Source organism: Oncorhynchus mykiss, chromosome 4, assembly GCF_057628025.1.
Source record: "Oncorhynchus mykiss isolate SJ-2025 chromosome 4, ASM5762802v1, whole genome shotgun sequence".
NCBI classification, from domain to species: domain Eukaryota; kingdom Metazoa; phylum Chordata; class Actinopteri; order Salmoniformes; family Salmonidae; genus Oncorhynchus; species Oncorhynchus mykiss.
In genome coordinates this window covers 82297877-82369965 of record NC_143025.1, presented here as the reverse complement: position 1 = coordinate 82369965, position 72089 = coordinate 82297877, and the positions used below count along the sequence as shown (strand labels likewise).

Genomic DNA, 72089 nt, shown 5'->3' with positions numbered 1-72089 from the left:
TCAATGTGCGGGGGTACAGGTTAGTCGAGGTCATTTGTACATGTAGGTAGAGGTAAAGTAACTTTGCATAGAAAATAAATAGTGAGTAGCAGCAGTGTAAAAACAAAGGAGGGGGTCAATGTAATAGTCCAGTGGCCATTTGATTAATTGTTCAGCAGTCTTATGGCTTGGGGGTAGAAGCTGTTAAGGAGCCTTTTGGACCTAGACTTGACGCTCCGGTACCGCTTGCCATGCGGTGGCAGAAAGAAAAGTAATGAATAAAAAAAAAGCTGGGCAGGGCACGCCCAGAGCTTGTGACTGAGCAGTCCCAGAGTGGCTCCACTCTGCTCACATCCTTTGGCGAATGCAGAAGAAATACACAAATTCAATGAAAAAAAAACTGCAGTCTGTAGCTCAGACAGACAATGTTCGAAAGGGGTTGGAAGCAGTGATGCCACAGGACTCATCCCTAATTAATACACAGCAATATCTATTCCTCATGTCTATGTCTTCTGATTTCCCCTATTACTGCAGAAGACTAATCCAGTTCGCCTTGGAGCCAGACCTGTTTTGTGCTAACATTCAACTCCTTACGACTCTGTGTCATATGCCAAAGAAAACAGGTCTCAATTGCTTCACACAATTGGTTGGAGACGTGTTGAAGAAATTAAGAAATTCAAGCATACAGTGCCTTGCGAAAGTATTCGGCCCCCTTGTACTTTGCGACCATTCCCAGTGTTTATTGCCAGTGGTTTTTAATGTTTGTCTTGAGGTTGTCGAAACAGCCAAACATTTTAGGCAATCCGGACCCTATGGAGGCTGGTGTTGGAAACTGCTAATCTGTTAGATAATGATTTTAGGATTTAAACCAGCTGGTCAACAGCTGGTCGACTGGTTGATCTTCAAGGCATTCCTAGTGTATCACCAAAAATGTCTGTAAAAAAGCCAATGATAAAGCCTTGCACTTTTTTATCAGTCTTGTGCTGTTGACATTAGGTGCACTTGATTCAGAAGCCTTGCTCTCCTGATAAGCAAAGTGTTCCTATTTTAGACCATCTCATTTGTCTGACAGGACTAACTCCACCTACCTGGCGGACCATGAGAGCTAAATCAAGTGTGCCTACTGCGCTGGCCAATCGGATAGCTCAAATCACGTTGCCTACAGCTTCCACAACCCCACAGCAAAGATTGATACTAGCCTAGCTGAGATGTCATAACTTTTAAAGCCATGACCAGAGAAAGACTGTCAAAGAATACAGCAAACAGCTGCTGTTTTTATAAGTGAGTTCATGTTTAAGTTTTTATTCAACACTGTCAACACTATTTTTATTCAACACTTTTACAAAACATAAAATGTGCTTCTCCTTACTTCCACTCATGCTTCAGCTGCAGTGAATGAGTAGCCATGTATCAGTGGCGACTGTATCCCAGTGGCGTGTATTTATGCATGCCAAGGGAAGCCAGGCTTCCCCCCCGAAAATTAACAATAAAAAAAAAAAACACAACATAAATTATATTTGTCTCTCTGTGTTTCATCATTTTCATTAAATTCCAAGAGGCTGAATGTGTCTCACCGGAAAAAAGCATCCAAGCGAGTGAAACAGCCCCCCTCTGTCTCTGTAGCCCATCCATCTGATGCTGTCTGGTCAAAAAGAGTATGACATTGTTGTCGCCCGTAGCATTGAATGCAAGGGAAGCCAGCGAGCATTTGGAATCCCTTGATTAAAAAATGATAAAATAATAGCCATTAAACTAAACTGAGTGAACACAACTGTGAATAGTGTTGGCGCACCAAAAAAAAGTGTCAACGGAAACCAGTTTGAATTGTGCTTCACTCCAATTACATCGAGAGCAATACGTCATTGACAGAAACAACTTAAATTGTTGCATCTCATTGTGGTGTTGTCCTCCACTAGCTAGCTAGCTAAAATTGTCCCTTTCTTAAAATAGTCAAATCAAATCAAAATCAAATCAAATCAAATTTTATTGGTCACATACACATGGTTAGCAGATGTTAATGCGAGTGTAGCGAAATGCTTGTGCTTCTAGTTCCGACAATGCAGTAATAACCAACAAGTAATCTAGCTAACAATTCCAAAACTACTACCTTATACACACAAGTGTAAGGGGATAAAGAATATGTACATAAAGATATATGAATGAGTGATGGCACAGAGCGGCATAGGCAAGATACAGTAGATGGTATTGAGTGCAGTATATACATATGAGATGAGTATGTAAACAAAGTGGCATAGTTAAAGTGGCTAGTGATACATGTATTACATAAAGATGCAGTAGATGATATAGAGTACAGTATATACGTATACATATGAGATGAATAATGTAGGGTATGTAAACATTATATTAGGTAGCATTGTTTGAAGTGGCTAGTGATATATTTTACATCATTTCCCATCAATTCCCATTATTAAAGTGGCTGGAGTTGAGTCAGTGTGTTGGCAGCAGCCACTCAATGTTAGTGGTGGCTGTTTAACAGTCTGATGGCCTTGAGATAGAAGCTGTTTTTCAGTCTCTCGGTCCCAGCTTTGATGCACCTGTACTGACCTCGCCTTCTGGATGATAGCGGGGTGAACAGGCAGTGGCTCGGGTGGTTGTTGTCCTTGATGATCTTTATGGCCTTCCTGTGACATTGGGTGGTGTAGGTGTCCTGAAGGGCAGGTAGTTTGCTCCCGGAGATGCGTTGTGCAGACCTCACTACCCTCTGGAGAGCCTTACGGTTGTGGGCGGAGCAGTTACCGTACCAGGCGGTGATACAGCCCGACAGGATGCTCTCGATTGTGCATCTGTAGAAGTTTGTGAGTGCTTTTGGTGACAAGCCAAATTTCTTCAGCCTCCTGAGGTTGAAGAGGCGCTGCTGCGCCTTCTTCACAATGCTGTCTGTGTGGGTGGACCAATTCAGTTTGTCTGTGATGTGTACGCCGAGGAACTTAAAACTTACTGCCCTCTCCACTACTGTTCCATCGATGTGGATAGGGGGGTGTTCCCTCTGCTGTTTCCTGAAGTCCACAATCATCTCCTTAGTTTTGTTGACGTTGAGTGTGAGGTTATTTTCCTGACACCACACTCCGAGGGCCCTCACCTCCTCCCTGTAGGCCGTCTCGCCGTTGTTGGTAATCAAGCCTACCACTGTTGTGTCGTCCGCAAACTTGATGATTGAGTTGGAGGCGTGCGTGGCCACGCAGTCGTGGGTGAACAGGGAGTACAGGAGAGGGCTCAGAACGCACCCTTGTGGGGCCCCAGTGTTGAGGATCAGCGGGGTGGAGATGTTGTTGCCTACCCTCACCACCTGGGGGCGGCCCGTCAGGAAGTCCAGTACCCAGTTGCACAGGGCGGGGTCGAGACCCAGGGTCTCGAGCTTGATGACGAGCTTGGAGGGTACTATGGTGTTAAATGCCGAGCTGTAGTCGATGAACAGCATTCTCACATAGGTATTCCTCTTGTCCAGATGGGTTAGGGCAGTGTGCAGTGTGGTTGAGATTGCATCGTCTGTGGATCTATTTGGGCGGTAAGCAAATTGGAGTGGGTCTAGGGTGTCAGGTAGGGTGGAGGTGATATGGTCCTTGACTAGTCTCTCAAAGCACTTCATGATGACGGAAGTGAGTGCTACGGGGCGGTAGTCGTTTAGCTCAGTTACCTTACCTTTCTTGGGAACAGGAACAATGGTGGCCCTCTTGAAGCATGTGGGAACAACAGGCTGGGATAGGGATTGATTGAATATGTCCGTAAACACACAAGCCAGCTTGTCTGCGCATGCTATGAGGGCGCGGCTGGGGATGCCGTCTGGGCCTGCAGCCTTGCGAGGGTTGACACGTTTAAATGTTTTCCTCACGTCGGCTGCAGTGAAGGAGAGTCTGCATGTTTTGGTTGCGGGCCGTGTCAGTGGCACTGTATTGTCCTCAAAGCGGGCAAAAAAGTTATTTAGTCTGCCTGGGAGCAAGACATCCTGGTCCGTGACGGGTCTGGTTTTCTTTTTGTAATCCGTGATTGACTCTAGACCCTGCCACATACCTCTTGTGTCTGAGCCGTTGAATTGAGATTCTACTTTGTCTCTATACTGACGCTTAGCTTGTTTGATTGCCTTGCGGAGGGAATAGTTACACTGTTTGTATTCTGTCATGTTTCCGGTCACCTTGCCCTGATTAAAAGCAGTGGTTCGCGCTTTCAGTTTCACGCGAATGCTGCCATTAATCCACGGTTTCTGGTTTGGGAATGTTTTAATCGTTGCTATGGGAACGACATCTTCAACGCACGTTCTAATGAACTCGCTCACCGAATCAGCGTATTCGTCAATGTTGTTGTCTGACGCAATACGAAACATATCCCAGTCCACGTGATGGAAGCAGTCTTGGAGTGTGGAATCAGATTGGTCGGACCAGCGTTGAACAGACCTCAGCGCGGGAGCTTCTTGTTTTAGTTTCTGTCTGTAGGCAGGGATCAATAAAATGGAGTCGTGGTCAGCTTTTACGAAAGGAGAGCGGGGCAGGGCCTTATATGCCTCGCGGAAGTTAGAATAGCAATGATCCAAGGTTTTTCCAGCCCTGGTTGCGAAATCGATATGCTGATACAATTTAGGGAGTCTTGTTTTCAGATTAGCCTTGTTAAAATCCCCAGCTACAATGAATGCAGCCTCCGGATATATGGATTCCAGTTTGCAAAGAGTCAAATAAAGTTCGTTCAGAGCCATCTGCTTGGGGGGGAATATATACGGCTGTGATTATAATCGAAGAGAATTCCCTTGGTAGATAATGCGGTCGACATTTGATTGTGAGGAATTCTAAATCAGGTGAACAGAAGGACTTGAGTTCCTATATGTTGTTGTGGCCACACCACGTCTCGTTAACCATGAAGCATACGCCCCCGCCCCTCTTCTTACCAGAAAGATGTTTGTTTCTGTCGGCGCGATGCGTGGAGAAACCAGTTGGCTGCATCGACTCCGATAGCGTCTCTCCAGTGAGCCATGTTTCAGTGAAGCAAAGGACGTTACAGTCTCTGATGTCCCTCTGGATTGCTACCCTTGCTCGGATTTCATCAACCTTGTTGTCAAGAGACTGGACATTGGCGAGAAGAATGCTAGGGAGTGGTGCACGATGTGCCCGTCTCCGGAGTCTGACCAGAAGACCGCTTCGTTTCCCCCTTTTACGAAGTCGATTTTTGGGTCGCCGGCTGGGATCCATTCCGTTGTCCTGGGTGAAAGGCAGAACACAGGATCCGCTTTGCGAAAGTCATATTCTTGGTCGTACTGATGGTGAGTTGACGCTGCTCTTATATTCAGTAGTTCTTCTCGACTGTATGTAATGAACCCTAAGATGACCTGGGGTACCAATGTAAGAAATAACACGTAAAAAAACTAAAAACTGCATAGTTTCCTAGGAACGCGAAGTGAGGCGGCCATCTGTGTCGGCGCCGGAAGTCATGGATGGAGATAAGGATTTGGACTTGTGGTTTTACTTAATTCTCTGTAATTCTCTGGCCAATGATTATAATGGCGATTCTGTTCCAAACATACATTGTGCCCCTGGCTTGAGAGGATGGAAGTTCAATATGTAGCTAGATGTAGAAGACTAATGTTAACTAGCTAACGTTTCCCATGAAAGGAAGTTAGGCTTGCGAGCAAGCATCTTAGCCAGGTGGCCTAGGACAACAAAATCTAAGTGTGTGTACTGTATGACAGAGTCATAGACAGTTGGTCAACATGAAAAAGAGAGGAAGATATTGACGTTTCTCTACAAGTAGGGTGAGTCAAAATGTTTTTTCTACTTGTACAGACACACATACAAAGAAATCAGAACAATGGACAGTCACATCATATTTAGCTTACGTTGATTGGACTAAATTTATTTTGGTGCCTTTTAGTTGTCACTGTATTAGACTAAGCATAGGTGATTTGATGAAGTCGAAATGTTACTGGAATAGTGGAGGTTGTAATATGGCTTTTTTTTTTGCTTCCCCTGTGATTTTACCCACACAGCACTACTGCTGTGTCCCCTCTCTTGTCAGTCTCACCGAAGGAAAGGAGAGAGCAGGGCACGTGAGAGGCGAACCCTCTGCTGCTCTCTCTCCCTCCGCTGGTAGGCCTATGATTAGTACAGTAAAATAAAAAAATACAATTATTTCGATATATGCTCCGCTGTATCTCGCAAGTGATACAACACCTGATCTATTTTGTTATAAAAGCTCGAGTTTTGAAATATAAGAAGGTCTGAGTAGAACAATATTGGCAGGCCAGTCATGCTGTGATAATGTATTAGGCCTGCTGCACAAACCTCATTCCCACGTAATTGTTTTTATTTCGGTGAATGTTACATATGCTTACATTTTTTAAGTCATGTTTTTTTTAAATCTGAGCGGGTAGATCTTGGTTTGCTTTTTTTTTTTTCTTGACTCAAAAAAGGTTGGTGACCACTGATTTAAACTGACTTCAATCAATGAGTGAACATATTTCATGGCCCTAAATATGTTAAATTAAAATCTCTGAGCCATCATATCTAAGCCAATATGACACCAATGTCGATGACAATTGGCAAAATCAACTTGATTGGAGGTACACAATCTTGTCATGTGTCGTCCAGGCCGTTACCGAGAACCACTATATTGTATTTTTGACAGGGTCTTTGCATTAGGTTGGGGCAATTTACTGACGACCTGATCTCAAATTCGAGATGTCAGATTAAGACCATTACACTTAGATCCATTTGGACTGAATACATTGGTAGGTGCAACAGTTTTTATTAAATTCACAATATATTCACAATATTGTCCCCATTCTGCCAAAAACAACAACAACGATGTGCTACCTATTTGTAGCATTTCTGACAATACTAACATCTTTTCAGCTGAATATCAGAGTTCTTTTGACCTGTGCGCAGTCAAAAGAAAATGCCATGTTTTGCTAACTTGGTTAGCAATGTGATTAAATTAAACATTTTTCAACAGATCAGCTGTTTTTTATTTTTATTTTAACCCCCTTTTTCATGGTATCCAATTGTTAGTAGCTACTATCTTGTCTCATTGCTACAACTCCTGTACGGGCTCGGGAGACATGAAGGTCGAAAGTCATGCGTCCTCCGATACACAACCCAACCAACTGCTTCTTAACACAGCGCACATCTAACCCGGAAGCCAGCCGCACCAATTTGTCGGAGGAAACCGTGCACCTGGTGACCTTGTTTAGCGTGCACTGCGCCAGGCCCGCTACAGGAGTCACTGGTGAGCGATGAGACAAGGATATCCCTACTGGCCAAGCCCTCCCTAACCCGGACGACGCTAGGCCAATTGTGAGTTGCCCTACGGACCTCCCGGTCGCGGCCAGTTGCGACAGAGCCTGAGCGCGAACCTAGAGTCTCTGGTGGCACAGCTGGCGCTGCAGTGCCACCCAGGAGGCCTCCAGATCAGCTGTTTTTGATTTAAAAAAATACCAAGCAAGAAATGCATTCCAGGTAACTACCTCGTGAAGCTGGTTAAGAGAAAGCCAAGAGTGTGCAAAGGGTGGCTATTTTAAAGAATCTCAAATATAAAATATATTCTGATTTGTTTAACACTGTTTTGATTACAACTTGATTCAATATGTGTTATGTCATAGTTTTGATGTATTCACTATTATTCTACAATGTAGAAAATAGTAAAAGTAAAGCCAAACCCCTGAATGAGTAGGTGTGTCCAAACTTTTGACTGGTAGTGTATAGATTTTTTTTCTCTCACAAAAAAGTATTGTTTTAGCTGACCGATATAGGCATCTGTAGCCCGGGAACAAATTCTCGATTCCCAATCATCTTCCCATGGCTATTGATTCTGTACACATACAGTACATTGTAGCCTACTCATATGTGTTAGTTTAATTTAGTTGATGTTATAAATATGAACCGGTATGAAAATAAAGCACATAGCATATTGAGGTGAGATCAAGGTTTGATGAAAACTATTTAAAGGTGTAGGCTCTACATAGTATTCTATTACAGTTTCAGGGCCAGACCTCGCGACTTTCTTAAAGTTCCCTGATTACCTCATTTGAAATATACTTACTAGAGGTGGAAGTGAAACTTGCCTGTTGAGGAACTAGGCTAAATCATGATTTGAATTGAATGAAAAACCATTGTTGTCAGATCTCCCTTTATATTGGTACTGTAATATATACCGTGCCTTGCAAAAAAAAATGTATTCCTCCGCCTTGGCGTTTTTCCTATTTTGTTGCATTACAACCTGAAGGAAAAAGGAAACCGCACACTGCTCTTGATAGTATCACTGATCTTTAATAAGCTTACGTATCAGCCTCACGGCCTTCTTCAGAGCTTTTGAGGTTTTAAAAAATTAGCACCCTTATGTAGACCTAACCCCACCCATATCCGTTCCACACATGGAAAGGGGCGGGAGGCGAAGGAAAAACAAATAAGTGCTACCAAATATGACAATATGCATTTCATAAATATTCATACAAAGTGTGTAAATAAGACGTATTTAACACATCTGTAAAACCACAATGAGGACATAGCAAGTTTTCATTAATCATTGGGTACATCGTACAAAAAGCAGAGTAGTCTTAAATAGATTCAAAATATTTTGGTAGGCATGTTGTGTAAATCAAATGATACAAACCCCCCCAAAATCCATTTGAATTCTGTCAGAGTCTATCTAGAGGATAGCGAAGGACACAGGCGCAGGACACAGGCGCAGGACACAGGTAAGAGTAAAAAATTTACTGTATTTACTCAATCCAAGAACGTAACAAAAATCCCGTTACAAAACAGGACTCGAACTCCAACACACGAAACCACGCACAAAACAGAAAGGGAAACCAGAGGGTTAAATAAGGAACATTATCATGAGATGGGAACCAGGTGTGTAAAACAGACAAAACAAAAGGAATAACGAAACATGGATCGGTGGCAGCTAGAAAGCCGGTGACGTCGACCTCCGAACACCGGCCAAACAAGGAGGGGGAACAACTTTGGTGGAAGTCGTGACAAATTACAGGTTGTAAGGCAACTAAATAGGAAAAATGCCAAAGGGGGGGTGAATACTTTCGCAAGCCACTGTACCGTTTGTCCATCCAGTTTCACTGGGATTCCCATTCAGGTTCCAAAGAGGCCTTCGTGAAGAGAGAATGGACAGGTGCACGTTGTTGCACACACGAACACACACACACACGAACACACGCACATACACACACACACACACACACACACACACACACACACACACACACACACACACACACACACACACACACACACACACACACACACACACACACACACACACAGCCTTAGGACATACATCCAGAGAACCGCAGAGGATTTCCTGGATGGAAAACATGTGCTCTGACTAAGGTGGTTATGTCTGGGTGGTTTATCTCATTGTCATGCCAGCCGGCAGAGCAGAAAGTGTTCTGATTATTCCACTAGGTAATGAGGCCTTGGTCCCTACTCACAGACATACTGTATAGTAGACTGCTGGGGATTCATTTTCTGATGAAACTCAATGTTTGTGTAAACAGTAAGTGTGCACGTTGTACTGTGCATGTTGTGCTAATGGATGTAAGCTGTGCTCTATACATGACTACTGTATGACTACTGGACATATGCAGTGCTCTATACATGACTACTATATGACTACTGGATATATGCAGTGCTCTATACATAACTACTGGATATATGCAGTGCTCTATACATAACTACTGTATGACCACTGGATATATTCAGTGCTCTATACATAACTACTATATGACTACTGGATGTATGCAGTGCTCTATACATGACTACTGGATGTATGCAGTGCTCTATACATGACTACTGTGTGACTACTGGATGTATGCAGTGCTCTATACATGACTACTGTGTGACTACTGGATGTATGCAGTGCTCTATACATGACTACTGGATGTATGCAGTGCTCTATACATGACTACTGTGTGACTACTGGATGTATGCAGTGCTCTATACATGACTAATGGATGTATGCAGTGTTCTATACATGACTACTGTATGACTACTGGATGTATGCAGTGCTCTATATATGGCTGCTATGTGACAACTGCTTGCTTGCTTCATTTTGTCAAATTGTGTTGCCTTGGCAACCACACAGTCCATCTCATCTGCTTTGCTGTGTGCTGCTGCATTATAAGGAGAGAGAGAATGAGAGAGAGTGAAGAAGATAATGCGAGAGAGAACGAAAGAGAGAGGGAGAACGAGAGAGAAAGAATGAGTGTGAGCTGGCCAAGGTTTTGGATGTTATACAGCAGGTACAGTATGAACCGTGACTGTTTTCCAAGAGTGGCAGCCAACCAGCAGTACTGCCACTGTCCTACTATCCTCACGTCAGCCAACATAGAGCTATAGATTAGCCTGTCATATCGTCTGTATGTTAGGGGTTAGCGATTTGCCAGGGCTTCACTCAGCTATTCCCTTCCTCTACTGAGCCAGTCTGCTGAGTTTCACTAGGCTATTCCCTTCCTCTACTGACTCAGTCTGTTGAGTTTCACTAGGCTATTCCCTTCCTCTGAGCCAGTCGTTCTCTCTCTCTCTTCATTGATAGCTGTGGGGTTGTTGTTCTTTTGCATTGGCAGGGGACCTGGGCAGGACAGGACAGAAAGGGGGGAGGCAGAACCAGGGCCAGCAGGTCGCAGGTAGAGATCTCAGTTGGTTGGTCACATGTGGAGAAGTCACAGGAATGCAGGTCTCAGGTAGGGCAGGCTCAGAGACTGGACCAGGTGGGATCAAACCAGGAATGTTAGCATCAGAGACTGGACCAGGTGGGATCAAAGCAGAAAGGTTAGCATCAGAGACTGGACCAGGTGGGATCAAACCAGGAAGGTTAGCATCAGAGACTGGACCAGTTGGGATCAAACCAGGAAGGTTAGCATCAGAGACTGGACCATGTGGGATCAAACCAGGAAGGTTAGCATCAGAGACTATACCAGGTGGGATCAAACCAGGAAGGTTATTATCAGAGACTGGACCAGGTGGGATCAAACCAGGAAGGTTAGCATCAGAGACTGGACCAGTTGGGATCAAACCAGGAAGGTTACCATCAGAGACTGGACCAGGTGGGATCAAACCAGAAAGGTTAGCATCAGAGACTGGACCAGGTGGGATCAAACCAGAAAGGTTAGCATCAGAGACTGGACCAGGTGGGATCAAACCAGGAAAGTTAGCATCAGAGACTGGACCAGGTGGGATCAAACCAGGAAGGTTATTAACAGAGACTGGACCAGGTGGGATCAAACCAGGAAGGTTAGCATCAGAGACTGGACCAGGTGGGATCAAACCAGGAAGGTTAGCAACAGAGACTGGACCAGGTGGGATCAAACCAGGATGGTTAGAATCAGAGACTGGACCAGGTGGGATCAAACCAGGAAGGTTAGGGTCAGACATGATTCCTACGATGGTCTGTCGGAGGACCTGTTGAGTTCAACAGGTCATGGCTGATATGGTGTCTTTCTGTGTTTGTGTGTGTCTGTGTGTCTGTGTGCCTGTGCGCTCGTGTGTGCGCTCGTGTGTGTGCATGTTTGTGAAGGTTGAAGAGGTCTTTCCTTCCATGTGAGAGACAACAACAACAGCATGTGAAAGACAACACCAACCGTGCCAATTGTGTATAAGTACATGTTTCACATTACACACTTTTTTTAAGACTGGGTCCTCTTGAAGAGCCTTGAAAATCCTATAATGTTTTTTGAAAATTTTTTCAGCAGTGGTTGCCATGACAACTGTGCATTTTATTTCAGGCTCTTTTGATACAGTGTGGATCAGAGTACCTACAAATTATGTATGATGATTGTGGATTTATTCATGATGGGGTTTCCTGACTACCAGCTCTCACAGGCGCACGTCAGATGTTTCTCCAATGTCAAATTTCTAATTTGTTCCAAACATAAAATTAAACGTAATAAAATAACAATAATAAACAGCAGCAGTGTAGAAACAAAGGGGGGGGGGGGGTGTCAATGTAAATAGTCTGGGTGGCCATTTAATTAATTGTTCAGTAGTCTTACGGAATGGGGGTAGAAGCTGTTAAGGAGCCTATTGGACCTAGACTTGGTGCTTTTCTTGCCGTGTGGTAGCAGAGAGAACAGTCTATGACTTGGGTAACTGGAGTCTTTGACAATTTTTTTAACCTTCCTCTGACACCACCTAGTACAGTGCCTTGCGAAAGTATTCGGCCCCCTTGAACTTTGCGACCTTTTGCCACATTTCAGGCTTCAAACATAAAGATATAAAACTGTATTTTTTTGTGAAGAATCAACAACAAGTGGGACACAATCATGAAGTGGAACGACATTTATTGGATATTTCAAACTTTTTTAACAAATCAAAAACTGAAAAATTGGGCGTGCAAAATTATTCAGCCCCTTGACTTTCAGTGCAGCAAACTCTCTCCAGAAGTTCAGTGAGGATCTCTGAATGATCCAATGTTGACCTAAATGACTAATGATGATAAATACAATCCACCTGTGTGTAATCAAGTCTCCGTATAAATGCACCTGCACTGTGATAGTCTCAGAGGTCCGTTAAAAGCGCAGAGAGCATCATGAAGAACAAGGAACACACCAGGCAGGTCCGAGATACTGTTGTGAAGCTGTTTTAAAGCTGGATTTGGATACAAAAAGATTTCCCAAGCTTTAAACATCCCAAGGAGCACTGTGCAAGCGATAATATTGAAATGGAAGGAGTATCAGACCACTGCAAATCTACCAAGACCTGGCCGTCCCTCTAAACTTTCAGCTCGTACAAGGAGAAGACTGATCAGAGATGCATCCAAGAGGACCAAGATCACTCTGGATGAACTGCAGAGATCTACAGCTGAGGTGGGAGACTCTGTCCATAGGACAACAATCAGTCGTATATTGCACAAATCTGGCCTTTATGGAAGAGTGGCAAGAAGAAAGCCATTTCTTAAAGATATCCATAAAAAGTGTTGTTTAAAGTTTGCTACAAGCCACCTGGGAGACACACCAAACATGTGGAAGAAGGTGCTCTGGTCAGATGAAACCAAAATTGAACTTTTTGGCAACAATGCAAAACGTTATGTTTTGGCGTAAAAGCAACACAGCTGAACACACCATCCCCACTGTCAAACATGATGGTGGCAGCATCATGGTTTGGGCCTGCTTTTCTTCAGCAGGGACAGGGAAGATGGTTAAAATTGATGGGAAGATGAATGGAGCCAAATACAGGACCATTCTGGAAGAAAACCTGATGGAGTCTGCAAAAGACCTGAGACTGGGACGGAGATTTGTCTTCCAACAAGACAATGACCCAAAACATAAAGGAAAATCTACAATGGAATGGTTCAGAAATAAACATATCCAGGTGTTAGAATGGCCAAGTCAAAGTCCAGACCTGAATCCAATCGAGAATCTGTGGAAAGAACTGAAAACTGCTGTTCACAAATGCTCTCCATCCAACCTCACTGAGCTCGAGCTGTTTTGCAAGGAGGAATGGGAAAAAATTTCAGTCTCTCGATGTGCAAAACTGATAGAGACATACCCCAAGCGACTTACAGCTGTAATCGCAGCAAAAGGTGGCGCTACAAAGTATTAACTTAAGGGGGCTGAATAATTTTGCACGCCCAATTTTTCAGTTTTTTATTTGTTAAAAAAGTTTGAAATATCCAATAAATGTTGTTCCACTTCATGATTGTGTCCCACTTGTTGTTGATTCTTCACAAAAAAATACAGTTTTCTATCTTTATGTTTGAAGCCTGAAATGTGGCAAAAGGTCGCAAAGTTCAAGGGGGCCGAATACTTTCGCAAGGCACTGTATATAGGTCCTGGATGGCAGGAAGCTTGGCCCCAGTGATTTATTGGGCCGTACGCGCTGCCATCTGTAGCACCTTTCGGTCGGATGCCGAGCAGTTGCCATACCAGGCGGTCAGGATGCTCTCGATGGTGCAGCTGTAGAAAGTTTTGAGGATCTGGGGAGCCAAATTTTTTCAGTCTCCTGAGGGAGAAAAGGTGTTGTCGTGCACTCTTCACGACTGTCTTGGTATATTTGGACCATGATAGTTTGTTGGTGGACACCAAGGAACTTGACTCTCGACCCTCTCCACTATAGCCCTGTCAATATGAATTTGGGTGTGTTCAGCCCTACTTTTCCTGTAGTCCACGATCCGCTCCTTTTGTCTTGCTCACGTTGAGGGATAGGTTGTTGTTCTGGCACCACACTGCCAGGTCTCTGACCTCCCTATAAGCTGTCTCATCATTGTTGGTGATCAGACCTACCACTGTTGTGTCATCAGCAAACTTAATGATGGTGTTGGAGTCGTGCTTGGCCACGCAGTTATGGGTGAACAGGGAGTACGGGGGGAGGGGGGACTAAGCACGCACCCTTGAGGGGCCCCCGTGTTGAGGATCAGCGTGGCAGATGTATTGTTGCATTCCCTAACCACTTGGGAGCGGCCCGTCAGGAAGTCCAGGGTCCAGTTGCAGAGGGAGGTATTTAGTCCCAGGGTCCTTAGCTTAGTGATAAGCTTTGTGGGCACTATGATGATACACGCTGAGATGATGGTGTTGATGTGAGCCATGACCAGCCTTTCAAAGCGCTTCTTGGCTGCCGACGTGAGTGCTATGGGGCGGTAATCATTTAGGCAGGTTACCTTCGCTTTATTGAGCACAGGGACTATGCTGGTCTGCTTGAAACATGTAGGTATTACAGACTCAGTCAGAGGGAGAGGTTGAAAATATCAGTGAAGACACTTGCCTGAGTACACGTCCTGGTAATCCGTCTAGCCCTGCGGTCTTGTGAATGTTGACCTGTTTAAAGGTCATGCTCACATCGGCGTGATCACACAGTTGTCCAGAACAGTTGGTGCTCCTATGCATGCTTCGGTGTTGCTTGCCTTGAAGCGAGCATAAAAGGAATTTAGCTCGTCTGGTAGGCTCACATCACTAGGCTGCTCGCGACTGGGTTTCCCTTTGTAGTCCATAATAGTTTGCAAGCCATGCCACGTCTGAGGAGCATCAGAGCCGGTGTAGTAGGATTCAATCATAGTCAATACATAGTGTATTGACACTTTGCCTGTTTGATGGTTCGTCTGAGGGCATAGCAGGATTTCTTATAAGCGTCCGGATTAGTGTCTCACTCCTTGAAAGTGGCAGCTCTATCCTTTAGCTCGGTGCGGATGTTGCCTGTAATGCTCCAGAGGTGATGGAAGATACCATTAGTCCCAAGCTCCTAGGAATAGTTTCAGAGGTGATGGAAGATACCATTAGTCCTGAGCTTCTAGGTATAGTCCCAAAGGTGATGGAAGTGGAACAGGAACAGATGTAGAGTGCTATGGTTTCGTTTATGGAGGACTCATGAGGATGCTTATGGAAAAGAGGAGAGAGAGGAGATAAATAACAGAGGGAACCTTCCTGTGGGCCTCTCCAGATCCCTAAAGCCCAGAGAATGATTACCCTGAGTCTCTCAGCCGGGCTCAACCGGTTTTTATGGTGCTGTGCTGCACTGGTGGCCGAGTCAGAACAGCCTCTCAGCCGGACACAACCGGTCTTTACAGCCCTGCACTGGTGGCAGAGACAGAACAGCCTATCAGCTTGGCTCAAACTGTCATTATGGAGCTACGCTGCACTGGTGGGAGAGACAGAACAGCCGGACTCAACCGGTCTTCACGGCGCTGCACTGCACTGGTGGCAGAGACAGAACAGTCTCTCAGCCGGGCTCAACCGTTTTTTACGGTGTTGAACTGGTGACAGAGAGAAAACAGCCGGGCTCAACCGGTCTTTACGGCAATGCGCTGCACTGGTGGCAGAGACAGAACATCCTCTCAACCGGGTTCAAACGGTTTTTACGACGCTGCACTGGTGGCAGAGATAGGACAGCTTCTCAGCCGGCCTCAACCGGTCTTTACAATGCTACGCTGGTGGCAGAGACTGAACAGCTGGGCTCAACCGGTTGTTACGGTGCTGCGCTGGTGGCAGAGCTTAATTTTTAAATCGGGAGGAGCCGGAACAAAAAGTGAGCTCGAGAGTGTGATGACCTGAGGAGTTCTGATGTAGCGGAACACATAAAACATAATCATAATAACCTTCATAGTAAAGCATTGCATGCATATCATCGCATTTGCGTGGTGGCATAGAGCAGTAGAGTAGAGGCACTTATAGAAGTTGCACACATGGGGAACATTTCTAGTAGCCAATGGTCCGGGAAAATGTTGGCCTTTATAAACACATTTTATGCAATTCTACTTCATTTTACATGACTGGAGACTTTGGCAGAATCTTTTTTAATACTGCACAAATTATCAAAATGGCAAGCTACTTTCACTGAAAACTGAATCTGAGATCAATAAAAACGACCTTGTCTCAAATCTATCAATAGCCTAGGTGTGGGAAATTATAGTTTTAAAAATGCTTTCTAGTTTCACTGACTCAAACCATAAACCTGGGCCAGCCCAACCCAAATCAACTTTTAGAATATTAGGCCCGGGCTGAAAATCAACTATTTTTACATTCGTTTTTTTTTGTGGGGGCAGGAGAGTTAACTAAAAGGCAACTCAAATGTACTTTGATCACTTTTATTAGAATTGTTACATTGCACAAATGATTCTTCATGCCAAGAGAGTTACCAGATCCGACCAAATAGGTTCCGGAACAAAACAGTTAAAAATGGAGAGGTGCAGCGGAAATTAAGCACCGGCACTGCAATGGTGGCAGACACGGAACAGCCTCTTATCTGTTTCAATAGACCTGGCACAGGAGGGAGGGGCACAGCAGGCTCCTACTTGATTTGCCCTAAACAAAAATGTATCAACCTCATTATATTTATCAACCCCAACATTAATTATAATCCACATAATAATTCACATTTCCTGCTGCTCAGAAACTGAACTGATCAAATTAAGATCCTACATCTGTATGTACTATATATTCAAAGTAAATAATCAAAATCTTTATTGGATTTCATGAGATTTTAAAGATACACTTCCCCAGCTCTCTTGCTGCCGTTTTTGAAAGCAGCTGAAAAAACAATTGAGATTTGGAGCGATCACTTACTGCACCTGCATAAGGTGACTGAATGCATTTACACAAGTCTGAGCATTATTCTTATTACTCTCTCTCTCTCTGTATTTCTGTCAGACCAGCAGTATTCCCCTTGGTCCCCGTCTCGACACTTCGATGAAGGCAGACGCCACCCCGTCCCCCCAGCTTGGAACATGAAGGGCTTATCGGGCGGTCGCTCCCAGCACCAGATCCTCTCGCCCCACGGACTAGACCAGTTCGACTACCCCCAAGACATCCATGGCATGGGTCACCATGGTGGCGCCTCCGACTCACGCCACACCTCCTACCTGCTCAGCCCCACTGAGAGCTGCCCCATGGACTACCACCACCGCTACTCACCGCGCAGCTCCATTCACTCAGACTGCATGATGATGTCCCCCGTCATGATGGCGCCCTCGTCAGTCGGCGTTGGCCCCATCGACCACGTTTCCAGCAGCACCTTCCCCAGAATGCACTACAGCACCCAATACTATGACTCAGCCACGCGGGACGACTGCGCCGCCATCACTGCCTCCGCCACCTCCCATGCTGCTGCCACTGCCGCTTCTGTCTTGCAGTACCAAGGCAGCGGCAAGAGCAACCGCATCCCGGCCAATCTGCTGGACCAGTTTGAGAAGCAGCTGCCGCTGCATCACGATGGCTTCCACACGCTGCAGTACCAGAGGGCGTCAACCACCACCACCACGGAGCAGCGCAGCGAGAGCCCCGGACGCATCCGCCACCTGGTCCACTCTGTCCAGAAGCTTTTCACAAAGTCCCATTCCCTGGAGGGATCATCCAAGATGAACGGCACCAAGGGTGAAGGAGGAGGAGGGGGACATCACGGAGGCTCCCAACACGGCCACCATGGAGGCTCCAAGCACGGCAGCAAGCGGAGCAAGAGCAAAGAGCGCAAGGCGCACCGCTCGGGGGGCGCGGGTGGCTTCTGGAGCTCTGACGACAACCTGGACAGCGACAGCACCTACCGCACGCCCAGCGTCATGAGCCGTCACCATGGTGACTACGCCCATGCCGCCCACTGCTACCCGGACTCCATGCATCACAGTCACTTTGGGGACATGTCCCTCAAGACCTCGAAGAGCAACAACGACGTCAAGTGCTCAGCATGCGAGAGCATGGCCACGGCTCCGGAGGGTAAGTTTATGAAGAGAAGTTCCTGGTCTACGCTGACTGTCAGCCAGGCCAAGGAAGCTTACAGGAAGTCCTCCCTCAACCTGGAGAAACCCATGATGCACACAGACCTCAAGCCCTCACTACGGGCCTGTCACTATCTGCAGGTGAGTAGTGTTCAGAGCCATGGCTCTGTGGTGTGTGTGCGTGTGTGTGTGTGTGTGTGTGTGTGTGTGTGTGTGTGTGTGTGTGTGTGTGCGTGCGCGTGCATGTGCGCGTGCACGTGCACACTGATACTGCTGAACAAAGATGTTGAACCTTGCCCAAAGCTTACAGTAGCTTTTATGTTGTATGTGGAATAATTCATGACAGAGGTAAAACATGACAGAGGTAATATAATAATTTCCCAATTTATCGTATCACACATCCAAATATATTACGAACAGTAGCAGCCATTGATCTCATTGATTCTTAGAAAGGACCTCCTGAGCAAAACATAATGATGGATGCATCAGTCAGCCCAGTCAGTAAAACCTCCTTGATTGAACCTGTCCTTTTCTATTCTCAGAGGAACATTTCAAGCTCCTATGTGTGAGGCCAATATACTTTATCTGTGATTCCCCATTGTGAGTTCCCTGGGGGAGCTATTGTCTATTTAGAGCGATCAATTGAGGGAATCAATGTCATGGAGGAAGAGACTGTAGATAATAGGGATGGAAGCTTCCTTGGATAACCTTCTCTATCTGGTGGGCAACTCCTGCTGTTTTTTAAACACCATGGATCTTTTTCACGCACACACGAACAGAGAGACGGAGAGAGAGAGATTTAAAGTAAAATACACTCACCTGACTTAACACACAGCAGCAATAAATTATGCTATTTCCAAGTTTGACACGTTTGGGGTTTCAGACTGTTAACCTACGGACACAAGGTACAGGCTACGGTTCTCATCTTTTAAATGTTTGATTTCTACCTCAATAACGCTGAATTGCAAAAGTGTTCAACACTGCCTTGGCATATTGGATTTGTGTAAAGTACACTTCCATAGAAGTTTATATAGATGTTATTATTCATTATAGCTCTTTGTTGGACACTAACAATCTTCTGAGATAGTATTGTAAGATGATCAGGGATTGAGTCAAGGGTATACGCTATTCACAAAATAAAAGAGACGCGAAACCTGTGTTTACCGTACGTGGCTTTTTATTTTGTGAATAGCGTATATCGGCGGTATTTTTTTTTTACCACTACATCCCTAATTATAATCATGCAGTGTCAGCAAATGTGATACATAAAGACCTTTAGGACCAGAGGTATCTACATGCATCTACATGCAGGTTTGTCTACTCTACACAGAGTCTACAAAACATTAAGAACACCTGCTCTTTCCATGACATAGACTGAATCCTGGTAAAAGGAAGGTGTTCCTAATATTTGGTCTACTCAGTGTATAGTCAGTGGCCTAATTCTGATATGTACAGGTTAGTCTATATTCAGTGACCTAATCCCGATAAGAAACAGGTTGGTCTATATTCAGTGACCTAATCCTGATAAGAAACGATAAGAAACAGGTTGGTCTATATTCAGTGACCTAATCCCGATAAGAAACAGGTTGGTCTATATTCAGCAGAGGACTCAGAGGTAGGACAGTGATTGAGAAACGCTGAGCTGCTTCTTCCAAGTGAAGTCATTATGCTAACAAGATCCAATAAGGGCACCTGCTGTAGAAACGGCGAGACCACATCAAGATGATGGAGGTGAAGCCTGTTGTGTAATAAAGTGATACATTCAGGTCAAAGGTGAGGGTTTGATTGCATTACTTTCACTCCAGGCCTTACTGTCGCTTCAGTCACCCATCCTTCTGTATTATTGTGGGAGCGATATCACCCAGCTAAATATTCAATTAAAGTCTCCCCACCATCATATCTAAACCAATATGACACCAATCTAGATGAAGATTCGTAAAACAACTTGATTGGAAGCACACAATACATTCTAGCCTCTCGTCATGAGCCGTCCGACTGTTACAGAGAACCACATACCAGATTATTTAACATGGTTTCTAGCAACTGAGTTTTAAGAGTATTTTCTGCACCTACCTTGCTCAAATTCGAGACATCGGATTAAAATGAGACGATAGCATCCGTAAAGTGACTATTGGATTTAAGAAATGTCGGATTGACTAAGTTTGTAGGTGCAACAATTTTAATTAAATGTATAATCTATTGCTCTCACATGCTAATTTCTGTTCATTAAGAACCAACGATGTGCTACCTTTTTGTAGCATTTCTGACAATGCTAACATCTTTTCAGCTGAATCTGAGTTCTACAACTGGAACCAACAATTCGGTTGCTGCTTCTCACCAGTCAGATGAGAAGCACGCTACAAGCAAAGGAATGGAATTTAGCTAGATAGGTATATTTGGTTTGCATCTTTTTTCAAAAAGGACAAAAAAATCAAGAATCAAGGGTGAAACGTTAAACTACAGTTTGTTTATTATATGGCTGTTTATCAATGAATCTGACCAATACAGGCCTCTCATCTTTTTAAGTGGGAGAACTTGCACAATTGGTGGCTGACTAAATACTTTTTTGCCCCACTGTATATATATTTTTTTACATTTTCACAGGTGGAAGGCCTACACCAGTATTGCACCGATATTGATGCAGCAAATGTGATGGGATAGTCTGGAGCCTGGTAGAGAGGTAGACTGGGCTGAATCTGTCAGTCTTCTGCACCGAGCAGACGTTTGTATCCTATCCATTCATCCACATGGCTTTTGAAGTTAGATTTAGACCAAGTATTCTCAGTAACACATCTGAAGGTCAAGCTGGTGTCCCCTGGTGATTTGCACCAGTCATTGTAACAAATGATATCCCCAGGGCCTAAACACCCCAGCATCCATGTGCTTAGAGAGTGTGACACACCTACCTGCCTGCCTGCATGCCTGCCTGCCTGCCTGCCTCCCTGCCTGCCTGCTTGCCTGCCTGCCTGCTTGCCTGCCTGCCTGTGCTCACCATGCAGCGTTATTGAGACGGATTAGGGTAATGGTCTGCATCCCTGTCCGGTGGGCGTGCTTCAACATCTGGCCGCCGTACATGCACCCAGTAATTGTAATGAATAAGCTGTCAAGCCTTACATATATATTTCTCCCTGAGTACTCGCTGGCTGGGGCGATCTGCTCGCCACACTCAATAAAGTTTGATGGAATGGCTTCTTCTGTCCGGCTGTCATCTTGTGTGTCTAGCACAGCTCAGGCACAGGTGGCAGGACTTTGATTCTTTCACATTATACACTGGGTGGTTTGAGCCCTGAATGCTAATTGACTGACAGCCGTGGTATATCAGACCGTATATCACAGGTATTTGTACTGCTCTAATTATGTTGGTAACCAGTTTACAATAGCAATAAAGCACCTCTGGGGTTTGTGGTATATTACCAATATACCACGGCTAAGGGCTGTGTCCAGGCACTCCACGTTGCGTCGTGCATATGAACAGTCCTTAGCCGTAGTATATTGGCCATATACCACACCCACTCAGGCCTTATTGCTTAATTAGAGAACCGGGGTGCCTGTGGCATTGGCTTTTTTGTTGTTTATCTCATTAATGCAATGTTATGGTTTCCATTTTTACTATGAGAATTATTACATACCCACACAGCCGGAAACTCCCTCCCTTCCTCTACTGTTAAACAGTCTGTTTAAGGGAGCGAACCAAATGTATTAGATGGTGTGTACTAACAAAAAGAAAAGCTGTTATCCAATGTGTGTCAAACTATTCTGAGCATTTTAGTGTTCATCATTCAAGATAGTCCATCTTAGTCTCCTAGAAACGTTTAACTCACCAGTCTATGGGTGTTGATAAAATGTATACCAACTAATGGCACCAGACCTTTTCTAGCCTAATCGAACCCAGTGGTGCAGCCAAGTGCCTCTTCATTCAGGTGTGACAACATCCACTCAGAGAAGAGACAGGGGAAAGCTAACAAGCTAGCGCTGGGCTCTCATGAGCGATGCCTGCCTTGTTAACCACTGCCCCAGCTGATCAAAGACAACGCATTAGGAGAAAAAATAATTCCTTTGCTTTATTGCTGTCTTTAAGCATGATTAATTTAGTTTCCACACAATCACTGTATTTTTATTCTCTTGTGGGAATGGAGAAACGCAGAAACAGCAGATTAGTGTGAATGATAGTTTTGCTGATAGAGCTTTGAAGTGAAGATATAAGCAAGCCAGCTAATTATCCTGTTGGCTTGCGAAGTCAGGCATTGCTGAGGATTTGCGTTAAAAAAAAGTATATATTTTTATTTTTAAAGCTTAGCCTCTTTGCTCTCTTGCCAACATGTCCACTTAGGTCACAAGAGCAGTCTGTCTGCAATTGCCTTTTGACCCAACCTGGCTTTGCAATGCTTTAGGAAGTGTTCATCAGTATTCACCTTGTATGTAATTAGTTACATTGAATTAGATTTTCCTGATGAATGTTTTTATTTGCTGTATCCCCTCCCTCACTAATCGTCAAGGCAACACTGTACTTGAGAGGTACAGGAATGTGTAGCACATAGCATCCGTACTGCCTTTCTGAGACAGAATTATTGTTGCTCCGGATTCAGAAATGCCTTGTCTTTACTTGGTCAGTGGTATTGACAGTGATTGAACGGTGAGGAAAGTTGTGCGTTCACATCCTGGCTGGGGTGGAATTTCCACTCTGTCACATATGCAGCTTCCTGTTGGATCCGTATCACCTCTTCTCTGAGGTCACCTGACCTAATGTTCTTTTGCTCTATACAGATTATATGCGAGAAAGGAGCCGTTTATAGATCAGGTTTATGTCCACCGATGGCTGCATTTAATATACATATATGTGTGAGTGAGTGAGGTTACCTCCAGAAACAGAAAACCCAACATTCATCCTACTCTGCTCTCTCTGATAGCAGCCCAGGGACTGTTGAGGGGAAATAACCAGACAGGGCCCATGATTGGTTGGGGGGGAATAACTGGCAGAGGTAGAGAGGGAGACCACTAGTGCCCCAGGCTGTTGTTCTAAGAACCACTGCTCCCCTTGTCCACTGGGGGCACAACGTGATGGAATTTTATGTTATACATCCAGTACATACGCCTGATCATTATACTGGACAGCTACAACATATGTGTGACATCATTAATTTGATTGGCCGTTGATGGCTAATTTCATGTCAATGCCAATATTCCTTGAAATGAGTATGTGTAAGATATATGGTTAAAGTATATGAATATGATCATCCGTCTTAGAGTGCTAGAAAATATTTTCAATTCGCATGTACTGTCTACTAATGTGAATTGACTAGAACATGCCTTATTAAACTATTAACCTTCTTTGATTTCACCAATTAGAGCTACTTGTACAGTAAATTATCTGCTTTGTTTTGGTGTGGAAATGTTTATGGCAAAGCAACACCATGTAATTAACAATGATCCCTTAATCACTATTAATTGTTCTGCCGTTCGTCGAACGACTGTTACAGTCGAGGCTACGCCGTTGCATATGCACGATGTGTTAATGTCGCTCGTTTATCTGCAGTTGCTATGGCTGCAACCTACACACTAGCCCACATTCGCCTTAAAATGAGTGTGGAGGATTCGGGAGGAAGACATGGTATTATCCATGACTTTATTACTCCCCTCACTGTGCAGTGTAACGCTCTTCATCCTATAGCTGACCCTGAGACCTCTGGATTTTCAGTAAAATGTTAATATTTCTACCAACAGAACATGCACCACTTGTCTATGCTTGGTAACTGCTGTTGGGGTTCATGGCACATTAATTACATTGTTTCCTAATAATAGTAGCAAGATTAATGAACTTGTCTGCTGCTAAAATTTATAATTTGTCACTAACTACAGTACATTGTGTCAACGTAAAAGTTACAAGCACAGCCTCAGGTGAATGAATGGCAGCCACTGTAGGTAAGGTTCAATCAAACCCACACTGTGCCTAGACCGCAATTGTGGGAGAAATCCCATTGTTCCTGCTTCTCAAGAATGTATGAACAGGTTGAATGTTGGTCTGTCTCTGCCCTAACAGTCTAACAGGGCAAAGTGGAGCTAGGCCACAGAGCCCCCCTGTAGATTAAACAAGCTTTTCTTTCCCACTCAATTCACACCCCTCCTCTTCTCACACTAAGCCCATCTCACTGGGACTAGTCACTCCCACAGGCTTGCAGTGTCATTCACTGTGTGGATGGCTTGGCAATCTGTGATGAGATGGAACTCTACAGGCCACACATCCATTCCCTAGGAAGTTTGACTCCACTCACTGGAGTTTAGACCTCAGAGCCATGCTGTACATGAGAGGATTACAAGGGGGAAAGGAATTGCCATTTGTATTCATCCCTGCGGTACACCATCTCTACAAAAATGTACATTTGGTAAATGTATTGTGTATATCAGTACTAAGTAATCTGGATTACTGATCTACGAGCAAGATCAATGACCTACGAGCAAGATTAAACTACCAACGGACAGTAAACACTGTAATATCTTATGTTTCACCGAGTCGTGGCTGAATGACGACATGAACAACATACAGCTGGCAGGTTTTACACTGTATCGGCAGGATAGAACAGCAGCCTCTGGTAAGACAAGGGGTGGTCTATGTATACATTTATTGGATATTTCAAACCTTTTTAACAAATCAAAAACTGAAAAATTGGGCGTGCAAAATTATTCAGCCCCCTTAAGTTAATACTTTGTAGCGCCACCTTTTGCTGCGATTACAGCTGTAAGTCGCTTGGGGTATGTCTCAATCAGTTTTGCACATCGAGAGACTGACATTTTTTCCCATTCCTCCTTGCAAAACAGCTCGAGCTCAGTGAGGTTGGATGGAGAGCATTTGTGAACAGCAGTTTTCAGTTCTTTCCACAGATTCTCGATTGGATTCAGGTCTGGACTTTGACTTGGCCATTCTAACACCTGGATATGTTTACTTTTGAACCATTCCATTGTAGATTTTGCTTTATGTTTTGGATCATTGTCTTGTTGGAAGACAAATCTCCGTCCCAGTCTCAGGTCTTTTGCAGACTCCATCAGGTTTTCTTCCAGAATGGTCCTGTATTTGGCTCCATCCATCTTCCCCATCAATTTTAACCATCTTCCCTGTCCCTGCTGAAGAAAAGCAGGCCCAAACCATGATGCTGCCACCACCATGTTTGACAGTGGGGATGGTGTGTTCAGCTGTGTTGCTTTTACGCCAAACATAACGTTTTGCATTGTTGCCAAAAAGTTAAATTATGGTTTCATCTGATCCTTCTTCCACATGTTTGGTGTGTCTCCCAGGTGGCTTGTGGCAAACTTTAAACGACACTTTTTATGGATATCTTTAAGAAATGGCTTTCTTCTTGCCACTCTTCCATAAAGGCCAGATTTGTGCAATATACGACTAATTGTTGTCCTATGGACAGAGTCTCCCACCTCAGCTGTAGATCTCTGCAGTTCATCCAGAGTGATCATGGGCCTCTTGGCTGCATCTCTGATCAGTCTTCTCCTTGTATGAGCTGAAAGTTTAGAGGGACGGCCAGGTCTTGTTAGATTTGCAGTGGTCTGATACTCCTTCCATTTCAATATTATCGCTTGCACAGTGCTCCTTAGGATGTTTAAAGATTGGGAAATCTTTTTGTATCCAAATCCGGCTTTAAACTTCTTCACAACAGTATCTCGGACCTGCCTGGTGTGTTCCTTGTTCTTCATGATGCTCTCTGCGCTTTTAACGGACCTCTGAGACTATCACAGTGCAGGTGCATTTATACGGAGACTTGATTACACACAGGTGGATTGTATTTATCATCATTAGTCATTTAGGTCAACATTGGATCATTCAGAGATCCTCACTGAACTTCTGGAGAGAGTTTGCTGCACTGAAAGTAAAGGGGCTGAATAATTTTGCACGCCCAATTTTTCAGTTTTTGATTTGTTAAAAAAGTTTGAAATATCCAATAAATGTCGTTCCACTTCATGATTGTGTCCCACTTGTTGTTGATTCTTCACAAAAAAATACAGTTTTATATGTTTATGTTTGAAGCCTGAAATGTGGCAAAAGGTTGCAAAGTTCAAGGGGGCCGAATACTTTCTCAAGGCACTGTAGTTGTAAACAACAGCTGGTGTACGATATCTAAGGAAGTCTCAAGGTTTTGCTCGCCTGAGGTAAGTATCTATTGATAAGCTAGAGACCATACATATCTGTATTTTTTGTAGCTGTCTACCACAGACCTATGCTGGCTCTAAGACCACACTCAATGAGCTGTAGACCTCCATGAGAAAACAGGAAAACGCTCATCCAGAGGAGGTGCTCCAAGTGGACGGGGACTTTAATGCAGGGGAACTTAAATCAGTTCTACCAAATTTCCACCAGCATGTTAAATGTGCAACCAGAGGGAAAAAAACTCTAGACCATATTTTATCCACACACAGAGATGCGTACAAAGCTCTCCCTCGCCCTCCATTTGGAAATCTGACCATAATTCCACAGTCCTGATTCCTGCTTGCAAGCTAAAATTAAAGCAGGAAGCACCAGTGACTTGGTCAATAAAAAAAGAGATCAGATATATTTATTTATTTTATTTCACCTTTATTTAACCAGGTAGGCAAGTTGAGAACAAGTTCTCATTTACAATTGCGACCTGGCCAAGATAAAGCAAAGCAGTGCGACAAAAACAACACAGAGTTACACATGGAATAAAAAAAACATACAATAGAAAAAGTCTATATACAGTGTGTGCAAATGAGGTAAGATAAAGGTAAGATAGAGGTAAGGCAATAAATAGAACATAGTGGAGAAATAATTACAATTTAGCATTTAAACACTGGAGTGATAGATGTGCAGAAGAAGCTCACCTGGAGGTTAGTTAACACAGTGTCCAAAGAAGGACCAGAAGTATACAGAATGGTGTCGTCTGTGTAGAGGTGGATCAGAGAATCACCAGCAGCAAGAGCGACATTGATTTATACAGAGAAAAGAGTCGGCCCGAGAATTTAACCCTGTGGCACCCCCATAGAAACTGCCAGAGGTCCGGACAACAGGCCCTCCGATTTGAGACACTGAACTCTGTCTGAGAAGTAGTTGGTGAATCCGTCATTTGAGAAATCAAGGCTGTTGAGTCTGCTGATAAGAATGTGGGGATTGACAGAGTCGAAAGTCTTGGCCAGGTCAATGAAAACAGCTGTACAGTATTGTCTCCTATCGATGGCGGCTATGATATTGTTTAGGACCTTGAGCGTGGCTGAGGTGCACCCATGACCAGCTCGGAAACCAGATTGCATAGTGAAGAAGGTACGGTGGGATTCGAAATGGTCGGTGATCTGTTTTGTTAACTTGGCTTTCAAAGACCTTAGAAAGGCAGGGTAGGATATATATAGGTCTTTAGCAGTTTGGGTCTAGAGAGTCTCTCCCTTTGAAGAGGGGGATGACCACGGCAGCTTTCTAATGTTTGGGAATCTCAGACGATACGAAAGAGAGGTTGAACAGGCTAGTAATAGGGGTTGCAACAATTTTGGCTGATCATTTTAGAAAGAAAGGGTCCAGATTGTTTAGCCCGGCTGATTTGTAGGGGTCAAGATTTTGCAGCTCTTTCAGAACATCCACTATCTGGATTTGGGTAAAGGAGAAATGGGGAGGCTTGGGCAAAGTTGCTGTGGGGGGTGCAGGGCTGTTGACCGGGGTAGGAGTAGCCAGGTGGAAAGCATGGCCAGCTGTAGAAAAATGCCTATCGAAATTCTCCATTATCGTGGATTTATTGGTACAGTGTTTCCTAGCCTCAGTGCAGGGGCAGCTGGGAGGAGGTGCTCTTATTCTCCATGGACTTTACAGTGTCCCAGAAATGTTTGGAGTTTGTGCTACAGGATGCAAATTTCTGTTTGAAAAAGCTAGCCTTAGCTTTCCTAACTGCTTGTGTATATTGGTTCCTAACTTCCCTGAAATGTTGCATATCGCGGTGGAAATTCGCAGTGGATGCTACTGCATACGCCACAGTATGTTTTTGTGCTGGTTGAGGTCAGTCAGGTCTGGAGTGAACCAAGGGCTATATCTGATCCTGGTTCTACATTGTTTTGAATGGGGCATGCTTATTTAAGATGGTGAGGAAAGCACATTTAAAGAATAACCAAGCATCCTCTACTGATGGAATGAGGTCCATATGCTTCCAGGATACCCGGGCCAGGTTGATTAGAAAGGCCTGCTCGCTGAAGTGTTTTAGGGAGTGCCCCCATTCTCATCGACGGGGCTGTAGTGGAGCAGGTTGAGAGCTTAAAGATCCAACAAACTAACATGGTCCAAGCACACCAAGACAGTCGTGAAGAGGGCACGACAAAACCTATTCAGAGGAAGGCCCTAAAAATTGTATAGGACTCCAGCTACCCTAGTCATAGACTGTTCTCTCTGCTATCGCATGGCAAGCGGTTCCAGAACGCCAAGTCTAGGTCCAAGAGGCTTCCAAACAGCTTCTACCCCCAAGCCATAAGACTCCTGAACAGCTAATCAAAAGGCTACCCAGACTATTTGCATTGCACCCCCCCCCCCCCATATTCTACACTGCTGCTACTCTCTGTTATTATCTATGCATAGTCACTTTAATAACTCTACCTACATTGACAGTGCCTTGCGAAAGTATTCGGCCCCCTTGAACTTTGCGACCTTTTGCCACATTTCAGGCTTCAAACATAAAAATATAAAACTGTATTTTTTTGTGAAGAATCAACAACAAGTGGGACACAATCATGAAGTGGAACGACATTCATTTTTCAAACTTTTTTAACAAATCAAAAACTGAAAAATTGGGCGTGCAAAATTATTCAGCCCCCTTAAGTTAATACTTTGTAGCGCCACCTTTTGCTGCGATTACAGCTGTAAGTCGCTTGGGGTATGTCTCAATCAGTTTTGCACATCGAGAGACTGACATTTTTTCCCATTCCTCCTTGCAAAACAGCTCGAGCTCAGTGAGGTTGGATGGACAGCATTTGTGAACAGCAGTTTTCAGTACTTTCCACAGATTCTCTATTGGATTCAGGTCTGGACTTTGACTTGGCCATTCTAACACCTGGATATGTTTATTTTTGAACCATTCCATTGTAGATTTTGCTTTATGTTTTGGATCATTGTCTTGTTGGAAGACAAATCTCCGTCCCAGTCTCAGGTCTTTTGCAGACTCCATCAGGTTTTCTTCCAGAATGGTCCTGTATTTGGCTCCATCCATCTTCCCATCAATTTTAACCATCTTCCCTGTCCCTGCTGAAGAAAAGCAGGCCCAAACCATGATGCTGCCACCACCATGTTTGACAGTGGGGATGGTGTGTTCAGGGTGATGAGCTGTGTTGCTTTTCCGCCAAACATAACATCTTGCATTGTTGCCAAAACATTTTCAGTTTTTGATTTGTTAAAAAAGTTTGAAATATCCAATAAATGTCGTTCCACTTCATGATTGTGTCCCACTTGTTGTTGATTCTTCACAAAAAAATACAGTTTTATATCTTTATGTTTGAAGCCTGAAATGTGGCAAAAGGTCGCAAAGTTCAAGGGGGCCGAATACTTTCGCAAGGCACTGTACATATTACTGCAATTACCTGGACTAACCTGTGCCCCTGCACATTGACTCTGTACTGGTACCCCACTTTATACAGCCTCACTATTGATATTTTACTGCGGCTCTTTAAATATTTGTTATTTTTATTTCTTATTATTTTTTTTATTTTTTTTGTATTTTCTTTTGTTGGAATATTTAAACTGCATTGTTGGTTAGGGCTTGTAACTAAGCATTTCACTGTAAGGTCTACCTACACCTGTTGTATTTGGCGCATATGACAACAAAAAAAATGATTTGATATTTGTATCATGTAATGTTTTTGGAAAAACTTTTAGCTTATTACACTGAGAATATCTTGCCACCATTGAGGATAGTTTCTCTTGAGTTGTTTCTGAGAAATATGTAATGATATTCAGCTGCTTATACACACCGAAAAGCACTTTGGCTAAATAACAAAACATTAAATGTTAGAGAAAGATGAATAAAACAAAAAGGGCTTGGGAGTAGAATGTTATGAGCAGTGGTTCATTAGAGGAGCAGACCCTTGGGGAGTGAGGGGTGAGTCTGAGGGGAGAACAGAAGCTGGGGATCACTCTGCTCCAGTCAGTCCCTGTGTGTGTTATGGGAAAACTCTTCCTCAGTTGACTCTGAGTCATCTCTTACACTCTTTTGGCAGCTGGGCCCCATTTTACTAGCAGAGAACATAACTGCTTAGAGAGCAGTCGTACAAGGGGGGGGGGGGGGGGTTGGATCTATGTGACTGTTGGATCTATGTGACTGACTGACGGAGGTGGGCTCTCTGCTGCAGGTGCCTCAGGATGAGTGGAGTGGATACCCGGAGGACGGAGACAAGGACGAGGAGATCCCATGTCGGCGGATGCGCAGCAGCAGCTACGTCAAAGCCATGGGAGAGGTAGACAATGACTCTGGTGGCGAATCTGACGGCAGCCCCAAGTCCTCACCCCAGAAGGCCATCCGACCCGACGCCCTCATCCTCAAATCAGTTATGCAGAGGCCCCACATAGACCCCCAAAGGTAGGCCCATCTTAATGTCTCAACTAAAGCTCCTTGTGGTATGCGTTGTCACGAGATCATTGTTGCAGTGTCTGTTTTTAGCACACCCTCAGCCTCATAAGTCAGTCCTGCTTGAGTCAATCCTCACCCATGAGTTATGAGGCTGAGGATGTTCTAAAATGGACACCGTACATGTCAGCCTGGTCTCATAGACTAGACGTAATATACATTCTTAGAAAACCCTAAAAGGGTTCTTCAGCTGTCTCCATTGGAGAAATATTTGAAGAGCCCTTTTTGTTTTCAGGTAAACCCCTTTTGCGTACCATGTAGAGCCGTTTCTACAGAAGGTTCTACATGGAACCCGAAGGTTGCTACTTAGCATGTTAGCCAACCCTTCCCCTAACCATAACCCATTGACCATAACCCATTGACTTAACCCTTTAACCTAACTCCTAACCCTTTAAGCTAGCCTAGGTAACATTAGCCACCTAGCTAACCTTAGCATTAGCCACAAAGCCACTAGCTAGCCTAAGCCACAACAAATTCGTAACATAACATATGATTTGTAATTCATAACATATCATATGAAATGGATGACGGACACCCAAAAATTAATACATACCATACAAAACATAATATATCATAATAGTTGGAGTGTCCTGGATTTACATTTACTATTGTTGCGTGTGTAACGTGTACGCTAAAAATGAGGAAGCAAGTACAGGGAGTGAACTTAATAAATAACGGAACATGGAACAAAACAAGAAACACGAGTAGCGTACAGACGCGGGAAGGGACCCTGTAGCCGGATGAGGTGCGGGGAGGGACCCTGTAGCCGGCTGAGGTGCGGGGAGGGACCCTGTAGCCGGCTGAGGTGCGGGGAGGGACCCTGTAGCCGGCTGAGGTGCGGGGAGGGACCCTGTAGCCGGCTGAGGTGCGGGGAGGGACCCTGTAGCCGGCTGCGGGGAGGCGCGGGAGTCTGACGAGCCCGGCTGAGGCGTGGGAGCCTGATGAGCCAACCGAGACGCGGGAACCTGTTGAGCCAGCTGAGTCATGGAAGCCTGACAGCCAGCTGAAGCACCCCCAGTTGCTCGGCAGCGGCACTTGGTAAAAAAAATCCCTGTTGCTTCCCCTTGGGGAGGCGTTATTCTGTAATGTGTAGGCTAAGATACAGGGAGTGAATTTAATACATAACGGAACATGGAACAAAAAAAGAACCACGAATAGCGTACAGACATGAAACACAGAAACAGTCAATAACGCCTGGGGAACGAACCAAAGGGAGTGACAGATATAGGGGAGGTAATCAGGAAGGTGATGGAGTCCAGGTAAGTCTCATGAGGCTCAGGTGGCAGGTGTGCGTAATAATGAATAAACTGTCGATGTCAAGCGGGAGTAGACGTGCTAACAACCTATCCACAGCTGCCCCACTATATGTGATAAAGTTCAAATCTAAGGCCCGCTACAGTGAGACAGCAGACTGATTTTTTGACAGTGGGTGCAGGATTAAATTTTTTACCCAATTCCTTTTTATACTTTTCAACATTTTGGTAGGCAATTTGTCTATAATTAGATGCATGCAGCTTCTGTTGCTCTAGAAGACTAATTAAAGCCTTTCTCACCAGAATAATGTCATAAATAGATAGAATGAATTATTCAATCTAGTTGACATTGTTAAAGTTTTCCCTGTCATCTCTGCTTCTTTCGAGGTGAAAGATGTTTAGGGGCCAGGGAGAAAATGCAATAACAAAACAAAGACCAGAATATTTTCGGTGCAAAATTTCCAAATGACATCAGTTTGACCATTTGTCAAGAAATGACCCAACATGTTTCTGATAAGATTTCACTTTGGCTTGGATGCATATTTTATGCGGATGAAATACTATCAGCTTTTATGATGCTGTTAAAGATAGCACTTCTACAGATGGTGTCTAACTGTGTATTCTCGTTCTCTCAAGATGGTGAAAGAAAGCAATCACGTTTCTCCACAAAAAATTTGGCCGACATTTGGTGTATAATTTTACTGCAAGAAACGCTTAATTCTTTCTACAGGAGTTAAAATTAAGGCTATGTGAGAGGTTATAGACCTACAGTCAGTTTCCTGATTTCAGTTTCCATTCAACCCATCCGAACAGTAGGCTACAGTTCCCTTGACATGCCATAGGCCTATTTGAAATCCCCGTCTTGTGACTGTCGAATTTGTACAGCGCCTCACAATCATCACAAATTACACAGCCGGCACTGCTATCATCCTCTTTAACCACTTCACCAAATCTTTCCCAAACGTCATTTCAAAACCTTAACCATAGCTCCTGGCTTTTTGCAAACTGTTTTTCATCTAGTCGGCTCAGAGATTCAACCAACAACCTTTCGGTTACTGGCCCAATGCTCTTAATTGCTAGGATACCTGCCATTATGGCTAGTCTACCTGTTATGTCTGTTTTATGTCTTTGTGACCTCTGTATGTAGTGGGATTTTCTGGGGAACATGCATGATTTAGCCATGTCACTCAATGTTGCTGGGCAACAGAGGAAGAATAGCGCTATGTTACGATTGGCTGTGCATGTTCTTATCGTACCCCAATGCCTCTTCAGCCTGTATTAATGCGTGACTAAGAGCTCTGCTACATTTGTTTGGTCAATTGGTTTGTAGCCGCTTCACTGCTTTGTGCCCTTGTCCTTGTGTTTGGATTGTTCTCTGTTTACCATTGGAGCCCAGTTCTCCTCATGAGCTCAGATATTAAAGTAGTACTTTAGCTAGTGAGTGTCAGACCAATGCAGGCATTATATCTGACCTTTATCAACTGCTATTTCAATATTTGCTTACCGAGGCAATGTACCTCATGTTATCACAGCACTGTTGACAAGGCAGTGGTAAGTCTGTCACTTCTCTCAAATGTCACAGTCAAATGACTAGGTACAGTATTAAGCATGAACAGGATATTCATTGGCTGACAATCAAATCTCATGTATTTCTTTGAATGTCTTCATATAGGTGAAATTGTCTTTCATTCTCACTTGAGCTGTCTCACTCCGCAAATAAAGAGCCTGTTTGCTCTCATTCCCCCTCTTGATAGGCAACACTCCATAGATTCAAAGATAAATGAGCTTTAGGTAAACTATAAGAAGCAGGACAGTGGTACAGAGTGATTTTGTAGTACAAAAAATGAAGTGATTGGACAGAAAAAGAAAAGGACACCATCAAAATATTATACACCTAGATGTGTAGCATGGCATGGGATCTTGGAAGAAGTAATGATGGTTACAATAACAATTATTATACCAACCAATCAGAAGATGCATAATATTCTGAAGGACAAAGTCCAAATGATTATCTCGGTATGAATGAAAGAGCTTGGAGACGAACTAATAAACCTTCTCTACTGATTGTACCATACATTATGCACCTCTTGGTATCAGTGCAACGCACTGATACACACACACACACACACACACACACACACACACACACACACACACACACACACAGGGAGATACCTGGGGAGGTGCCCTGCATGTACAGTGCCTTGCGAAAGTATTCGGCCCCCTTGAACTTTGCGACCCTTTGCCACATTTCAGGCTTCAAACATAAAGATATAAAACTGTATTTTTTTGTGAAGAATCAACAACAAGTGGGACACAATCATGAAGTGGAACGACATTTATTGGATATTTCAAACTTCTTTAACAAATCAAAAACTGAAAAATTGGGCGTGCAAAATTATTCAGCCCCTTTACTTTCAGTGCAGCAAACTCTCTCCAGAAGTTCAGTGAGGATCTCTGAATGATCCAATGTTGACCTAAATGACTAATGATGATAAATACAATCCACCTGTGTGTAATCAAGTCTCCGTATAAATGCACCTGCACTGTGATAGTCTCAGAGGTCCGTTAAAAGCGCAGAGAGCATCATGAAGAACAAGGAACACACCAGGCAGGTCCGAGATACTGTTGTGAAGAAGTTTAAAGCCGGATTTGGATACAAAAAGATTTCCCAAGCTTTAAACATCCCAAGGAGCACTGTGCAAGCGATAATATTGAAATGGAAGGAGTATCAGACCACTGCAAATCTACCAAGACCTGGCCGTCCCTCTAAACTTTCAACTCATACAAGGAGAAGACTGATCAGAGATGCAGCCAAGAGGCCCATGATCACTCTGGATGAACTGCAGAGATCTACAGCTGAGGTGGGAGACTCTGTCCATAGGACAACAATCAGTCGTATATTGCACAAATCTGGCCTTTATGGAAGAGTGGCAGAAAGAAAGCCATTTCTTAAAGATATCCATAAAAAGTGTTGTTTAAAGTTTGCCACAAGCCACCTGGGAGACACACCAAACATGTGGAAGAAGGTGCTCTGGTCAGATGAAACCAAAATTGAACTTTTTGGCAACAATGCAAAACGTTATGTTTGGCGTAAAAGCAACACAGCTGAACACACCATCCCCACTGTCAAACATGGTGGTGGCAGTATCATGGTTTGGGCCTGCTTTTCTTCAGCAGGGACAGGGAAGATGGTTAAAATTGATGGGAAGATGGATGGAGCCAAATACAGGACCATTCTGGAAGAAAACCTGATGGAGTCTGCAAAAGACCTGAGACTGGGACGGAGATTTGTCTTCCAACAAGACAATGATCCAAAACATAAAGCAAGATCTACAATGGAATGGTTCAAAAATAAACATATCCAGGTGTTAGAATGGACAAGTCAAAGTCCAGACCTGAATCCAATCGAGAATCTGTGGAAAGAACGCAAAACTGCTGTTCACAAATGCTCTCCATCCAACCTCACTGAGCTCGAGCTGTTTTGCAAGGAGGAATGGGAAAAAATTTCAGTCTCTCAATGTGCAAAACTGATAGAGACATACCCCAAGCGACTTACGACTGTAATCGCAGCAAAAGGTGGCGCTACAAAGTATTAACTTAAGGGGGCTGAATAATTTTGCACGCCCAATTTTTCAGTTTTTGATTTGTTAAAAAAGTTTGAAATATCCAATAAATGTCGTTCCACTTCATGATTGTGTCCCACTTGTTGTTGATTCTTCACAAAAAAATACAGTTTTATATTTTTATGTTTGAAACCTGAAATGTGGCAAAAGGTCGCAAAGTTCAAAGGGGCCGAATACTTTCACAAGGCACTGTATATAGCCAAGTTATCATTACTCATTGTGTGTTTATTCCTTGTGTTACCTTTCTATTATTAAAAAAAATATTCTCTCTGCATTGTTGGGAATGGCCTGTAATTTAGCATTTCACTGTTAGTCTACACCTGTTGTTTACACCTGTCACAAATAACATTTGATTTGCTTATATTGTTGTACAATTGGGAGCTATAGGTGAGTTGACAAACTGTAATTGTGGGGCTAGCGATTCAACAGTGTTTTGGGGTTTGCGAGTAATGCACTTGTCATCGTAGTTCGGAGTTGATCGTTAAAAGGCTGCGGTTGTAAGAGGATGAGTCACTTTTGCTGCCGGTCACACAACTACACAACACAAACCTGGATACAGCAGTAGGCCTACTACATGTCAGCTAGGTTACCTGTTTACTGTATAGTTAAGAAATAGTTTGGGGCTTAGGTCAAAAAAAAGCCAGGGATGTCTAATCTCAGTTAATCCAGAACTAAAATCGTGCATAATTTAGTCAGATGCTCGATTATGTTTACATAGTCATTTCACAACAGATAAAGGAATGTCTGACTGACAATACCTCTCATATTTGTCTCTCTATCTCTCCATTCAGCCAGAGCTACCACTTGCAAACCACCCGAGACATGATGCGGCCCCATCCCAGTGTCACCCTGGACCCAGCCTTCAATTACCCCCAACACCATGTACCCCTGGGGCCTCAGGTCCGCTCCCGGAACCAGAGCTACATGAGGGCGGTCAGCACCCTCAGTCAGGCCAGCTGCGTCAGCCAGGTGAGTCCCACACAGGATCCTTACAAGGGGAACACCAGGAGACCCGGGGGAGGAGGAGGAAGGAGAGATACAGTAGATGCCACCAGGAGCCCAGGAGGAGGAGAAGGAGGAGGAAGGAGAGAAACAGTAGATGTCACCAGGAGCCCTGGAGGAGGAGGATGAGGAAGGAGAGATACAGTAGACGCTACCTGGAGGTGGAGTAGGAGGTGGAGGAGGTGGAGTAGGAGGTGGTGGAGGAGGAGGAAGGAGAGATACAGTAGATGCTACCAGGAGTCCTGGAGGAGGAGGAGGAGGAGGAGGAGGAGGAGGAGGAGGAGGAGATACAGTAGACGGCCACCATGTGGGCAGTGTGGGTGGGACCGTCTGTTGTTTGCTAAAGGGGTGGCAATAATCACAATAATCATATAGTTACTTATAGAAACACATTAGTCACCACTAGATCCCCTTTCATTGAGATGGTAGATGCTTGTTCAGGCATTATTGTTTGAGAGAGAGGCCTTTTCATTGTTTAAGTTGTCATTGGTAGTACTGTTGACATATTTTGCGGTTTTCAGAACGATCCATGTGAAATCAATAGATTTGTGTTATTGGTGACATTGCATCAACAAGCAGAACCATACATATCTGTTATTTTCTATACTTATCTCATTACAAGTTCAAGTTACCCGTTACGGAAGTTCCTACACAGTACTAGGATGTTGTTTTAAACTGCTCAGTCAGTCTAGACAATGTTGGACGTTTGATCAGTAAAAAGCGTTGGTTTTATCCATATTTGCTGCGTATTAGCTACACTATACATTTAATATACCCAGTCATTTTTATTATGTTATTAAGTAGCAGGCTTTTATGCACTGCGTAATATAAAGAAGATTAATTTTGATACACAGGTGACGTTGTTAGTATAGCTTCCTGCCTGCCATTACGTTGGATGCATTGAGTTGGAGATATACTGTATATATTCACGACATTGAAATTCCGCATGTTGTTTGTACTGTGTTGCACTGTAATTTCTACTTTTGAATAGGTTCTTGTAAGGACATCTGCTTTCCCATTTCCTCAGTAGTAACGTATGTATAAGGCTCCCGAGTGGCACTGCATTTCACTACAGACCTTGGTTAGATCTCGGGCTACATCACAACCGGCCGTGATCGGGAGTCCCATAGGGCGGCGCACAATTGGCCCAGAGTTGTCCGGGTTAGGGGAGGGTTTGGCCAGGGTAGGCCGTCATTGTAAAATAAGAATTTGTTCTTCACTGACTTGCCTAGTTAAATAAAGGTTCAATAAAAATACAAAATGTCACAGGAGTCTGCCGACGGGAGGACGGCTCATAATAATGGCTGAAATGGAGCAAATGGAATGGCATCAAACACATGGAAACCATGGAAACCACATGTTTGATGTATTCGATTACATTCCACTTATTATGCTCCAGTCATTACCATGAGCCGTTGTCCCCACTTAAGTTGCCACCAACCTCCTGTGGTATGTATGTCTATGATGATGACTTACAATGGGATAGTACATACTGTAAACGGTATACCAAATGATGCATTGTTTTTGCTCTTTTCATTTGGTTGTTTATCTGCTTGATTTTTTAAGAAAACAAAGATTTTGATGCAAAGTTGTTGTTTTTTTAAGTTCGGAATTGCCAGTGCCTTTTTTCTCCTGCTAACACTCCTTCATATTTACTGTACTAAGGGGAAGAGTCAAAGTGACAAACAGAAAGGAAGAGGAAAAATTAAGGACTGCTATTCCTGTTTTTGTCTCTCAGGTGAGTGAGACTGAGGTCAATGGCCAGTTTGAGTCAGTTTGCGAGTCCGTTTTTAGCGAAGTAGAATCCCAGGCCATGGAGGCTTTGGACCTGCCTGGCTCGTTCCGCACTCGAAGCCACAGTTACCTGCGTGCAATTCAGGCTGGGTATTCCCAAGACGACGACTGCTTGCCTTCAATGACATCCTCCACTGTCACTTCAACTCTCAGATCCACAACAGGTAACAGTATGCATCACAAAATCCCCCCCAAACGAGAGAAGGCCTAGAAAACATACTCCTCATACATTCTATAACATGTGTACATCCTTAACATACCTACATATGTACAGTGGGGTACCCTTGAGCTTTGAGAGATGCTTGGTTGAAAGATTCCGGTCATTTCTTATTTGCTACTTGTCATTGTTGTGTGTCTTGTTTGTCTTGCCTCTGCATATCCTGAGTGTTCCGAGGAAATTTGCTTGCAAGTGCGCTACATTGCACGAACAATGCATCATGACCTGGGCTTCCTGATTTGTCACGTGTGGCGGTGGCAAAGCTAAACCCGTAGTAGAGGGTGGGAGGGGCCTCATTCAAATTAGCACAATGAGAAGTCATACCCACAATGCACCACACCACATCAACACACTACAGTCACACTCACAGCACTTGGCATGTGCAAGAGGAACATGCCCTGTTCTAAGCATGTGAATCTCAGTGGTATATGTGTCGTGTGTAGAGTGTGAGTTGTGTAGGGAAGGGTTAAGTGTTAAACAAACCAGTGGTTGGAGGGAGGGGCTATAGACCTCTACAGAGTGTTAGGAGGGTTCATGGCCTGCTCCAGAGAGGTTTTCAGCCTCCCCTTCCATGCTTTGTTTGACCAGTTCATTAAGCTAGCACAAGGGTATTCAAATATTATCCTTTGAGGTCCGGAGCCAGCTGGTTTTCTGTTCTACCTGATAATTAATGGAACCCATGTGGTGTCCCAGGTCCCTGATTAGAGGGGAAGAGTTAAACTAAGCAGTGAAACTGTCTTCAAGGTCCAGATTGGATGTTGAGGGCACTAGCGTCTCTAACTGATCTTGACTTATAAGTCTACAGAAAACAAGACAGCATCTTGTAACCGACATACGGTAAGTCAACAAACTCAGATATGGTACTGGTTGCTCAAAGGAACTAGTAAAGGCAATTTAGAGCGCGTACTAAAATAAATCGTTTTTCTGTATTGCTGTATTGTGTTGCATAAAACCCCATTTGAAGATATGATTTGAATAATATTTACTGGCAACTGATTTATCACTTCTGACGTTAGACCAATCAGAAGGCAGTTCTTGCAATCATGTGAGGCTGATCAGTTGACTTGAGGTTTGACAAGGTTTGAAGGGCGCTCTCACTAAAATGTTCAACAGTTATTTTACCCGTTCGGCCCACCATATTAGAATCTTTCTCGTTCAGCTAAATCTCACATTTAGATGACCTATTAGAAGAATGTAAAATCATCTCTTCCAAGTGAACTTGTTGCAATAATTGTTGTTTTGATATTAAATATTCAGGGATTTCAAGGTTTTGTGCAACATTTTACACACAATATCTTTGTCACAACATCAACATATCTGGTTCGTTGTGTAAACAGAACCACTGCTCCCTCCATAAACTAATTGCCCTAGTGCATTTGGTGTATGCCTGAAAGAGTAAAGCTATGAACCCTATTGAAATACTATAATTTCATATTCCGTTTTCATTTTACAATATTATGACCTGGATTTTAATTTCTCAACACATCTCGTGAAAGCAGTTGTACTAGTCCTCTGTATTTGTTTGAGTTTTTGGGGTTTCTTTGTTTTCTTGTACAAATTTGAGTTTTATTTTGTTTATGTTGTCATGCTCAATTGGGTTGCACAGTCAGAATCCCTCAGCCTACGATGGGACCTGCGGATCAAGGAGTGTCCTCCAATCCCACCGTCTTACCTGCTGAACTCCTTTCACCCAATAAGCTCTGTCCCAATTCTGTCCGCTTCCCATTTGGCTCACTAAATTGGCTCTGAAATGGTTGTCAGTTATTCAAGCGTTTTCTGCATATATTTGTCTTTTTGATGAGTAGTTCTCAAGGACTTTTTTTTCTCTTCCATATACAGTCATATCCAATTGGGCTATGGAACAGCATGTGCTAGTGAGCCTCAGGGAAATAATTGGCTATGACTTGTTGGCTCCATCTCAAGCCATATTGCAAATATTTATTTACCTGGTATCAACCATTTGGTGTCATTTTTAAAGGAATAGCGGCTTTGAAGTTAAATTAAAATAATCCATAGTATTTGACTGGCCTTGCCACTCACTTACATAAAAAAAGAGAGATCTGAAAACTAAATCACTTCCCAACCAGATGCTAGCATGTCAAGGCTAGCAGGGCCCTTGAGTGGGGAAGGGATCCTATGATGCCCCATTGGGCAGAAGAGCAGCACCCCCTCTCTATTTGACCAGCCATGCAACTCTTGAAGGATAACCGGGGGGACAGAACAGCTGGAGACTTCAGTGATGCCTGTCACAGGTATTTTGATGTCAACACACATACATACGTCTATGTGTATGTGTGTTTTTTGCACTGCCTTCTCAGCAATACATAAAAACGCTAACTTTGATATGATACCAGGATGGACAAATCCCATTTAGATACTATGAGAAACAAACAGGGGTCTGAACAACTCACAAAACTCTGAGGCCTTGAATTCGTTGTTCGTATGCATTAATATTCCAGAATCATCTTTGTGATGATGGTGCCTCGCTGGCTTTTGCGAGTTGTTTTGAAGTGTGTCTATTTTTAAGCTAAAATGGCATCATTGGTGTAACTGTATGATAAACCTGTACTTCCCAGTCTAATACATAATCTACTCATAGCACAGCCATACAATATCCCTGAATGTTATCATATTGCCACTGTCAACAGTCAAAATGTGAGAGCAGTTACAGTGTATTACAGTAGCTTTGTGTTTTTTATTTTATGAAAGTCGACCTCTGTAAAGGCCACATGTGGCTGGGTTTGACCCTCGGCGTAGAGGTTATCAGCCGTCTTTGACTGTGGGATTGCAGCCCATTCCCTGGTGCAGCACTATGGGGGGATTTACCCGCCACTGGGGAAACTCACATGTCTTATCAACCTCATGGTGAGGGACCTGACATGTTCAATAGGGTTCATAACTGCTTCTCGGCCCAATGACTTGAGTTGTGATTCTTTCATTGCCTTTTCATCTTTTCTGTTGCACACAAAAAAACAAAACAAAAAAAACAATAGGAAAACACTTAGGAGCGTTCTTTAACGAAACATGCTTTAATGATTTCATTCGGAGAATGGTCTTTTAATTTGAAACTGATTGGTAATGATGGTTTATATTAGGAACCAACAGGGTTCCACTTCCCAGGGTGCAGTGCGGTGAAAAGAGGGAAAGACTGTGGAAGGTAGATGTTCATTGAAATGAGTGAGAAGGCAGTGTAAAAACCGAAAAGCCTACAGCATGTGAGTTAAAATGCATCGCTCAAATGGCTCAGTGTACCTGGTTGAATAATTCCTTTATGCATTTTAGTGTACCAGAGCTGTGTTAGAGAGCATAACAATTATAGAGACCACTTCAGTGTCTGAAGGGCACCTCGTAAATTAAGTTTTACACAGTCTCTTTTCGGGTTTGAACAATCACAAATGGATCTGATAAAGGAATCTCAAATGCATCATCTGAGTCAAGGGTAATGATATTCGCAGGAGATTAGCGATCAACAAATAGTCTACACCATTTCTACTCCATGTTCTCAATGCAATGATTTCATCTGATATATCAACTGGAGTTATAGGGTAGTTGTGGTATTTTACTCACATACTGAATGCATATTGTAGGTATATGTATGCCCACTCTAGGTTTGAAAATTTGGGCATTACAATTACATAACACTCCAGCTGTTCCCTCCCTTTGAATGTCCCTCTATTTGCATATTCAAATTTGTCTTCCAGAGGGATATGATATGCTGGAAGGCACTTCTTTGCTAAACGAGGACATGATAGAAGACGACGACGGGGCCAGCTCCTCGGCCTATGAGGAGTTGGAGCGCCTAGAGAGGGAGAACGCTGTAGCTCGCAGCCAGCACAGCACCAGCTCCACTGTAACTGCCATCTCTGTCCCCCCGACCTCGCCGCCTGCCTACCGGATCCCTGATGCCCCCTCCATAGCCGCCCCAGATCCCCCTGTACCTCAGGCCATCCAGGCCTTTAAAGAGTCCGCCAACATGGTGGCCGCCTTCAACATACAGTGGAAAGACGAGATCTCGGCCATGCGCTACGAACTGGCCGAGCTGCGCAGGGACGTGTGCGGTGAACTCAAAACTTTCAACAGCAACTTTTTCAACTTCACCCAGTGCTACAACATGTGGACGATGTGCCGCGAGAGCGCCAGTGACAGCTCAACACAGACCGGGGACCGGGTGTCTGTGGGCATCCAGGCTGGCACCAGCGGGCTCGTCAGGCAGAACACAGAGGACAAGTCTGTCATGTGCCAGCCGGAACCAGCCCCCTTTAACCTCATAAACCTGATGGACCCTCCCCGTATCGAGATCACTGGGGATTCAACGCCAGAGGAGGAGGCCAGCAGCCCCACTAGCTCTCGGCTATCGGAAGATTTTTCAACATGGGACAACAGGGAGCAGAAAATACGCAAGCGCTCTTCGGGTGGCAGCCGCAGGAGTGCCAGTCTGGAACTGTGGAACAGGAAGTACACCAGTGGGCCCATGTCATACCTGTCAATGTCATTCTAATCATTCCCATGATACAACCCAGAAGAAATACCACATGAAGGGGTTTCCCCTTAACAACCCCCAGAGAACCAGAACAGGAGCCAAGGCGAAAAACCGCACACTATGTACACAGCGAGACAGGCAGGGCACTAATGTTGCTGAATGTCCCTTTGCTATGGAGACATCTAGTTGTTGGCTTGTCATTCTCAGAGCAAGTAATGACCACATTGAAATAATCAATAATAAGGGACCTGTAATGCCATTATCAAGGGATGCCATTAATACCTTGGAATGTGAAAGGCGATGATTCGAATGTTACTTCTACCGTCTTGATCCCTAAGCACCACTGAGTGGCTTTCAGCACCTCTCTAACTAGGCTTCTGTGTATCAGATATTTAAAAGTGTCTTGTGTGACACTGAGTCAACAGTTTGACTGTTTGAGATCAGCAGATGAGGAGGATGGTGCTCAATCCACCTTAAATAGAAGTGACAGGGAATGTACTCTCTCATCTGCGCTTATGTAAGGTAGCTTATAGAATGTAGCCATTCCATGAGGTGAGGTATAAAAGCCTTGACACCACTAAGACTAATTGAATGCACAAAATGACTTTATATATGTTTGTAATTTAAATATATGAATTGAATATAACAGCCTACTAACGTTTCAGTTCCCTAATCATAGGTCCTATCCCACCCCGTTGGTTACACCAATCGGATCCTTTTAAATCTGAGAACAACAAAGAAGTAGGAGCTAGGGAACGGGACTAGGAAACATTATGAAATCGGCGACAGATAACAGACTCTGCAAATCTGCATACATCTGAATTAAAGAGAAAAAATTGTCACAAAACTTCAACCCTAGACTTGTTTGGTATTAACTGAGCCATGAAATTCCAGTAATGTGGTGGCGTGTTTCTTAACCTTATTCATTCCAGTTTCTTCTCATGTAGAAACCTAAGCACCTGATTATACTGAAATGATACTGTGAATAACTTTTTAAATCCCAATTTGTAATGATTAAATCAAAAAGAAAGATCATATTTGTGAATAGGTAGATGAAATGTAAAGTAAATCAAATCTATAACCATTCCCTAACCATTCCCTGTGTCAACGTACAAATGTATATTTTTCAGTACAATTTTGTGTAGTTAGTTCATGAAAATGGGCATTTTGAAAATCTTATTTTGATTGGAGAAAAAGGGAACAGTAGAATGTACAAAAGCTGTATACACCTGAAATTATTCTCAGTTTTTGCAACAAAATAGGAGATAATTCTAATTTCATTCAATGATGTTACCGTATTATATCTAACATTCATTAAGCAATTTAAAAGTGTAGTGTTTCAATTTGAAAATATTTCCTGATTTTACATAACTTACCATTTTAAGGCAGTAAGGTAACTCCTACATTTTAGTTAGCCAGCTGCCTTAATTTAAAAAAGGTCTATGTTTAACTCAGTGTTCATTGCATTGTAAAATACATAAGTCATACAACTTAAAATTTAAAGTTAGACATTTCATATTTTTAAGTTGAAGCAGCTAACATGTTTAATTGTAGTTAACCCAACATTTTTCTCAAATTTAAAATCTAAAGAAATTAACAAAAATCTTGCAATTTTATTCCAGTGTCCAACAAAGAGGAACTAAGTCTGCATTTACACAGTCAGCCCAATCTTCATATTTTGCCTAATTATTGTCAGTAGATCTGTTCTGATTGGTCAAAAGATCAGAATTGGGCTGTCTGTGTAAACGCAGCCTAAGAGACCACGCAAATGACCATGACTAGCCAGGGTTTAGCATTATCTGAGTACGAACGTATCAGCTTAAGTTCATTCCAGCACAAGCTATGTTACATGTTTCAACCCTATGTGTGTATATACACGTATACTGAACAAATATATGAACGCAACATGTAACGTGTTGATCCCATGTTTCATGAGCTGAAATAAAAGATCCCCGAAATGTTACATTTTGCTCAAATTTCACGCAATTTTTTTTTAACATCCCTGTTAGTGAGCATTTCTCCTTTGCCAAGATAATCCATCCACCTGACAAGTGTGGCATATCAAGAAGATGATTAAACAGCATGAGCATTACACAGGTGCACCTTGTGCTGGGGACAATAAAAGGCCACTCTACATTGTGCAGTTTTGTCACACAACACAATGCCACAAATGAGTGTGCAATTGGCATGCTGACTGCAGGAATGTCCACCAGAGCTGTTGCCAGAGAATTTAATGTTACTTTCTCTACTATAAGCCGCCTCCAACGTCGTTTTAGAGAATTTGGCAGTACGTCCAACCGGCTTAACAAACCGGCATACCACGTGTAACCACGCCAGCCCATGACCTCCACATCCGGCTTCATCACCTGTGGGATCGTCTGAAACCAGCCACCTGGACATCTGATGAAACTGAGGGGTATTTCTGTCTGTAATAAAGCCCTTTTGTGGGGAAAATGAATTCTGATTGGCTGGGTCTGGCTCCCCAGTGGGTAGGCCTGGCTCCCAAGTCGGTGGGCCTATGCATTCCCTGGCACACCCATGGCTGTGCCCCTGCCTAGTCTTGTGAAATCCACAGATTAGAGCCTAATCAATTTATTTCAAATGACTGATTTACTTATATGAACTGTAGCTCAGTAAAATCGCTGAAATTGTAGCATGTTGCATTTAGATTTTTGTTCAGTATACTATTTTTGTAAAGACAGAAAATGATTGCATACATTCCAAGTTTAGGTCATTCATTGTGGTCAAGATTGTGACCATACTGTGTTCTTACATTACACTTCTAAGAGGGCTTAACACAAGCTAAGCTCGTAACTCTCTTACATGGTCCTAAATCAACCCCTGCACCTTTGACCCAGTGGAGTTTCATTCATTACTCAAATGCATCACCGTCTAGTGTGTTATATGTCTTAAACATCTCCTATTCAGTCCTCGTCAATGAGACAATCAGAGGGCATAGTTCCCCTATACCTCTTCCTCAATGTTTCCAGAGGTATGTGATGCTATTGTACTCCTGAATGTACTAACACCGCCTTCACTAGTGATGGCCAAGCCAGGCTCTATGGAAACCTTAAAAGGTGGAGTCCTCAATTATCTTCTTTTAAGTGTTTCTAAAAAAAGATATATATATATATTTGATTGGTCATGAACCAGTCACGTGACACCCATAACCACTCATCTCCTCCATTGTCACATCATACCAACATGGCTTATCAATGTAATGGTTGGGGCTTATGGAAACTTCGTCCACCTGAAACCGCTCCAAGTTCCACAGCGCATCTATCCATGGATGTACCCTCCAGAGCAGCAATGTTACAGAGGCATGTGCAAATGACACCACTAACCTAAATCCCTCAAATACTTTATATGGATGAGATGGTTCACCCTAAAGATGTTTTACTTCATCTGGAAAGTGCATCTTTTTATTTTACCAGTTTTTTCATGACCAAAATACATTACCTGAGAAACACATGGCACTTTGGAATTATGACATTTACACCAAGTGTACCATAAAAAGGATGTTGAAAAGATGATAACAGCCACAACAATATAAGATAATAGATATTATTTCCCCACCTGGCTACTGTAACTCAATGGGCCCAAGATCTTTGACCTTGCAGTGGATTGTTTTTTTGTCCTTGACTTGTTACAGTACCACACCACCTGTTGGATGTCTATAGGATTGTTGGGCTGACAGTGGTCCATCCTGTCATAGAAAACAAACGACTTCCACTGTAACTATACCAGTTTTTCTCTTTGCAATACAGGAGTAACAATATACACATTTCATAATTTTTTCCCGATTGTTGTAGACCCAGATTTCCAAAACAAAAAGGATCTTGAATGTTCTCTGAATGTGTTCCCCATAAGAAAATAGCCATGGGTTGGCTGACATTTCCTGTTGTTTAAGAGGATAAATAAGACTGAGAGCATCAAACAAATCAACAGTTAAAATGTTAATCTATGAATTATTTCATGAAAAAAGAAAAGGAAAAACGGAATGGTCTTATAAACACTAGCATTCATATTTTCCTCTTTTCGCTTGGAATGACAAAGAGGACAGAATGCAGTGGCTTCCTCTCCATCCTTTCCAGTCCAGGGAGGGAGACTGATATTAAGGTGCTGAATCTATGATGGGGGCAGGTTAACTCTTGATATATCTCAAAACTACATTCATTCATTCTATGCAAGTCCTATGTCCTTTTCTGTTGTTTTGTTTCAGGTTATGGTCAGTTTTGAATTTGTTATTAGGTCTTTGGGTTTTTTTTCCTCATACAAGTCTTTAACAGTGGAAAGTACATATCATGAACAAATGAAATGTGCAGAGGCATTAATGGTAGAGAATATGTTGCATGAAACTCAGGCAATGCATATTCATTTTGTTGCTTTTTTTTTTTAAGATCTTGACGTACAAAATGTGTGATATTTTTTATTATTGTCAACTATTGATATAATGTCATATCAGTTAGCAAGAAAGATAGAAAGTACGTTTCACAATTATTGCATCATGTAGTCAGAAACATTCCACCCAGAATGACTTGAAATGTAGCAACGTGCTGAGAATAATATTTATATTTGGTCAGGAAAACATTGGGCGAAGAATTGTACCTCGATTACAATTAATAAAAGTTAAAAGATGTTGGCAGAGGCATGTCTTTTCAAATTGTATTTGTGTCATGAAAACTTATCATGACCTCTTTTGAGTAATGGGACCATATTAATTATGTCATATCTGATCTGTTTATTTCCAAGTTATGCTGCTACTTATTTAATGGGCCTCCGACATCTTTATTTTTATTTAGACGTCTTATTGCTGTACAGAGACCTGACACAAATACTGTGCTGCCCCTTTGATGGCCAGTCTTGGAGTCCATGGGTTTGGATTGGAATCTGATAATATTTTGTTCATATATATATATATATATATATATATGTATATATGAATAAAAAATAGACTAGTCCTGTTTAAATACAAAATAATTTTCTGTCCCAAGAGTTTTCTCCTTCTGTATTTACAATTTTCGAAGAAAATTAACACATTGCTTTAAGGTTACAGTGCCTTCCGAAAGTATTTATACCCCTTGACTTATTCCGCACTTTGTTGTGTTACAGCCTGAATTCAAAATGGATGAAATAAAAAATGTTCTTGTCCATCACACAATACCCCATAATAACAAAGTGAAAATATGATTTTAGAGATTTTTGCAAATGTGTTGCAAATGAATGACATTAAAATCATACAATGTAATTTTCTGTATTTTTGTTTTAGATTCCGTCTCTCACAGTTGAAGTGTACCTATGATAAAAAATTACAGACCTCTACATGCTTCGTAAGTAGGAAAACCTGCAAAATCGGCAGTGTATCAAATACTTGTTCTCCCCACTGTATATTTGGCCTTGTGTTCTAGGTTATTGTCCGGCTGAGAGGTGAATTAGTCTCCCAGTGTCTGTTGGAAAGCAGACTGAACTAGGAATTCCTCTAGAATTTTTCCTGTGCTTGGTTATGTTATTTTTTTATACAAAAAAACTCCCTAGTTCTTGTCGACGACAAGCATGCCCATGACATGAGGCAGCCACCACTAGCTTGAAAATATGAAGAGTGATACTCAGTGATGTGTTGTGTTAGATTTCCCCCAAACATAACGCTTTGTATTCAAGACAAAGTTCATTTCTTTGCCACATTTTTTGCAGTTTTACTTTAGTGCCTTATGGCAAACAAGATTAATGTTTTGAAATATTTTTATTCTGCACAGGCTTCCTTCTTAAAGGTCAGTATTGTGGAGTAACTACAATGTTGTTGATCCATCCTCAGTTTTCTCCGATCACAGCCATTAAACTATGTAACTGTTTTAGTCACCATTGGCCTCATGGGGAAATCACTGAGCGGTTTCCTTCCTCTCCGGCAACTGAGTTAGGAAGGATGTCTGTATCTTTGTAGTGATTGGGTGTACATCCAAAGTAATTAATAACTTCACCATTCTCAAAGCAATAATCAATGTCTGCTTTAAAAAAAAAAGATCTACCAATAGGTGCTCTTCTTTACGAGGCATTGGAAAACCTCCCTAGTTTTTGTGGTTGAATATATGTTGGAAATTCACTGATCGACTGACGGACCGTACAGATAATTGTATGTGTGGGGTACAGAGATCAGGTAGTCATTCGTAAATCATGTTAAACACTATTATTGCTCACAGAGTGAGTTCATGCAAGTTATTATGTGACTTCTTAAGCAAATTTCTACTGCTGAACATAATTAGGGGTTGAATACTTGTTGACTCGAGACATTTCAGCTTTTCATTTTGTATTAATTTAAAAAAATATATATTGACATTATGGGCTATTGTGTTTAGGCCAGTGACTCAAAATTAAGTGAATCCATTTTAAATTCAGGCTGTGACACAACAAAATGTGGAAAAAGTGGAGTGGTGTGAATACTTTCTGAAGACACTGTATAACAAGCAAATGTTCTAATGGCACTTTCAAGGCTCTTCTTTGTTTGGTTCTTTATTAAAGCCGAGGACATTTGGCAGGCAACAGGTCCATCATGTTTTGTTTTTTGAAAGCATTTTTATGTTCAAGTCAACCTCCAGGGTTAGAGGTATGATCACCATACCTGTTCAGGTTTCATTCTTATATGCTATGGGTTGACCACTGCTTAATTCAAAATATCTGTTTTATTTCATTTAGGCTGTATTGGTTGACTTACTATGTTTTATTATTTTTATTTTTGCAAATTCTTATGTTTAATTGTGAAATATCAGTTGTTACAACTTATATTTGCCTTATGTATTTTTTCATAAATCAATATATAAAATAATGAAAGAAGGTAAAAGATGTTTGATCTTGAAGGTGTTTTGTATGGTTGTGTAGTTTTTCCGCAATTTCTGTGGGGATCATAGCTTTACAATGGCAATCAAAAATAATTGCTAAATTGCTACAAAAGTTGTTGCAAACTGATGAAAAAAAATCATAGTGGGCCAACTAGGTATAAGAATAATTAATAAAGCATCTCATTAAATATAAATGATCCGGAAAACGGCACACAAAAGTTACTCTGATTCACACACAGCATGGGCCAGGCACAGTATCTATGGCTTTGATCATTTCAATGCGTTTTATTTTTGTACTAAGCTATCACCTTTTTTATTTTTTATTCTAGGCGCCCGCAGTTTAGCTGGGGGGCGTAGAGCATACGGCAGGTCTGGTAGGGGACCATTTTCTAATACTTTTTTATATGTTGTTAATATATTTGTTCACATCAGTTTTGTCCCACCTCCCGGTATTTTAATGAAGTACGACTCATTACTTTCCAGTTATTTGTCAGTAATATCATCATATTGCGTTACACACATTTGATTAAAGACCAATTCAAAGTTTACAATTATGATATCATTTCGATGCTACCTTTATAAGATTGGTACCTTTATAAGATTCAAACATAAAATATAATTCCATTGGAGACATCTTAAGCACGACATCTTAAGCACGTCTTAAGCATGTAACCCAGATTAAGTCCCCACAATTTTTTTGTAGTTTTCATTCAATAATCACACATTTGACTTTCATTTGTTTGTTATTTATTTTTGTCCTGACCTGTTTATTATACCTTTTAACGTTATTATGATGATTATGATGATTATTGGTATCATTAACATGAGGCATAGCATTAGCATCAGAATTAGCATTGGTAGAGTTATTATTAACATTATAGTATTTGTATTTTACATGAATCCCCTTCTTGATTTACTCAATATTTGTTTCAGTAATTAGAGCTGGAACGTCTCAATTGAGCAGGAGCCTGTCTCCTGTTTCTGTAGCGTGAGACAGCTTGATGTACAAGTACACCCCTGGACAGGATACTCGTCTATCACAGGGCCATTTTAGGAAAAGCCAGTTATCAATCTAACTCATGAGATGCTGATCCGCAGCAAGGCAAACCAGTGACAAGTCAATGTCGCCATCAGGCAGGATTAAAAACAGTACTACATTAACCTCAAAAGTAGGCCTACACCAATCTTGATCTTTTTATAGGTGCATACTCATCACAGAGTGGAATTAGAGAGGTAATTCTGCTTCAAACAGGTAGATATCTATAACGTGAACAAGCTGATGTATGAACATGAATGTGAACTTGAAGCTTTGTGGAAGATGCATAACAAATTATCACTTTTGCCAGCATCTTACAATGTTCTTAAACATTGTTTATGAACTTGCATTAACTTTACACTGCTACTGACTGCTACTAAGGACTTGAAGATATCCATCTACAAGTGACAGAGAGAAGTGGATAATCTGAAGACTATCCACAGCAGCACAGTAGTGCAAAGCAGAAGCAAATATTGTAAAACAAAGGGAGGTTTCCTCAAGTACAAATTTACATTGTTGAAACACTTATCCAGCCCATTGATTTGTAAAGATTTGTTGTGTTATTCCATACATGAAAGGTTAATCCACTTTGCATCCATGGGGGCATCACCACTGTATGTATATATGTATGTGACTATGGAAAACATGGTTGTTTTTTCTACTTTCAACTGAAAGAGAATCAACATCACCAGCTCTTTAACTCAGAAAACCAGCAGTAGTGGAGTCAGCTGGACCATAACGGACTGTCTTCATCCTCGACCTGTCCTCTATCGAGTTTGTCCTCTATCCAACCATCTATCCATCTTTCACTCCATCCATTCATTATTCCACTCCATTCCCTTTGGCAAAGCACCTATCATATGCAGTACCTTTAGCATACAGTCTAACATACCATGGGAAGTTCGTTGAATTTCTCTAATATTAATTGATCACTTTTTGTGAGGAAACTATTACTTTCCTGCATTTTAATTGCTTTTTTTTTGTCAAGATTAGGAACAAAGGACCTGTATTTAAATGCAGGTCTGTTCACCATTTTTCTAATCTGAATTGGTCCCAGTTATTCAGCATGATGAATACCCATACCTCACTGCTCGTGATCAATCTGCTGCCCCCATGCTCATGTTGCTTGTCAGTCATCCCATGACACCATTACACTAGTACCATCCTGACCTGAGAAAGATCACCTTCCCTCCAGTCTTACTGCCAGGCTATGGCAGGGGGCCGCCAATGGCTCAGATGGATGGAGGTAAATGGAGAAGAGGGACTGGCTGTTAAAATGCCCACAACGATGTGGCTGATGTTTTTGACCACCAGGAAACAATGGAAAAGGTCTGAGAGTTCCTCTGGACAGAGAAGGAGTCAAAGGCAGACTGATCAGTCAGCATATGCTAGACAGAACAAATACAAGATACTGCAGTAGAAATACTTTTAATTAGGTGGTCCTTAAATAGCTACTCTCGAACTCTTTACTAGAGTGTAATTTTACTCTGCACCGGTGCATTATTACTACAGACACGCCTGCAGACAGTGATTGAATTGAATCTCTCTAATTGATTGCAACTGTCTGTACTTACAGGTACTGTCCTAGCAGACCCGCTTTGTCTAATTTGCTCTGTCACTTTGCTGTCTGAACCTCATGGCCCTCTGCAAATCTGCTAAACACTACTGCAACTTCTTGACAGATCTTGTTCCAATTCAATCTCATGTTTATGTGGTGTTTGTCTGGCAGACTCGTTAATTGAATGTTTGATTGATGTGTTTCTCCTTTATTTGTCCTTCCTCTTTTAACATATTTCTCAGCTGATTAGTCCAACCCATTTTTTTCATCTTCATTATAAATAGTTGTTTTTTATATCCATTTAGTCTCTCTCTTCTTTTATCTTTTATGTGCTCATGCCTCATTACCTACAATCTACCTCTGCATGTATTTTGTTATTTGTACATTTACTCATGTATTTACCTTTAACTGGTTATGTTGATGATCCTGTCTCATCTCTTGTTTACTTTCTCATGTGTGACTATTTGTTCCCGTGGTGTGCATCAGGGCACAGTTCTATGTTCTGTGAGATTAGTAGATATTTCTGCATGTTTTTTCTCTGTGTAATCATGCAGAATAGACTTTTCAGCACAGCCTAATATCTGTGGTTCCACCAGTCACAACTGAAAACAGTCTCGATGACACTGTTGTGTGAATGTTCTTGTTGTGGACAGGAACACGGGAAATGTTGAAAACTGTGGACCATCCCAGCACTGTAATGTCCACGTTTTTCTTTGTTATTGATTGATCAAATACCATGATCAATGGGAAGAAATGTATGTGTATATCACGTGAAATATGTCTGTGACTCTCGCTTGACTGTGATCCTGATACGAGTATTGGCCTGAGGCATGGTAGGTACTGTTATAGTCAGATAAACTACGTGGATGTGTCTCTCCTGGCCCTTCTTTCCCCCTTACTAACTGGTGTTGCCTATTCTTTCCAGGGATCCAGTTTCGTCTCCCTTCTTCCTGCAGTGTGGACCGAGCCGATCCACCTCCAGGTAAAAAAAGCCTTCATCACCTTCACCAATCCATACATTGCAAAATTGCCAGTGTTAATGAAGTGTGAAGTCTAACACCAAAAAAAGTGTCTATATTGTCCCACTCTACATAGAGTAAAATGTTTTAAATTGTTCACTTTTTAACACTTTAGGGTTTAAAATTATGCTTTACAAAATACACTTTTTCAGTGTGAATAGTCAACTCTAATATCAATCAATCAATCAAATGTATTTATAAAACCCTTTTAACATCAGCCGATGTCATAAAGTGCTGTACAGAAACCAAGCCTTAAACCCCAAACAACAAGAAATGCAGATGTAGATGCACGGTGTAGAATACAGTTGGTGGGCTGATCATTATCTAATCTCAGCTCCATTTCATTTTGTCCATCCATCACAACTGATGATGGAAATCCTGAGTTGCCTGCCTGTCATTAGTTAGCTTGTGGTGGTGTGGTACTAAGCATAGAATTAGAATACTAGGATGGAAATTAACCTTATGACGGAATAAACGTCAGCCATTTTGGTCAAGGAGTTGGTCAACCGTGGTTTGCAAGTGCTTTGATAAGATATTGTGTAAAATAATGTTTGTTAGCTAGCTAGCCAGTCAGTATTAGAGGGATGATTCCATGCATTTTTCAAATTAACTACCAATATGCCAACATTCCATTCAAACAATGCAGTCAATCCACAGCCATGCACTGGCTGAAATGATACTGAACAAAAAAATAAGCGCAACATGTAAAGTGTTGGTCCCATGTTTCATGAGCTGAAATAAAAGATCCCAATTTTTTTTTATCTGTCCAATTTTGTGCACACATTTATTTACATCCCTATTAGTGAGCATTTCTCCTTTCGCCAAGATAATCCATTAACATGACAGGTGTGGCATATCAAGAAGCTGATTAAACAGCATGATCATTACACAGGTGCACCTTGTGCTGGGGACAATAAAAGGCCACTCTAAAATGTGCAGTTTTGTCACACAACACAATGCCACAAATGTCTCAGGTTTTGAGAGAGCGTGCATTTGGCATGCTGACTGGAGGAATGTCCACCAGAGCTGTTGCCAGAGAATTGAATGTACATTTTTCTACCATAAGCCGCCTCCAACGTTGTTTTAGAGAATTTGGCAGCACGTCCAACCGGCCTCACAAGCGCAGACCTCATGTAACCACGCCAGCCCAGGACCTCCACATCCGTCTTCTTCACCTGCAAGATTGTCTGAGACCAGCCACCCGGACAGCTGATGAAATTGAGGAGTATTTCTGTCTGTAATGAAGACCTTTTGTTGGGAAATACTCAATCTGATTGGCTGGGCCTGGCTCCCCAGTGGGTAGGTCTGGCTCCTAAGTGGGTGGGCCTCTGCCCAACCATGGCTGCTCCCCTGCCCAGTCGTGAAATCCATTGATTAGGGCCTAATTTATTTATTTTAATTGACAGATTTCCTTATATTAACTGTGACTCAGTAAAATCGTTGAAATTGTTGCATGTTACATTTATATTTTTGTTCAGTATGTTTGATCAGAAGACTTAGGGTGTTTCTCAATATGTAGACTATCATGCTCCGAGCACACAATCTGGAGCATGGGAGGGTCGGAGTATGAGTCCAAATCAAATCATTCAAAACGGAGCACGGAGGGCACTTCTCTGTTGCGTACTCCGCTTGTACACATTTCGAAGCATGCATCAATGCAAGCTTAAATGAAAAGTATGGACAGAAATATGAAGCAACCACATAAAAACCAATGCAACATTTCTTGAAATCAATAGCAGGTATTATTTGAGCTGAAGCAAGATAAAATAAGCTCCGACTTTGGAATGAAATGTTGCCCATTCACTTGTCATATGTTGCTGGACTACAATATGTTATCTTAAAAACGTGAAATACTTTCTGTGTTAATTCTGGCATGTTTAAAAGCCTACAATACCCACTGTATTATGTGTAGATTGCAAGCCCACAGTAAGTCAATAGGGCGAACTGGCTAGTAACTGCTGTTAGCTAGCTAGCTAGCCACGAATAATTGACAATTGACATTACACATGGAGTAAAACAAACATACAGTCAATAAAACAGTAGAAAAATAAGTCTATATACAATGTGAGCAAGTGAGGTGAGATAAGTGAGGTAAAGGCAAAAAAAGGCCATGGTGGCAAAGTAAATACAATATAGCAAGTAAAACGCTGAAATGGTTGATTTGCAGTGGAAGAATATGCAAAGTAGAGATATAAATAATGGGGTGCAAAGGAGCAAAATAAATAAATAAATACAGTAGGGAAAGAGGTAGTTGTTTGGGCTAAATTATAGATGGGCTATGTACAGGTGCAGTAATCTGTGAGGTGCTCTGACAGCTGGTGCTTAAAGCTAGTGAGGGAAACAAGTGTTTCCAGTTTCAGAGATTTTTGTAGTTCTTTCCAGTCAATGGCAGCAGAGAACTGGAAGGAAAGGCGGCCAAAGGAAGAATTGTTTTTTTAGGGTGACCAGAGAGATATACCTGCTGGAGCACGTGCTACAGGTGGGTGCTGCTATGGTGACCAGCGAGCTGAGATAAGGGGGGACTTTACCTAGCAGGGTCTTGTAGATGACCTGGAGCCGGTGGGTTTGACAACGAGTATGAAGCGAGTGCCAGCCAACGAGAGTGTACAGGTCGCAGTGGTGGGTAGTATATGGGCTTTGGTGACAAAATGGATGGCACTTGAGTAGGGTATTGGAGGCTATTTTGTAAATGAGATCGCCGAAGTCGAGGATTGGTAGGATGGTCAGTTTTACAAGGGTATGTTTGGCAGCATGAGTGAAGGATGCTTTGTTGCGAAATAGGAAGCCAATTCTAGATTTAACTTTGGATTGGAGATGTTTGATGTGAGTCTGGAAGGAGAATTTACAGTCTAACCAGACACCTAGGTATTTGTAGTTGTCCACATATTCTAAGTCAGAGTTGTCCAGAGTAGTGATGTTGGACAGGTGGGCAGGTGCAGGCAGCGATCTGTTGAAGAGCATGCATTTAGTTTTACTTGTATTCAAGAGCAATTAGAGGCCACAGAAGGAGAGTTGTATGGCATTGAAGCTCGCCTGGAGGGTTGTTAACACAGAGTCCAAAGAAGGGCCAGATGTATACAGAATGGTGTCATCTGTGTAGAGGTGGATCAGAGAATCACCAGCAGCAAGAGCGACATCATTGATGTATACAGAGAAGAGAGTCTGTCTAAGTTATAACATTAGTTTTAGGTCATTTTTGTCTGTTTAAGTAGCTGGCTAGCTAGATTACTGCGATTCACATGGAGCTAGCTGATATTTATGAAGTGAAATGTTTGCTTTCTGTATATTTTGTTTTGTCTTTGTCCCAGCTGGAAGCAGGTTCAGTGAATGGGGAGGTGCAGCATGTGTGAGTTAATACAGTAGGGGAGTGTGAATGCTTCTCAAATGTAATGTTTTATGAGTTCTCCATGTTCTCGTCCTCACAAGAACGGACTCAAGAGAACGTCCTTGGAGAATGCACTCGAAGCATGAGAGTAGGGAGAATGGTAGTATGCATATTGAGATCATATAATGGCACTCGCAGGTTTCCAAGGATACGTAAATGTTGACATGTAATGTCTATTTGCATATATTTTAGTGCCTATTTATACAGGGAATTGGAATTAAACCTTTATAAACAGTATGTATACCAATTCCCTGTATAAATAGCCTCTAAAATATATGCAAACAGACATTACATGTCAACATGTATGTATCCTTGGAAAGTAAGGCATGTGATATCAGAAATTGTAGAATTATTGTCTACCTAACATATTGTCATATATTTATACAGAGAATTGGTATAAAACCTTTATAGACTGTATTTGTAAAGGTGTTATACCAATTTGCTGTATACATCTGTATAAATATTTGACAACAATTCTACAATTTCTGCATATGTCAAATCAGGAGTATGCTTCTACTACCATTCATTGCAATTAGACTGGTTTGGATTTCTCCCTGATCAATATGGCTGCCATCTTGACCCAATTCTGTAACTTGAAGGGTTTATGTCATAGCCCCTCTAGTAACTTAATAGGATCTCTATGGTACTGAGGATATGTACTAAGCCTGAGCTGCCTGCTAGTCATTAGTTAGGTGGTGGTGGTGTGATAATGAGGATCTGTCCAATGCGTGAGGTTAAACATGGTTCTGGTTACTTGGAGGGTAGGAGTTAAACATGGTTCTGGTTACTTGGAGGGTAGGAGTTAAACATGGTTCTCTAGTGAAATGGAGGGTAGGAGTTAAACATGGTTCTGGTTACTTGGAGGGTAGGAGTTAAACATGGTTCTGGTGACTGAGAGTAGGAGTTAAACATGGTTCTGGTTACTTGGAGGGTAGGAGTTAAACATGGTTCTGGTTACTTGGAGGGTAGGAGTTAAAAATGGTTCTGGTTACTTGGAGGGTAGGAATTAAACATGGTTTTCTGGTGACTTTTAGGGTAGAAGGCAAAGATGGTTCTCTGGTGACTGAGAGTAGGAGTTAAACATGGTTTTCTGTTGACTTGAAGGGTAGGAGTCAAAGATGGTTCACTGGTGACTGAGGGTAGGAGTCAAACATGGTTTTCTGGTGACTTTTAGGGTAGAAGGCAAAGATGGTTCTCTGGTGACTGAGAGTAGGAGTCAAAGATGGTTCACTGGTGACTGAGGGTAGGAGTTAAACATGGTTCTCTAGTGACTTGGAGGGTAGGAGTTAAACATGGTTTTCTGGTGACTTTTAGGATAGAAGGCAAAGATGGTTCTCTGGTGATTGAGAGTAGGAGTTAAACATATTTTTCTGGTGAATTGGAGGGTAGGAGTTAAACATGGTTCTGGTTACTTGGAGGGTAGGAGTTAAACATGGTTCTGGTTACTTGGAGGGTAGGAGTTAAGCATGGTTCTGGTTACTTGGAGGGTAGGAGTTAAACATGGTTCTGGTTACTTGGAGGGTAGGAGTTAAACATGGTTCTGGTTACTTGGAGGGTAGGAGTTAAGCATGGTTCTGGTTACTTGGAGGGTAGGAGTTAAACATGGTTCTGGTGACTTGGAGGGTAGGAGTTAAACATGGTTCTGGTGACTTGGAGGGTAGGAGTTAAACATGGTTCTGGTGACTTGGAGGGTAGGAGTTAAACATGGTTCTGGTGACTTGTAGGGTAGGAGTTAAACATGGTTCTGGTTACTTGGAGGGTAGGAGTTAAACATGGTTCTCTGGTGACTTGGAGGGTAGGAGTTAAACATGGTTCTGGTTACTTGGAGGGTAGGAGTTAAACATGGTTCTCTGGTGACTTGGAGGGTAGGAGTTAAACATGGTTATCTGGTGACTTGGAGGGTAGTAGTTAAACATGGTTCTGGTGACTTGGAGGGTAGGAGTTAAACATGGTTCTGGTTACTTGGAGGGTAGGAGTTAAACATGGTTCTGGTGACTTGGAGGGTAGGAGTTAAACATGGTTCTGGTGACTTGTAGGGTAGGAGGTAAACGTTGTTCTGGTTACTTGGAGGGTAGGAGTTAAACATTGTTCTGGTTACTTGGAGGGTAGGAGTTAAACATGGTTCTCTGGTGACTTGGAGGGTAGGAGTTAAACATGGTTCTGGTTACTTGGAGGGTAGGAGTTAAACATGGTTCTCTGGTGACTTGGAGGGTAGGAGTTAAACATGGTTCTCTGGTGACTTGGAGGGTAGGAGTTAAACATGGTTCTCTGGTGACTTGGAGGGTAGTAGTTAAACATGGTTCTGGTGACTTGGAGGGTAGGAGTTAAACATGGTTCTGGTTACTTGGAGGGTAGGAGTTAAACATGGTTCTGGTTACTTGGAGGGTAGGAGTTAAACATGGTTCTGGTTACTTGGAGGGTAGCAGTTAAACATGGTTCTGGTGACTTGGAGGGTAGGAGTTAAACATGGTTCTGGTTACTTGGAGGGTAGGAGTTAAACATGGTTCTGGTGACTTGGAGGGTAGGAGTTAAACATGGTTCTGGTTACTTGGAGGGTAGCAAATAAACATGGTTCTGGTTACTTGGAGAGTAGGAGTTAAACATGGTTCTGGTTACTTGGAGGGTAGGAGTTAACCATGGTTCTGGTTACTTGGAGAGTAGGAGTTAAACATGGTTCTGGTGACTTGGAGGGTAGGAGTTAAACATGGTTCTGGTTACTTGGAGGGTAGGAGTTAAACATGGTTCTGGTTACTTGGAGGGTAGGAGTTAAACATGGTTCTGGTGACTTGGAGGGTAGGAGTTAAACATGGTTCTGGTGACTTGTAGGGTACGAGGTAAACATGGTTCTGGTTACTTGGAGGGTAGCAGTTAAACATGGTTCTGGTTACTTGGAGAGTAGGAGTTAAACATGGTTCTGGTTACTTGGAGGGTAGGAGTTAACCATGGTTCTGGTTACTTGGAGGGTAGGAGTTAAACATGGTTCTGGTTACTTGGAGGGTAGGAGTTAAACATGGTTCTGTTTACTTGGAGGGTAGCAGTTAAACATGGTTCTGGTTACTTGGAGGGTAGGAGTTAAACATGGTTCTGGTTACTTGGAGGGTAGGAGTTAAACATGGTTCTCTGGTGACTTGGAGGTAGGAGTTAAACATGGTTCTGGTGACTTGTAGGGTACGAGGTAAACATAGTTCTGGTTACTTGGAGGGTAGGAGTTAAACATGGTTCTGGTTACTTGGAGGGTAGCAGTTAAACATGGTTCTGGTTACTTGGAGAGTAGGAGTTAAACATGGTTCTGGTTACTTGGAGGGTAGGAGTTAACCATGGTTCTGGTTACTTGGAGAGTAGGAGTTAAACATGGTTCTGGTGACTTGGAGGGTAGGAGTTAAACATGGTTCTGGTTACTTGGAGGGTAGGAGTTAAACATGGTTCTGTTTACTTGGAGGGTAGCAGTTAAACATGGTTCTGGTTACTTGGAGGGTAGGAGTTAAACATGGTTCTGGTTACTTGGAGGGTAGGAGTTAAACATGGTTCTCTGGTGACTTGGAGGTAGGAGTTAAACATGGTTCTGGTTACTTGGAGGGTAGGAGTTAAACATGGTTCTCTGGTGACTTGGAGGGTAGGAGTTAAACATGGTTCTGGTTACTTGGAGGGTAGGAGTTAAACATGGTTCTCTGGTGACTTGGAGGGTAGGAGTTAAACATGGTTCTCTGGTTACTTGGAGGGTAGGAGTTAAACATGGTTCTGGTTACTTGGAGAGTAGGAGTTAAACATGTTTTTCTGGTGACAGGGTAGGATTTAACATTGTTCTCTGTTGACTTGGAGGGTAGGAGTCAAAGATGGTTCTCTGTTGACTTGGAGGGTAGGAGTTAAACATGGTTTTCTGGTGACAGGGTAGGATTTAACATTGTTCTCTGTTGACTTGGAGGAGTTTAACATGGGAAATTCCCAATGCAAAGAGAGGCCAACGACAGATAGACATATCATCTTCTTTCAGGGAGTTTTACAACCCAACCTCTCCTGCCTTTCCCATCGGCTGTTGGCTACAACACACCTCCTGAATACAGAGAGACTCACACTTCTCCTGCTTGTCAAGTTGCAGTGCAATGTCGGCAGGCACACAGGGTTTGTGTCTGTCTCACTGTTTGCTTTCTGTAGGGAGGAAAGGATGCAATATGGCTTCTCTTGTTGGGTACAGGTGTTGTACATTTTCTACAGAGTATTCAAGTCCACTCTGAATGGGAGGCTGCTTAAGATGTCAGTTTCACACTACCTGTCTGACTTTGAAGCGGCACACCATTAAAGCTCAGGGATAGAATATAAAAAAGGAATCATGTACGACTGTGTCACCCATCCTACTCCATTTCCTATCCACCCACAAAGTCTTGCGGAAAAACGACAACCTTTTCAAGTGGGAAGAAATCCATCTGAAGTGAGAGTAAATGCAGAGTTCTATTTGTTTCATGTGGAGTCTTATCACATCTAATGACTAATTAGATCTATCACACAATCTGCTCGTTAACATTGTGAATGGATTTAGTTCATGTTGTCCCTGATTTTTTTTACCAGTAGTGTAATTATGTTAAAGATGTGTCAGCCGTTCACCGGCAATGTGTGCAGCCGTGTGTGACCTTGAAAGGATTAGGGAGATTATTCAACAGTAAGCAATATTGAATATTAATTAATTAATGAATGGTTCAGTTGATGCATGAACACATTAATAAATGAATGCCTGAATACATGTGTGTGACTATTGAGTTCCCGAGTTACACGACTTATTGGTGATGAAGTCTATTTTTGTCACTGCAATGAATCACAGCCTTTCTCCTTCAGTGACTCATCCAACAGTTTCGTAAAATAGCGGTTTAGAAATGTTGTATGACAATGTCACCATCCTCAGGGCCATCAGCATGCTGCAGTCTCTCTGCAAACGGTGAGCTCAATAATGAACACCGTATCTAGGACTCCCGTACAAATAATCCCATGAGCTGTTCCTTTCATCACGTAAAGCAGTGTTAACTGTCATAATTCATTGTACTGTATTCTGGGTGGCAGAATTCCACAAAATAAGCAACTGGTGTTTGGTGTCTTTGATACTAGATCATGTACAGTGTCAGTAAATGTATGATGAATCACTTCTTCTTGGAGTGTGTGACAGGGTGTCAACAAAGTAAGATGATAATGCATTTCCTCACTGCCTGCAGGACTACACAGACCTGATGATAATTCACAAGGAATCTGGTAGTAACATCTGCTCACCTTTGTCTCACATGGCCTGTTTGATATAACTATATTTTTGAAACAATAACAGGAGGCTATCAGAATTAAAAGTTAATTTCAAGCAACTGCATTTAATATAATTGAAGCAATGGTACCTGTCTGAGCCCAGCCTGTGATGTAGGCATATTGTACCTCCTTGCTACTAGCTCTGTTCTGCTGTTTATTGTTTTATTTAACCATTATTTTACCAGGTAAGTTGACTGAGAACACATTCTCATTTACAGCAATGACCTTGGAAACAGTTAAACAGGAGAGGACAGGGGATAAATGAGCCAATTGGAAGCTAGGAATGATCAGGTGGCAATGACGATATGAGGGCCAGATTGCATTTCCACTTGAAAGAAGGGTTCCTCTCATTATCCTTCACTGCCCAGAAGGAGCCTTAGCCTGTTAAAACTGGGCTTATTAACCAAGAAGAAGGGTTCCTCTCATTATCCTTCACTGCCCAGAAGGAGCCTTAGCCTGTTAAAACTGGGCTTATTAACCAGGAAGAAGGGTTCCTCTCAAAAGCATCCACTGCCCAGAAAGAGCAATAGTCTGTAAACACTGGGGTTATTAATTTAACCAGGAAGAAGTGTCCGTGTTGAGTGTTCATCTCTGTGGCAGTAAAAAAAAAAGGTGTGTCCTAAAGTCTCCTTATGATGCACTTTACATAATCCTCTCACAGTTGTGTAAAGTACTTAAGTAAAAATACTTTAAAATACTACTTCAGTCATTTTTGGGGTATCTGTGCTTTACTGTACTATTATACTTTTGAGAACTTTTACTTTTACTTCACTACATTCCTAAAGAAAATAATATACTTTTTACTCCATACATTATCCCTGACAACCAAAAGTACTCGTTACATTTGACAGGAAAATGGGCCAATTCACACACTTATCAGGAGAACATCCCTGTTCATCCCTACTGCCTCTGTTCTGAAGGACTCAATAAACAGAAATGCTTGTTTTGTAAATTATGTCTGAGGGTTGGAGTGGGCCCCTGGCTATCGGTCAGTAAAAAAAAGAAAGAAAATTGTGCCGTCTGGTTTGATTAATATAAGGAATTTGAAATGGTTTATATTTTTAAATTTACTTTTGATACTTAAGTCCATTTTAGCAATTTCATTTACTTTTGATACTTATATATATATACAGTGCCTTGCGAAAGTATTCGGCCCCCTTGAACTTTGCGACCTTTTGCCACATTTCAGGCTTCAAACAGAAAGATATAAAACTGTATTTTTTTGTGAAGAATCAACAGTAAGTGGGACACAATCATGAAGTGGAACAACATTTATTGGATATTTCAAACTTTTTTAACAAATCAAAAACTGAAAAATTGGGCGTGCAAAATTATTCAGCCCCTTTAAGTTAATACTTTGTAGCGCCACCTTTTGCTGCGATTACAGCTGTAAGTCGCTTGGGGTATGTCTCTATCAGTTTTGCACATCGAGAGACTGACATTTTTTCCCATTCCTCCTTGCAAAACAGCTCGAGCTCAGTGAGGTTGGATGGAGAGCATTTGTGAACAGCAGTTTTCAGTACTTTCCACAGATTCTCTATTGGATTCAGGTCTGGACTTTGACTTGGCCATTCTAACACCTGGATATGTTTATTTTTGAACCATTCCATTGTAGATTTTGCTTTATGTTTTGGATCATTGTCTTGTTGGAAGACAAATCTCCGTCCCAGTCTCAGGTCTTTTGCAGACTCCATCAGGTTTTCTTCCAGAATGGTCCTGTATTTGGCTCCATCCATCTTCCCATCAATTTTAACCATCTTCCCTGTCCCTGCTGAAGAAAAGCAGGCCCAAACCATGATGCTGCCACCACCATGTTTGACAGTGGGGATGGTGTGTTCAGGGTGATGAGCTGTGTTGCTTTTACGCCAAACATAACGCTTTGCATTGTTGCCAAAAAGTTCAATTTTGGTTTCATCTGACCAGAGCACCTTCTTCCACATGTTTGGTGTGTCTCCCAGGTGGCTTGTGGCAAACTTTAAACAACACTTTTTATGGATATCTTTAAGAAATGGCTTTCTTCTTGCCACTCTTCCATAAAGGCCAGATTTATGCAATATACGACTGATTGTTGTCCTATGGACAGAGTCTCCCACCTCAGCTGTAGATCTCTGCAGCTCATCCAGAGTGATCATGGGCCTCTTGGCTGCATCTCTGATCAGTCTTCTCCTTGTATGAGCTGAAAGTTTAGAGGGACGGCCAGGTCTTGGTAGATTTGCAGTGGTCTGATACTCCTTCCATTTCAATATTATTGCTTGCACAGTGCTCCTTGGGATGTTTAAAGCTTGGGAAATCTTTTTGTATCCAAATCCGGCTTTAAACTTCTTCACAACAGTATCTCGGACCTGCCTGGTGTGTTCCTTGTTCTTCATGATGCTCTCTGCGCTTTTAACGGACCTCTGAGACTATCACAGTGCAGGTGCATTTATACGGAGACTTGATTACACACAGGTGGATTGTATTTATCATCATTAATCATTTAGGTCAACATTGGATCATTCAGAGATCCTCACTGAACTTCTGTAGAGAGTTTGCTGCACTGAAAGTAAAGGGGCTGAATAATTTTGCACGCCCAATTTTTCAGTTTTTGATTTGTTAAAAAAGTTTGAAATATCCAATAAATGTCGTTCCACTTCATGATTGTGTCCCACTTGTTGTTGATTCTTCACAAAAAAATACAGTTTTATATCTTTATGTTTGAAGCCTGAAATGTGGCAAAAGGTCGCAAAGTTCAAGGGGGCCGAATACTTTCGCAAGGCACTGTATATATATATTTAAAACCAAATACTTTTAGACTTTTACTCAAGTAGGATTTTACTGGGTGACTTTCACTTTTACTTGAGTCATTTTTTATTAAGGTATCTTTCTTTTTACTCAAGGTATCTTTACTTGGACTTTTTACTACTTTTTCCACCACTGTCCCCTCATCACTCCGCCCTTCGGTTTCATCACTCACTCTCACCCCATCTTCCTTTATTAAATTATCATCCTCCATTCTCTCCCTTTCAGAACCTCTCTTTTAGAGTAACTCCTCTTCATCTATCTCCCTCCCTACTTGCTCTCCAGTGGTGACGCACATGCCTAGCTATATGTCGAAGACGCCCCCGCCGGCACCACCTCGCGCCACCTCCAAGCCCCTCATCTCCGTGACGGCCCAGAGCAGCACAGACTCCACTCAGGACGCCTACCACGAGGGGAGGGACCCGCGGGGGAGTGTACTGTGGGCGCCGGACTGTCTGGGCGGCTCGGGTCAAACCCTCTACAACTCCACCGACAGCCTGGACAGCACCAATGTGGTGACGCTGGCCATGGAGACGGCAGGGAGCAAGCGGCACGCCTCCTCGGGCAGCCACAGCTCGGTGCAGACGTGTGACAAGGCGGTGTTGGTGTCCAAGGCTGAGGAATACCTGAAAACGCCACGTTCCTCCATAGGGATACAGGTAAAACCAGTTCACACACACAGTTACACAGATACACACACACACACACAACCACACACACACAACCACACACACACACACACACACACACACACAACCACAAACACAAACACAAACCACCTATGATGACGAATAGAGTAGAATAACATCAGAGGAAACTGTTGTAGATTTCTATTTATCAGTGGAATTCAACTTGATCATATTATCTATTTTACATTGGCAACAAATGTCATTTCTGGATGCCTGCTGCTGTGACGTTTTCATCTCCTCTTAAATGTCATTAAGCGCGTCATATAGCATTACTGTAGTCATTTAGACCCTTAATTTCACTCAAGCCAACATTCTGTTTCTTTTGCAATGCAGTCTCTCAGGGGATAGATAAAAAACAATGCATCATCGCCATCATCATCATCACCAACATCATCAACATCCCCATCATAACCTTCAGTGCCAGCAACATATTTATCATATCTGTTACCATATCTGGTACAATTCGTTATTTACTCTGAAGTACTCGTTGACATTTTATTCCACACTCAACTTTTTTGATGTCATTATTTTGAAGTACCTGGTCTATGCTGTTGACATGACAATATAGATGAGTGTGTGAGCTCGTAAACTGAGCCATAGAAAGAGACGGACAGGCCTATAAAAGCCATCCCTCTCAGGGAGACACAGTCATCTGATCAGGATCAAAGGCTCTCAGGACAAACACTCTGGCATCACTTGATGCAGATCCTCGCTCGCTCTCTCTCGCTTTCTCACTCTCTCTCAGTTTCTGACTCTTTCTCTCTCTGTTTCTGACTCTCTCTGACTCTTTTTTCCATTCTATTCTCCCCTCTCTCCTTCTCTCCCTCTCTATCTCTCTGTGTCCTTTCTCTCTCTCTCTCTGACTCCCTCCCTCTCTCTCTCTCTCTCTCTCTCTCTTTCTCTCTCTCTGTGTGTGTCCTTTCTCACTCTCTCTCAGTTTCTGACTCGCTCTCTGTTTCTAACTCTCTCTCTCTGTTTCTGACTCTCTCTCTCTCTCTCTCTCTCTCTCTCGCTCTCTCTCTCTCGCTCTCTCAGTTTCTGACTCTCTCTGTTTCTGACTCTCTCTGACTCTTTTTTGCCACTCTATTCTCCCCTCTCTCCTTCTCTCCCTCTCTATCTCTCTGTGTGTCCTTTCTCTCTCTCTCTCTCGCTCCCCTCTGTCGCTATCCCTCTCCCTGTATACAGTTTCTAGTATAGATCACTACAGATTACTACCCTCTTTATGATTTATGCCACTAAGAAGCCTCATTGATTTTCTAGTAAAGTCCATTGGTAAAATAGTTCCCCCATGATACATACTGTTGTCAAGAAGTTAATTATGACATGTGACCAGTGTTATTGTTTATGTTCACGTTGTTGTTTACCAGGTGGAGACGGCGACGGACTCGGAGTCGGAGGGTAAATGTCTTCCTCAGTACCATTCTGTTGGCACCCAGGTGGAGGATAACAAACGGTATGTGGCACACAGGAAGTGGAAACTGGAAATACAACCGTTGCATAATTTGGCCTCTGACCCTTTACAGCAGCAGTCAATAATGTCCCTCTGGATCCTGATTGCACTAACTAAATATGTATTGATTTTGTGAAAGTTATTATGCAATATGCTTTTTTTGTACATACTATATCTGTGAATGGGTTATATTGATGTTTTCTCTCTCTTTGGATCCATATATTGTTCATCTAATCTCTTTATTATTGTCTGTATACATATACGAGTGTGTGTGTGTCTGCATGTGTCTGCGCTCCCTCAGGCATGGCAGGTTCAAGCGCTCCAACAGTGTGACGACAGCCGTACAAGCTGACATGGAACTAGAGGGCTTCCCCACCATGGAGGACAAGGGACTGCAGTTTGGAGGGGGCTTGGGTTTCCGAGGGGGCCACTCGGAGCCCAGTACACCCACCCAGTACGGGGCCGTCCGCACCGTCCGCACCCAGGGCCTCTTCAGCTACCGGGAGGACTACCAGCGTTCCTCCAGCGGTCCACCCAGTCCGCAGCCCGAGTCGTGGCTGACAGAGCCCTCTCTGGAGGGGGCTGAGACGGGCCGAGTGTCCCCCCTCCGCAGGGACGGCAGCTGGTTCATGCAGCTACTCCATAATGAAACTAAGAGGATGGAGGGATGGTGTAAAGACATGGAGAGAGAGGCGGAGGAGCATGACCTGTTGGAGGAGAGTGAGTGTCTGACGCTGCACCTTAGATGCATATGCTGGCACTATAGCTCCTAAGGCAGGGGCTGTTCACATTCTAATGCATTAGATTTGAAATACATTCACTGATCACCATTTTAGAATGGAATGGGCAAAGTCCTGTTTGTAGATGGAAATGTAATATACAACCGACAAGCATTGTTATTACCACCGCTAATGAATACCGGTCTATTTTTTGACGGTTGAGGCAGTGGACAGATTTGAGTGAGATAACACTCTGTGAGCTGTCAATGAGGATAACGCTGTGCGTGATCTCTCCCTCTGTGTGTGGTGTGTGTGTGTGTCCTCCAGTCCTAGGGAAAATCCGGAGTGCGGTGGGCAGTGCACAACTCCTCATGTCTCAAAAATTCCAGCAGTTCTACTGGCTGTGTCAACAGAACCTGGTGAGTATCTATAATACCATAATGGAACAAGTGTGTGTCTTCAAAATACCCCTTATGTCTTACATTCTCACTGTTGATGACTTACCAACAGTGCAGGGCTTGAGAAGTGATGACTAACCAACAGTACAGGGCTTGAGAAGTGATGACTTACCAACAGTACAGGGCTTGAGAAGTGATGACTTTACCAACATTACAGGGCTTGAGAAGTGATGACTAACCAACAGTACAGGGCTTGAGAAGTGATGACTTTACCAACATTACAGGGCTTGAGAAGTGATGACTAACCAACAGTACAGGGCTTGAGAAGTGATGACTAACCAACAGTACAGGGCTTGAGAAGTGATGACTTTACCAACATTACAGGGCTTGAGAAGTGATGACTAACCAACAGTACAGGGCTTGAGAAGTGATGACTAACCAACAGTACAGGGCTTGAGAAGTGATGACTAACCAACAGTACAGGGCTTGAGAAGTGATGACTAACCAACAGTACAGGGCTTGAGAAGTGATGACTAACCAACAGTACAGGGCTTGAGAAGTGATGACTTTACCAACATTACAGGGCTTGAGAAGTGATGACTTACCAACAGTACAGGGCTTGAGAAGTGATGACTTACCAACAGTACAGGGCTTGAGAAGTGATGACTTACCAACAGTACAGGGCTTGAGAAGTGATGACTTACCAACAGTACAGGGCTTGAGAAGTGATGACTTACCAACAGTACAGGGCTTGAGAAGTGATGACTAACCAACAGTACAGGGCTTGAGAAGTGATGACTAACCAACAGTACAGGGCTTGAGAAGTGATGACTAACCAACAGTACAGGGCTTGAGAAGTGATGACTAACCAACAGTACAGGGCTTGAGAAGTGATGACTAACCAGCAGTACAGGGCTTGAGAAGTGATGACTTACCAACAGTACAGGGCTTGAGAAGTTATAACTTGCAGGACACCTACTGGTTGAACAATGTTCAAGTAAGGTTTGCAGGAAACCTAGTGGTTGGACCGTGTACAGTAAGATTTGCAGGACACCTGGTGGTTGGACCGTGTACAGTAAGATTTGCAGGACACCTAGTGGTTGGACCGTGTACAGTAAGATTTGCAGGTGTTGGATGATTCAACACCTGTTTATGTAACAGAAGCATTTAAAAGTTGCCACGATAGTCTGTAACAGTTAAGACTATACCAGATAACAACTATATTGTGTATATGTTTCATGAAATCAAACAAACACATTCTCATGGTCACTGAGGTGTTGATAACTATATCTAATGTGTTCGCTCCCGCTGACCTCCTCCCCGCCACCCTCCACTCCCCAGGACCCCAGCGCCATGCCCCGCCCCACCTCTCAGGACCTGGCCGGATTCTGGGACTTGCTGCAGCTCTCAATTGACGACGTCACTGCCAAATTTAATGAATTACAGCAGATCAAGAGCAATGAGTGGAGGCTCGTGGAGAGCCCAGAGAAGAAGACGCCATTACAGGTATATCAACAGAGTTGTTACAGTTTTTCACAGCTAGCAAAGTAGTCTGTGTTGGTGTGTTGTCTCATGGTACTGGTCAACGCATATATTGTTTCTTTGTTTTATCCTGTCCCTCTGAGAAAATCACATGGCTCAAATCTCTTTGTCTCCTCTCTCTCTCTTTGTCTCTTCTCTTTATTTCTCTCTCTTTGTCTCTTCTCTCTCTCTCTCTCATGATCTCTCTCTCATGTGAAGGAGAGGAAGTGGCCTCCCCCGCTGCCAAAGAGACCTCCGAAGGGGCGTGGTGGCGTGGTGCGGGAGCGCTCTCTGGACCTGCAGGACCGCCAGCGTCAGGAGGCCCGGCGCCGTCTTCTGGCTGCCAAGCGGGCGGCTTCCTTCAGACAGAACTCAGCCACGGAGCGGGCGGACAGCATCGAGATCTACATCCCCGAGGCCCAGACACGTCTTTGAGGTTCGAGGATTTACCCCCCCTACCCCTGTTTTGCCCATATCCGCCCCCATACCTCAGCCCCAGCCAGTGGGTGTAACCCAGACCCCTTCCTCTCTCCTTCTTATCTGTGCAAATGTCTCTCACTCCACACGTTTTTTTCTCCACCTGTTGCCATTCTTCTGGTGTCCTCTCCCCTTTAAGATGGAGGGAATATTCCCCACTCCACTACAATGAGCTGCTAGTACACCCTCCCCTTTAACCGAACTGATCCACCATCACAATTATATTTGGGTAAATACAAGCAAATAAATTATTTTCTATACTGTAACCAATGTTGTTGTTGGAAATGTACTTCCCCCTAAGAGCTTTTGCATTGCCATCATGTATTATTATAAGCCTCTGGGTAAAGTTAAGGGGGATGTCAGTATTTTTCCACAGTGTTCAAAGGGAATCACAAAGTGCAACTTTTTTATGGAGAATCTCACCAGCAACAGTGGTCTTGGGCTAAAACACCCTGTGTGGAGACTACTGCATCCCAGTGGTAGCACAGAGGTGGTGATGACTCACTGTCAAGACAGATGTCTGAAAATCTCTCCCCATGTTGGTGGGTTGACAGCATAAGTGGGGGGGGGTATATCATGTGATTGATCAACACCTGCTATTGAAATACCTCAGTCTTGCAGGTAAACACCATAGACATATAATTCTAATCTAAGTCTATTCTATTTCTATGGTAAAGACAGAGAAGTCATCATATCTGAAATGGTTGCACTCGCACAGCATGCTGGGTGGGTATAGTAATTATTTTGTTATTCTAGGGACGTACTCACACAACTTTTTACCATGCTAGCTACTGCAGCCCCTGACTAACGTCACCCCACTACCAGACTATCTGCAGCCACTGACTAACATCACACCACTTTATACCAGGCTAGCTACTGCAGCCCCTGACTAACGTCACCCCACTACCAGACTATCTGCAGCCACTGACTAACATCACACCACTTTATACCAGGCTAGCTACTGCAGCCACTGACAAATGTTACCAGGCTAGCTACTGCAGCCACTGACAAATGTTACCAGGCTAGCTACTGCAGCCACTGACTAACGTCACCCCACTTTTTACCAGGATAGCTACTGCAGCCACTGACTAATGTTACCAGGCTAGCTACTGCAGCCACTGACTAGAGTCAGACCACTTTTTACCAGGCTAGCTGCCTCAGCCACCGACTAATGTTACCAGGCTAGCTACTGCAGCTACTGACTAATGTTACCAGGCTAGCTGCCTCAGCCACTGACTAATGTTACCAGGCTAACTGCCTCAGCCACTGACTAATGTTACCAGGCTAGCTGCCTCAGCCACTGACTAATGTTACCAGGCTAGCTGCCTCAGCCACTGACTAATGTTACCAGGCTAGCTACTGCAGCCACTGACTAATGTTACCAGGCTAGCTACTGCAGCTACTGACTAATGTTACCAGGCTAGCTGCCTCAGCCACTGACTAATGTTACCAGGCTAGCTGCCTCAGCCACTGACTAATGTTACCAGGCTAGCCGCCTCAGCAACTGACTAATGTTACCAGGCTAGCTGCCTCAGCCACTGACTAATGTTACCAGGCTAGCTGCCTCAGCAACTGACTAATGTTACCAGGCTAGCTGCCTCAGCAACTGACTAATGTTACCAGGCTAGCTGCCTCAGCTACTGACTAATGTTACCAGGCTAGCTGCTACAGCCACTGACTAATGTTACCAGGCTAGCTGCCTCAGCAACTGACTAATGTTACCAGGCTAGCTGCCTCAGCCACTGACTAATGTTGCTGAGAAATGGGATGTGAAAAATACATGCAGTATTACATTAGGGCTGCATTGATGCATTTTCACTTCTGATAATGGCATTGATGTAAG

At 42.9% G+C, this 72089-nt stretch overlaps 1 protein-coding gene across 2 annotated transcripts; it reads left to right on the top strand.

Annotated features, from left to right (window-relative positions):
* Positions 1-16940: 16940 nt before the first annotated feature.
* LOC110521082 (disks large-associated protein 2) lies at positions 16941-70308 on the top strand. Of its 2 annotated transcripts, XM_021598503.3 has the most exons (12): positions 16941-18270; positions 30460-30686; positions 36405-36582; positions 38354-38573; positions 50266-50301; positions 53456-53512; positions 65278-65651; positions 67049-67134; positions 67433-67851; positions 68178-68269; positions 69590-69754; positions 69989-70308. In XM_021598503.3, the coding sequence occupies exons 1-12, from the start codon at positions 17146-17148 to the stop codon at positions 70202-70204; spliced, it is 3195 nt and encodes a 1064-aa protein (XP_021454178.3). In that variant the 5' UTR covers positions 16941-17145; the 3' UTR covers positions 70205-70308. The 2 variants fall into 2 exon arrangements, with proteins under 2 accessions (XP_021454178.3, XP_036832372.2); XM_036976477.2 differs by lacking the exons at positions 50266-50301; positions 53456-53512; positions 65278-65651; ... (3 more) ...; positions 69590-69754; positions 69989-70308 and adding an exon at positions 42328-47095.
* The last annotated feature ends 1781 nt before the right edge of the window (positions 70309-72089 follow it).

What these genes read in the sequence shown, in the direction of transcription:
- LOC110521082 (XM_021598503.3), top strand. Translation starts at nt 17,146, where the DNA reads ATGAAGGGCTTATCGGGCGGTCGCTCCCAGCACCAGATCCTCTCGCCC. An exon ending in GGGCCTGTCACTATCTGCAG is followed by an intron (nt 18,271 to 30,459) that starts GTGAGTAGTGTT and finishes TCTCTGCTGCAG; the next exon opens with GTGCCTCAGGATGAGTGGAG. An exon ending in AGAAGAAGACGCCATTACAG is followed by an intron (nt 69,755 to 69,988) that starts GTATATCAACAG and finishes TCTCATGTGAAG; the next exon opens with GAGAGGAAGTGGCCTCCCCC.